The following is a 71619-nucleotide window of genomic DNA, read 5'->3' on the forward strand; positions in this document are numbered from 1 at the left end:
GATTGCATTAAGGAAAGTTGTATTAAGAAAGGGACAGAAAGAGCAACCAACCCTGGAGTGAAGAGGACCTGAGTTCAAATCCAGCCTCAGACACTTGACACTTACTAGCTATGTGACCATGGGCAAGTCACTTAACTGGTAATGCCTTGCCAAAAAAAAAAAAAGAGGACGGAAAATTAAATCGGAATAAGATTGTGGAAGACCTTGAATGACAGTTTAAGGCATTTACATTTCAGTCTAGAAGCAAAAGGGAGCCGCTGCAGGTGGTTGGGACAGCGGAGTGATAGAATCAGACCCCTGAAGAATGATTGGAGAGAAGAGCTGCTGAAGCTACACCGGATAGGAGACATTACAACAGTCCAGAAGATCAATAATTAGAATTTTAAATTAGGTGGTGGTGAACTAGAATCCATCTCTTCTCATCCCAAACACCAAACCTGGACATTTCTGGCATTGTTTGCCCACTTCTGGGGAGGGGGGATTGCTGACCTGTGACTTAAACGGTATAGGGAACTCCCAGTGAGGAAACTCCTAACAGTGCAGATCGACAACTGTCCTGCACCTAAGAGATCTGCAAATGCCTGTGGGCATGGAGAAGTTTCATCAAGGTTACGGAGCTTGTCAGAAGCAGGATCTGAACCCAGGTCTTCCTGATTCCTGACTGAGGAGACGTGATCCCCTCGAACCCTCCATCCATATCCCTTTGCGGGGAGCAGAGGAGGGGCACGTTCTTGCCACAGTCCGACAAGAGAAAATTCACCGATGCCCCCGTTCACCCGAGCCTTATCCCTCTCGCTGCTGGACATCTCCATCACCCTGGGAAGGATGAGAAGAAACATATATTGTAGGAGTTCTTGAAGGCACAGGGACAGGGGAAAGCAGCCAGCGCGGCTTTATTACAAGCGGGAGCCGCATCATCCGCGGGGATTGGAGCATCCTAGGTTCGGGATTGACACCTCCTGGGGACCAGGCTGAGCGGAGCGGCGCGAGGCTGCAGTTCCGCCTCCTGGCCGCGCGACTCCGGGGAGGCGCTGTAGGCACTGCAGGCACCGCGTAGGCTCCGCCCAGCCTCCCCGTCCCCGCCTCCGCCCCGATCCCATGCTCCTCCGAGCTATTTTGGTTCCGGGACGGCGCGGAACTCGAGGTGGGGGGAGAAAGAGAGGAGAGAGGAGAGGGAGGAGAGAGAAAGAAAGAGAGAGAGAAGGAGAGGAGAGGAGGCAGATGAGTTTCCGGATCCGGCGCGGCGGTGGCGGTGGCGGTGGCGGCGGCGGCGGCAAAACTGAGGGTCCGTGTTGTGGGCTGTAGGTGGGTGCGCTGGGTGCATTCGCCGGGACGCCCCGCCGCCTGGCTCGGACCACGGGCTCCCTTCGCCGGCCCCGAGACGTCACCATCCCCAGGCCCCGCCCGGCCGCCTCTTCCTGAGACGCCGTGCACCTTCACCTTCCCATAATCCTCCTCGGGGGAACCTCCCCCTCGGCTCCCCTGACCTCCCCGCCCCCACCCCCTGACCACCACTCCCCCCCTCCCCGCCCCCTTCCGGCCCTCTGAGCCACCGTAGGGCGTCGGGGCCCCCCACCCCCGACCGTGGCGGCCTGCTCGGGGCCGCGTCCTCGCTCTGGCCCGCCTGACTCCCGCCCCTCTCCCCCCACCCCCCAAACCCGCTCTCTCTGCAGGCGACCCCCCCCCAGCCCCCGGGAACGCCAAACTGGGCAAGATGAACCGAGCAAAGCCGACCACGGTCCGCAGGCCCAGCGCCGTGGCCAAGCCTTCCGGTGAGCATCTGCCGCCCGCACCCCCTCCAAAGAACCGCCGCACGCTCGCCTCAGTTTCCCCATCTGTGAAATGGGAGTGTCGGCATGGAGGCAGCCAGCGGCAGTGGAGAGAGCCCGGCATGACAAGTCTCTTTAAGCGCTCCGCTCCTCGGTTTCCTCATTTGTAAAATAAGGGCCTTGGAACCGGGGACCTGGGCGGGGGAGGGGGGTGGGTTCCCTTCAGCTCTAGATCTGAAATTCTATGAGCTGATAAAACTGAAACCTGGAGCCAGAGCACCTGGGTTCGAGGCTAGTTCTGTCACTTTGCCACCTTGGGTCTCGGTTCTGGGGCTTGCATTTGGACTCTTAAGGCATCCTGTGAATTCAGACACCGCCTACCTTCTGCGTAGACAGAGGCACGTTTTTCATACGGCATTTCCCAGAGTCTTGGTGCAGTTTTAAACTTTCAAAGATTGAGGCTGCACTACACCTTTTGCGGCTCTCCGCATAGTGCGCAGAGCGTCGTGGTCCTCTGAGAACGAAGGATGACAGAAAAGACGGAGGTTTTGAATCTCTGCCTGTGAGACTTAGTGGTCCTGCGACCATGGGCACTTCATCCAACCTTCCTTCCCCTCAGTTTCCTCCTCTGTAAAATGGGGTCATACTGCTTCATTGTAAAGCGGAGACAGTAATACCCCAGTACATCATGGCTTATCTTCATGTAAGAGGTTTCGTGAGGCGGAAGCGAGGCTGTGTAAAATGTTTTGCAAACTTTAAAGCACTATATGCAGCTTCTGTTATTATACACAGAAAGTGGTAGTATTTGCTGAGGTAAATTTCTGGTTTTTTCACTCTGATTAATATGGTGCTCATAGTAAACTAGGATTCATTTAAATGGTAAAGAAGAACCTCCAAAAGACATCATCCAAACCCATAGTTGTCCTGATGTCTTAAACTGTCCCGTGAAGCCTTGATCTCAAATTGCAGTTTGAGGGGGAATGGCACAAGTTTTACCAGACATACAGGTTAACTTATAAGAGACATGATACAGTGGAAGGAACACCGGACTGTGGGTTAGGAGACATGAATTCTACTTCCAGCTCACTACCTGTATGACTCAATGGATAAATTACTTCACCTCTTGGCCTTAGTATAAGATTAGATTCAGGGGTGGGGAATCTGCAACCTGGAGGCCACATATGGCCTTCTAGGTCCTTGAGTTCAACCTTTTGGCTGAGTCCCAAGTTTTACAGAACAAATCCTTTATTAAGGGGGTTTGTTCAATGAAGTTTGTATTCATCCAAAGGGCTGCAATTAAGGAGTTAGAGGGTATCCTGAGGCCACAGGTTCCTCACCCCTAGATTTGATGGTCTCTGAGGGACCCTTCAGCTCTGGGATTCTATGGTATCTCTCTTTTTTCTCTTTGCCATAGGGCACCCTCCACCGGGGATTTCATTGCATTGGGCTCAAAAGGCCAAGCCAGTGAGTCAAAAGCAACGGTAGCATTGCTGAAGCCGGCTCCCTCAGGTTTACTTCTGAACGGAAGCGAGATGCTGCATCTGCTTTATCTGGAGCCTCGGCCCTGACTGGCCTCACAAAACGTCCCAAGCTTTCCTCTACTCCTCCACTCAGTGCCCTGGGGCGCCTGGCTGAGGCAGCTGTTGGCAGAAAAACGAGCCTTTCCCCCTCTATCAAGGAACCATCTGTGGTACCAATTGAAGGTAAAGTAATTTTCCCAGGCAACATGTTTTACACATAATCAGTTCAACAGGTACTTCACTGAGTACGCACTGTGTCCTTAACACTGTGCAAGTCACTATGGACTTCAGAAGTAGCTTGGTGTTTTGGCAAGAACATTGGACCTGGAGTGAGAAGAGACCCGATTATGAAATGGGAAGGATAATACTTTTTCACAGGGTTATTGGGAAACTCAAATCAGTGAATGTATGTAAGTACTTTGTAAACCCGTGTGAATGTCAGTTAAGTCTCAGATGGTATGTGCAAAGCACTGTACTAGGAATGCTGAGACAAAAGAAGCGGTAGTCCTTGCCCTTGAGGCCCTTACATTATACTAGGTGATACATCATGTAAACATGTAAGTAAATATGAGGTAATTTGAGGAAGGCGGACAGAGCACCTACAGCTAGGGAGGTCGGGAAAGACTTTGATTAAGAGGTGACATCTGAGTTGAACTTTGAAAGGAAGCTAAAGATTCTTAGAACTGGTGGTGAGCAAGGGGTGTATTCCAGGTTGGGGGGTGGCATAAATGCAGGGGATGGCAAGCTGAATTCTGGAAGTGAATAGTGTAGAATAATTCTGGAAAGGTAAACTGGAACCAGATTGTGAAGGCCTTGGGAAAGTTGCTTAGCTTTCTTAAACCTCAATTTTCTCCTCTGTAAATGAGGGGATTGGTGGCTGTGGAGAAGAATTCAGTAGAGAGGGGAGGTCAAATATGAGAGAGAGCAGTGGGCCAGACAGCAGTCCTGGGGGATAGGAGATGGGATCGAGAGCACAAGTGGAAGGGTTGACCTTGGCAAATAGGATGGTCACTTCATCCTCCTTACCTGGAGGGAAGGAGAAATGAATGAGTAAGGACTTAGGGCCCTGAGAGCCTTACCTCCTGCTTAACTGAGAAAATGCCAGCCTCCCATGAAGAGATCCCCAATCTCACCTCGTCCACACTTTGAAACTTGAAAGAAGAGGTGGTAGATAGAAGGGGTTGGGATTTTTGAAGAAATTGTTTGGAATAGCTGTTACTGGAGATCTCATAGGGTGTTTAAAGGGAAAGAAAGGATTATATGCATCCATGAGGATGCACCATAAGATTATGAAGCACGATGGCCTGAGTCAGCAATGTTTTGTTGCTTTATCCAGCTACCTTTCTTGGTCACTTTTAAGTGAAAAGAGCTTTGGGTTCTGAGTCAGTAGACTTGACTCTAGCCCTAGGACCCTCTCACTTTCTGTGTGACTTTGGGCCATTCATTTATCCCCGCTGACCCTCACTTTCATAACACATTTCTTCATCTTATGGGGTTTTATAGGAGGAGCAAGTGATACTATTTATGTATGAAAAGGCTTTGTGAACTCTACAGTGCTTTACAAATATGTGGCACTAATTCAATTTAATAAATGTTTATTGAGCACTTACTGTGAGCAAGTCACTGGGGATACAGAGACAAATGAAACAGTCCCTGTCCTCAAGAAGCTTTACCTTTTACTCTGTGGATACAACATATACAAAAAGATAAATGTTCATACTTGTATAGTAAAGTAAATTGAGGGAGGAGAGAGTGCTGACAACTTCAGGGAATCAGGGAAGGCTCCATGGAAGAGGGTGGCACATCTGTCTCTTCAGGATTCTGAGATGAGAGAAATAGTTCAGTATTGGGTTCAAGGAATGTCTATAGTCCTGTTTGGCTAGGACAGAGAATATGTGAATGAGTACTGTGAAATAAATAGAAGCCGGCTCATGAAGGGCTTTAAATTCCGTGCTGATCAAATAATATATAATAGCAAATAAGGTCGTTGATAGGAAAGTTAAAAACACTATATAGGTGTGATATATTGTTATTGGTTAGCCCCCTGTGTCTGTCTTCTCTGCTTTAAACAACTCTGAGAGATACCTGCCCTGTTTACGTTGCAGAGTAGTGAGGACCTAAGTAAGACAATGTCCAAATATGTGAAAGTGCTTTTGAAAAGGATAAACTGCTAAATAGTTCTATGTTCTTTTGGAAAGTCATGTGGACCTTCACTGAGATGCTATGAATAGTGAACTTTGAGTTAGAATCACTCAGGAGATAATAGTCCAAGAAATCAGCTCTGTGTCTGGTTTTCGTTTCTCACTTGGACTTAGCACTTGGTTGCTTTTGACAGTTCTGCCCACAGTCCTGCTGGATGAGATTGAAGCTTCGGAGTCAGAGGGAAATGATGACAGAATGAGGGGGTACTGTGTGGAGCCGTGAAGCAGCTTAAAATGACCCGAGCCAAACCGGACACCACACTGTACTTGAGCCTGATGTACTTGGCAAAAATCAAGCCCAACATATTGCCACAGAGGGAGTTATTGAGGTAAGGGACATGTGATAAACTGTTTAATGAGCTTAATGAGAACTGTAGGCCTCACTTTTGTCCTCGTAAGATCCCTCTCGTGTGTGTGTGTGTGTGTGTGTGTGTGTGTGTGTGTGTGTGTGTGTGTGTGTGTGTGTATGTATACATGTATATATGTGTGTATATATATACATGTATATATGTGTGTATATATGTAAGAAGTGTTCTTTGAAGTCCCGTTGACCTCATTATGGTATATTTTAATGGCTACATAAAAGGACAAGATATATGAGTTTCCCCCCTTGGCTCTTCACTGTTACGCCCTCTGTTATGATGTGATGCAGTTTGATCTCTGGGTGATCTCTTCCAGGCATTATGCAGCCTTCTTCGCCGGGATGCCTCCATTAACTTCAAAGCCAAAGGAAACAGCCTGGTTTCTGTGTTAGCTTGTAACCTGCTTATGGCTGCATATGAAGAGGATGAGAACTGGCCCGAGATCTTTGTCAAAGTAAGCCCTTCGAGAAACTTGAACTCATCGTTTAGGGTTGATTGACATATCGGGTGCTCCCGGAGGGATCATAGGCTGAATGAACATGTTTCCAGAGACCTGCCTTTCTGCTTGTCACTAAATTACACTGTCATTGTTTCTTTGATTTCACTAAGTATTTGTTGAACCTCGGGAGATAAGTGAGGTGTATGGCACTCCATCCTGATAGAGCTTTCATTCCATTTACCTGCTTTTGGTACTTAACTGTCAGAGATTTAGATCTCTGCATCTGGCCCTGAGCTCTCTTCTGAGCTTGAGACGTACATTTCCAATTGCCCGTAGAACATCTCTACCTTGATCATAGGATCACAGATTTAGAGTCATGATGGACCTGAGGAGCCTTCTGGTCCAATCTCTTCGTTTGATAGATCAAGATTTGAGGCTCAGAGAGATTAAGAGACCTGCCACGTTGTCATACAGCTACTGTCAGAGGCAGTATTTGAACCTAGGTCTTCTTAACTCCAAGACTGCCCCTTTAACCATTCTAAATGCTGCTGGTGTTCAGTAGCGTCTCAAATTCATTGGGTCCAAAACCGAATTTACCATCTTTCCTCCGGAATTAACTCTTCTCGTGACTTCCCTATCTCTATCAGTGGACCCAGCATTCACCCATTTTCACACATTTGAATCTTTGGCTTTAACTTTGTTTCAGATGCTTACTAGTTGTGTGACCCTGGGCAAATCACTTAACCCCTGATTGCCTCAGTTTCCTCAGCTGTAAAATGAGAATAATAACCGTGCTTCCCAGGGTTGTTGTGAGGATCAAATGTGATAATATTTGTGTAATGCTTCGCATAGTGTCTTGCCACATATTTAAGTGCCTGTGTGTTTATTTCCTGCCCCCTTCCCCTTCTTAACCTTCTCTCATCTTTCAGATTCAATCAATCACTTAGTTCTGTTTGACCTGCCCCCCAGGTATCTTTCACATTCCTTCCTTTTTATCCTGAACACTGCCGCTGCCATAGACCTGGAACTCATTACTATCTGCTTTACCTGCTACAAAAGCTTCCTAACTGGTTTTTCTGCCTCTTGGTCCCTCCTCATTTTGGTCTGTCATTCACACTATTTCCAGATTAAATCTTCCTTATGGACAGTTCTAACCCTTTCTGCTAAACAGTCCTGCAGTGATCTCCAGTTGCCAGTGAATAAAGTCCAATTTCCTTAGTCTGTCATTCAAGGCCCTTCACATCCTTATCACATAGTCAGAGTTGGAAAGGAGCTTAGAGACTGTTTTGTCCAACCAGTATCTGAAAATGAATGAATCCCCTTTTTAACCTACCTGACAGGTGGTCATCTGGCCTCAACTTGAAGATCTGTAGTAAAAGGGACCTCTACTTTTTCCTAAGATAACCTCTTCTGTTTTTAGAAAGCTCTATCCTTTCAGCCTTCTTTCCCACTGGCTCTTTATACATCCACTGTACTCTGGACAAACTGAATTTCTATTTGCTCCTTATACATATTTAACATTTTTTCACTTTCTGATGCTATTCCCTGTGCCTGGAATGCCATCTCTTCTCTGCTTATTAATGTCCACCTTAAATGCCACTTCATTTTAGGAAGCTAGGATTCATTCTTCTCTAGTGAGTAGTGATTGGATCTCACACAGCACTTGTAGTTTCCATAACATGGAGCTGAACAGGAGTTCAGAGGTCCTCTAAATCAGCTTCTTTATCTGTCATCTTACAGATGAGGAAACTGAGGCCAAAGAATTTAAATGTCTTAACCTCACATCACACAAGCGTTAAGTGTTAGATGTGGGACTTGAACTCGGATCCTCTGGCTTCTCACTTTGCAGTCTTCCATTGTACCATATTGCTGCGCTGCTCTTAACCTGTTCTTACAGTTGCTGCATTTCAGTTCTTGTACAGTCCGCATTTATATGCCTATTGCACGTTTGAATCAGATCCTCCTGTTAGGTTGCGAGCTTCGTGAATGAGGATAGGGACTGTTTCTTCTCCCTCCCCTCTCCCTTTTCCCCAGCATCTAGCATGAGCCCAAGTTGAGGATTGAAGGCCTTCACTCCTGAAACAATTAAAAGAGAAATTCAGGAGAATACTTAATGATATGGGGCAAACCATAAATGTTCTCTCTTCCTCTTCTTCTGTATGATTATCATTTTCTCTGGTCTTGCCATCCTGTCTAGGTTTACATTGAAGATTCCCTAGGGGAGCGGATCTGGGTGGACAGCCCTCACTGTAAGACATTTGTCGACAATATCCAGACAGCATTTAACACCAAGATGCCTCCTAAAAAGTATGTTGTTACAGGAGAGATGGGGCGCAGTGGAGGAGACCTCAGTGCTGGTAAGATGCCAGAAGAGATGGAGTTGCTAAGAGGGTGAAAGTTAGTGGTTGTATGTAAGCACTTCTGTGCCATTAACCTGGCTTGATGATCCTCACTCCTTTAAAGTTCAGCCCCAGGTATTGCCTTCCCCATGAATCCTTCCTTCCCTGATTTCACCCCTCTCCTCCTTCTCATCTTCTTACCCACTCCTTCCTTTGAGCATAAAAGTACTTCTTTCTGCTCAGTTTTTTATATAGGTCTTTGTTTGGAACTCTCTTTGCCCCTGTCCCAGGTAGTGTACTTTTTTTTATTTTTCAAAGAAATTTTTTTTTCAATTACATGTAAAGGTGTTTAACATTTGTTTTTTAAAAATTTGAATCCCAAATTCTCTCTCTCCCTACCTTCCCTCCTGCCTCATTGAGAAGGCAAGCAATTTGATACAGGTTATACATGTGCAATCATGTAAAACGTATTTCCATATTATTCATATTGTGAAAGAAAATGCAGATAAAAAAAGAAAACCAGGAAAAATAAAGTAAAAAAAAATAAGGTAGCATACTTTTTTTGTGCACATGTATTCCTCTCCATGCTTCCCTCCAGTGGAAAGTATATTCTTTAAGGGCAAGACCTGTGTTATTAGCTTCCAGTCCCCAGCACCTCTTGTATCCAGGTATATGCCTGACATACACACGGTAGGTAATTAATAAAGCTTCATTTGAGGAAAGGGGCCACCAGCTTCTTTCTGTGGGAGGTGCCACATGAGCTAGGTGTTGAGGGTACTTCAGAATCAAAGGTGAAGAGAGGTTGCATCACCAGGTTCCCTTTCTCTCTAGGAAACAGTCCTCATCCTTCCCTTACTGAGGAAGAAGACAGTCAGACTGAACTGCTGATTGCAGAGGAGAAGCTGAGCCCAGAGCAAGAGGGACAGCTCATGCCCAGGTACGTGGAGTCTGAGCACGACTGCCGTCAGTGAATTTGGGATACAGAGACAAAAATGGTCTAGAACAGGGGAGGGCTTGGCCACTGCTTTTGAGAACAGAGACCATTTCTTCCCATTTAGTTAAGGTGCTCTCTGCTCTTAGTTGAGCATAGAGGCGCTGTGAATCACAGGCTGGGAAGACAAGAAGAGCCAGACTCGAGGTGACTTAGGATTGTCTTCTCTCATCTTCCTCAGGTATGAGGACCTTGCTGAGAGTGTGGAAGAATATGTCCTTGACATGCTTCGGGACCAATTGAACCGTCGACAGCCTATGGACAATGTCTCCCGGAATCTCTTGCGGCTCCTAACCGCAACTTGTGGCTATAAGGAAGTGCGGCTGATGGCTGTGCAGAGGTTGGAGATGTGGCTGCAGAACCCCAAGGTGAGCAATGAAGGAGTTGCCATTGGAGTCCACCATGGTCTTTGTGTCCATGAGTATCTGTATGTCGACCCAGAAATGGAATCGTGTCCTTCAGTCTTCTCACTCATCTCTCATCCCTGCAGTTGACCAGGCCAGCCCAGGATCTGTTGATGTCTGTCTGCATGAACTGTGGCACTCATGGTTCAGAGGACATGGAGGTCATTTCCAGCCTCATCAAAATCCGGCTCAAGCCCAAAGTCCTCCTCAACCACTACATGCTCTGTGTTAGGTGAGAACCTTGAAAAGCAGATGTAAGGATATAGGGAGAAGAGAGGGCAAGAAAGGTTTTGTCCTAGTACATATTCCTAATCATCACTCACTCTGGCCTTTGGTTTTGTTTCCAGGGAGCTGCTAAATGCCCACAGGGATAATCTGGGGACTACAGTCAAGTTTGTGATTTTCAATGAACTCTCAAATGCAAGAAACCCAAACAACATGCAGATCCTGTACACTGTGCTGCAGCATAGCTCAGAGCTGGCCCCAAAGGTGCTCTTGGATAGCTTTTCTTCACCGTTGATTCTAGGCCATTTCATTTCGGGGGCAGCAAGTAGCAGACTCCAGGAGATCCAGCCTCTAATTAAGAGGAGGATCTTTAAACTGATTGGGAGATTGGCAAGGTGTAAATAATTGGATATATCAGCATCTCACGCTAGATTAACTTTCAGAACCCTGACATTTGACTTTTTGTGTTATGAACTCTTTGGCTGATGGATAGTCTTTGTAAATATGGTAATACTTATAGTAATTACTTGGGTCTGTGGGTTTTCCTCCTGAGAATTACTTAGAAAGGCCCTAGAAAGAGAACTGAAGATTAATGTTAGGTTGACACAAAGCACGAGAGTAAAACACTAGTTTTGTGGAGGGCATAGTAGTAGTAGATATCATGTCAGTTCTTACATCTGACCTTCTCTCATCTTTGGCAGATAGGGCAGTATTTCAAGTAAAGAGTTCAGACCATTTAGAAACGTCCTCTTTTTTCACGGCCGTAGATTTAATACTTTTAAAGATGTTGGATTATGTTTGATCTTAACAAGACCTTGTCTTTGTTTTCTTTGTGGATCACTTTGGCCATAGTTCCTAGCAATGGTGTTCCAGGACCTGTTGACTAATAAAGATGATTACCTGAGGGCTTCCCGGGCCCTGCTTCGAGAGATAATCAAACAGACCAAGCATGAGATTAATTTCCAGGCATTTTGCCTTGGGCTCATGCAGGAACGCAAAGAACCACAATATTTAGAAATGGAGTTCAAGGTACTTATATCTTTTCTTGGTGCTTTCTGTGTTTGGCTGCTACATTTCACATAATTCTGATTTCTTGGTCAGCTTCTTGGTATGATTTGGAACCTTCTCATTTTTCTTGTGTCACTGGAATTCTTATGCAACTGTCTTTTATTTGATTCATACCGTACTCTCTTTTCCTCATTTTTTAATATTTACCTGATAGCTGGGCTCTCTACTGATTCTATTAATTTTCTCTTGCCTAACTCGCGAATATCACTCTTTACTGCCTTCTAACTCCCCTAGTTGTAGATGAATTCCTTGATTATTTCTTGCTCTGTCATCCGTTCATTATTTCACTTTCCAGTACTTTTACTATATGTGTGACTTTCCCATTGTCCTTTCTCCTTGTATACTGAATGACTTGACAGAACATATCCCTGGTACATGGCTCTCCCGATGTGAATTTATATTAAATTTTGGTTTTAGGAGCGCTTTGTGATCCACATAACTGACCTGCTGGCTGTATCCATGATGTTGGGCATAACAGCCCAAGTGAAGGAGGCTGGGATTGCATGGGATAAAGGAGAAAAGAAGAGTAAGTCCTAGAGAACTGACTTCTTTTGGAGACAGGGCAGGCGAGAATAACAGATGGTAGGAAAGTTCAAGAGTGGCAGTGGCCAGAGACCTAGGTGCAGGTGGCATTCAGAGCCTCTCAGGATCTAAGGGGGTCAGTGGATTGATTGTGCTTCAGACAGTCAAAACAGTGGGGCCTGTTCACAAAGAAGAGTGCTAAAGACAGCAACAAAGGAGGCTTCTTTTTTTTCTGTTTCTACCAATATAATGAAAGTGTTAACATAAGCATTTCAGCTATGGATTCAGGGGCTGCTGGCTAATTGGGAGACTATTCTCTTGGCTTCTTTTACTGTTCCTGTTTTGGTCATCACATTTTTTGCGAGTCCTTCAGCGGAGTTTAGGAGGTGAATGGAAAGGGGCTGGGTGACACATCAACCTTTTTGGCTGTTGCTTAGCTGTTCTAATAGAAGCTTTAAGGAAAAGCGTCTTATTTGATTATTCGTGGATTTCGGTTGTCTAAAACTTGTTGCTTTTACCTTGATCATTGGATCATAGGACTTTTGAATTTGAAGGGACCTTAAAGGTCATCTAGTCCAGAGGTGTGTAGACTTGGCTTTGGCCTCAAGCTGAGGAGGCTAAACTGGGTGTAAATGTTGTGGGAAGTGTTTGGCAAAATAAATCAAAATGCAGCATGACATAGATAAGGTTAATTAATATTTTTCTAAATTATTGTGCTGCCCACAGAGATCGTTTGCTATTAGAGTTGGACACTGATCTTAGTCCAGCTCTTTTGTTTTCATGGATGAGCAAATGGAGACCCAGCAGTAGTGGTCTTCTGCAATTTTAACATAGGGATAGAGAGAGGTGTTGAAGGCCTAGGAAGAGCAGTTTGCTCTGTGTTTAATATAGAGTTAAATACCACTGACTTAGAGAATTCTGCTGAGGAAATTCCGTCTACCAATGTAGGTCAACACCTCCTCAATGTATAGTAATAGAGATAAGTTGCCTAGTGTACTCTTAAGATTAAATGACTTGCAGCTAGTATGTGTCAAAGCAGGACTTTCAGGTGGTCTTGGCTCTGATTCTCACTCTCCATTCACTGGGCTTTGTCTTAATATAAAGAATGTTAATAGAGCACATGGCTTATCTTGCATCTTTATTGCATTCAGGGCTTACTTGGACACGTGTCCACATTAGTTCATGTTCAGTAACTAGAGTGTTCTTCCAAACCAGCATCTTGGTTTGATATGTAGCTGCTAGCTTCATGAAATCTCACCCCCTTGTGTTTGTACTTAATATTTTTGGCCTTTCCTGAATTCCTTGCCAGAGTTGGTTATGATTTTCCCTAGTCAGACGTTATATGACATATGAAATCACATACTGTGTTGTTTGATATTTGTGTGTGTGCGTTGTATGCCCTACTAGACTCCCTACTGGACCATAAGGTCCATGAGGGCACTAGCCATTTTATCTAAACTTTAGCTTTCCCCTAGGCACTAGCACAGTGCCATGCTCGTGGTAGTTACTTAATGAATGTTTTCTAAGTTAAATTAGATAGTCACACACTATCCTCTCTCCTTGTAAGCTACCACAGAGTTGCATCTGATTATTGCTTGTCTTTTTCAGATCTAGAGGTGCTACGATCATTCCAGAACCAGATAGCTGCAATTCAGCGTGATGCCGTCTGGTGGCTCCACACCGTTGTCCCTTCTATCAGCAAACTGGCTCCCAAAGACTATGTACATTGGTATGACTTCTGTTGTGGTCTTCTGTTAAAACTGCCTTTGGAAAACAAAAACAACCACTTTGCCCAGGCCTTCTTTCTGTGGATTGTGTCATTTTATGTCATGTGGTGGGATTCAGACTAGAGCAGCAGGAGCATGTGGTGGGTGACCATTCACAGAAACCTCTTCTTTGATTGCTTGGCTTTAGGAGCTACTAGTGATAATAAGGTTAAGTGATCCTCTTATCTTAAGTGACAACTCTTTGTATCACTGGGAGGCTCCTGTAGCATTTCAGGAGGGAATGATCTCTGTCTCGTTTGGAGTTAAGTTTTTAATGACACAACACATGAAATGAAGCTTAGATATCAGTTACTTGTCAGTAGTCCTCCTTGTGTGGGTGGCACTGTTAGGGATCAACTATGAGAAGCTCCAGTGCATCTTTCTGGTCTCGAGGAGATTCTTGTTGAAAGCTTCTTGGTAAGCTGAGAAGTCTCCTGACATCCCTAGGATAGAGTTCGTCATTCCATTCGGGGATCTGTAATTTCATTGGAGTAAAGCCTCCTGGTGATGAAACTGGCCCTGGAGCAGCTGGTGGCTCAGTGGGTAGAGCACCAGACCTGGAGTCAGAAAGAGCTGAGTTTAAATCTTGCCTTAGACACCAACAGTGGGACCCTGGATAACACATGGAACCTCTTTGAGCCTCAGTTTCCTCATCTGTAAATTGGAGATAGTAATTGCACCTACTTCTCAGGGTTGTTGTGAAGATCAAATGAGATGATAGTTGTCCATCTTGAAGTGCTATATAAATGTTAACTCCTTAGTACCAGCAATGTAGGCCAGCGACTACTCTGCAGTTTATAGTCTTGGAAAACTGCTTGAGACACAGGTGACTTGCCCAGAGCCACGTAGCCCAGATGTGTCACAAGTGGGTCCCTAACTCCTTCGCCGGCTACCTGTCAGTGCCTTGTTGGTAGAGCTCTCAAATTTTGGAAATGGCCCTCAACGATAGCTTCTTATGTGTCGAATTTCTTTATTTCCTCCTCTGTGCAGCCTCCACAAAGTGCTCTTTACAGAACAGCCAGAGACCTACTACAAATGGGATAACTGGCCCCCAGAAAGTGACCGCAAGTATGCCTGTTTCATTCTCTCTAGCTTGGGGCACGCTGTGGGGCAGCCGTGGAATGTGGATTTAACATGAACAGTTGTTATAACTCTTTGATTCTAAGTAGAATTCCTGGTTCACTTATATTAGCTCTTAAAAGATTTTTTTTTCAATTACTAAGAATTTATTTTTTTCTCCTGCTACATCCTCCATCCTCAACCCTTGGAAAAAAGAAAAAAAATCCCGTAATCCTCATGACAAATATACTTAGTCAAACAAATTCCCATAGTGGCCGTGTTCAAAACCGTATGCCTTATGAAGGTGGCATCCTAGCGTTTGGGGGGAATTCCCCAAATGGGGATTATTGGTGTCCTTCCAGCCTTGAGTAGTGGTTACCACTGGTTTGAAAATTTAACTGGCACAGCAGTGATGTCTCTCTTCTCCATTTCCAGCTTCTTTCTCCGCCTCTGTTCAGAGGTTCCCATCTTGGAGGACACATTGATGCGTATCCTGGTGATCGGGCTGTCCAGAGAGCTCCCTCTGGGCCCTGCTGATGCCATGGAGCTTGCTGACCACTTGGTGAAGCGAGCTGCAGCAGTGCAGGCAGATGGTAAGGTTCTCTTGGGGCCATGCTGCTTGGCTTGTCAACAAAACTGACTCCCCACTTTGATACTTGTCTTTTTCACCCTGAAGTTTTAGTCGTCGTTCTAGACTTTGGTCTCCCCCACAATAATCTGTGACTTTTTATTTGCCTCATTTGAGAAGGGTCAGGCAAATGACCAAGCACCTTATCTAGCCCTCCCTGTTTGCAAGGAAACTTTTACCCTGGGGTGTTATTTAGTTACCAACCCCCAGCAAACCCGTATGTCAGACTGTAGGCAAGCAGGCACAGTATTTCAGAGGTATTTAATGTCTGTTACATACATTTGAATAGGGTACTCTTATCTCCTTAGATGTGGAAGTCCTAAGGGTAGAGAGGATCCAGCTGATTGATGCTGTCTTAAACCTGTGCACCTACCATCATCCAGAGAACATCCAGCTGCCTCCTGGGTAAGGTCAGAGGTCAGCCTCCAAGCTGACTCTTTTCTAGGTAGAATATGCCTCTCTGTATCTGATGTATATCTGGCAAGAGGGACTAGCTTTGTCAGAGGTACTTGCTTCTTGAAGAAAGATTAGGTGGTCAGTATATCCTTTGCAGAAGTAGCAGAACTTTTGTGTTGCTTTGTATGTACAAGTGTCTCCTTTGGAAACGTACCCAGGATAAAGGATGCAATGTGACTCCTTGAAACTGAGGAGCTATTTCATTTTTGTCTTTGTATCCTCAGCACCTAGCAACAGCATGTAGTAGGTGCTTTATAAGTGCTGCTTTTTGTTCAACTAATGGGTTGGAGTCTAGAGACTTTAATTTTATTCTGTGATGTGTGACCTTAGGCAACTCACTTAACCTCTGTGCTTCAGTCTTTCAATTCGATTCAATGAGGATAATCCTTTTAGACTCTTCTTCAAAGGAAAGATATTAGTGGAGATAGTCTGACTTTATTCAGTCATTCAAACGGACAGTTTATGTTTGTGTGTTCCACAATAAATTAAAGAATAATTTTTACCAAATCTGGTATTCTACAGAAATTTAGCAAAGTATGACTAAAATTCTGTTTATGGATTCCAGTGGGCTTATGGATCTTCTGAAATTTGTAGTGAATTTTGATGAAATTGGGTAAAAAGGTAAAAAACATAAAAATTAGATTGAGTGAAGCCAGCAATTCATAGCACTGGTCTTTGTGAACCCATTTTACAAGTAATGAATTTGAAGTTTGAAAATACAGTATTCTTTGTAGCAATTCCTGAATGTTCTGTTGTTTTCAGTCATGTCTGACTCTTCATGTCTGACCCCTTTGGAGTTTTCTTAGCAAAGATACTTGGAGTAGTTTGCCATTTCTTTTTCCAGCTCATTTTACAAATGAGGAAACTGAAGCAAACAGGGTAAGGTGACTTACCCAGGGTCACACAACTAACAAGTGTCTGAAGCTAGATTTGAATTTAGGAAGTTGAGTCTTCCTGACTCCAGGCCCGGTGCTCTATTCACCGTGCCACCTAGCTGCCCATCCCTGAATGTTGTCATTCTAAAATCACTTACTGGTTCAGCGTCCAGCAGCAGGCCCTGGGACATTGGTAGTTTTCTATTCAAGGTCATAGGTTGCCTCTTTCTGCTATGGTCTGTCTGGCCTGTGCTTACTTTTGCACTTATTTTCAGAGTAGCTGTGCTCTGATTGCCATTCTCCACTGTTATTTCAGATACAAGCCTCCAAATCTTGCTATTTCAACCCTCTACTGGAAGGCATGGCCTCTCTTGCTGGTGGTAGCTGCATTTAATCCTGAAAATATTGGTAAGTATACTTACTACTTTTTATGGTACAAAAATCACTCCCTGGAATATGGGAACTTTAGTGCCAGCCTTATGGAATATGGATTACAGTCTAACTTCTGGGGGATTATCCATGAGGGATGAGGAGCAGGTGAAAAATCAAAGTAATGTCCTTCCTGACCTTCCTGCTGTTTGAGCATTGACGGGTGCCTGTTAGCTGATTTTGTGGGTGAACTCTGTTAACAAACAGCCTTGTCTAATGCTTCACCTGCCTGTTCTTTGATGCTTTGTGTTTACCCTTTAGGTTTGGCAGCTTGGGAAGAATACCCTACTCTGAAGATGCTCATGGAAATGGTGATGACAAAGTAAGCTTTTTCCCTCTCTATAGTTTATACTAAATCAGGATTAACCTTTTTTTTTGTATCACAGATCCCTTGGCAGTCTGTTGAAGCCCATGGACCCCTTCTCAGAATAATGTTTTAAAGTGCATAAAATACATAGGATTACAAAGGAAACTGATCATATTGAAATATAGTTATTAAATATATATATTTTTTAAAGTTCATAGGCTCCAGGTTAAGAAAATCCCATGGTGTAGATCTTGAATTTTTAAATTCATAAGTCCTGTTTGCACTCCATTCTCCCCTCTCCCTTTTAATGTGGTATTTATTGTGGGGAAAGACACACAGGAGTGTACTGAAGTGTTCTGGAATGACATTTACTGGACCAGACCAAGGAAACAAAAATCTCCCCCAAAGTAGTGGTGATAAGTAGTGGTAAGCTATTTGAAGTTGAGCTCTGTGGTAGAAAAATCTTAGGGGCAGCTAGGTGGCGCAGTGAGTAGAGCTCTGGCCCTGGAGTCAGGAGGATCTGAGTTCAAATCCGCCCTCAGACACTTGACACACTTATTAGCTGTGTGACCTTGGGCAAGTCACTTAACCCCAACTGCCCTGCCTTCCCCCCTCAAAAAAAATTTTTTTTAAAAAGCTTTAGCTTTTGTCATTGTTTTTGATAGCTCCACTGGGGCTTCCATGATGACATCTCAAGCTGTGGCCAAGCAAGTGGTATCATTATGAGTTTTGACCCTTTTTGACCTTCAGTGCTGTCTAATGGGACTTAGCATTTGACACAGAGCATGATAACAAGTTCCTTTTTATTTGGTCCCTAGTAATTACTCTTATCCTCCTTGCACCCTGACGGATGAGGAGACCCGGACTGAGATGATTAATCGAGAGCTCCAGATTTCCCAACGGGAGAAGCAGGAAATCCTGGCATTCGAGGGACATCTAGCAGCTGCATCCACCAAGCAAACAATCACTGAGAGCAGCAGCCTCCTCTTGTCTCAGCTTACCAGCTTGGATCCCCAGTAAGGCATTCTGCTTGGACGTTTTCCTCAGTCTTTACAGCAAATCCTTTGCCTCCTACCTTTTCCCACTTCTAGTGTCCTCACTGCCCTCTCTCTTACCATTTAAGTGCTTGTCTGAAATTTTATAGGGTAAATCCAACAACTATTTGTTAAAAACTTATGTAGCAGAAAGGAGAAAACAGGAAAGGGATCTTTACTTGGAAAGGATTTTTTGTTCTGTAGGTCTGAATACATGAATAACCTGTGCATTTCTACCACCTCTCTCTAAATACCCTTGCCTTTACTCTGGGTGGATTGTCACTTTTTTTCCTTTTGTAAAAACAGCTTTATTGATAGATTACCTAGATTTCCCTGTATATCTTTCCACCTCCTAGAGAGCCATTCTTTATAACAAAGAATTTGGGGGGTGGAGGAGGGGCAGGGGAAGAAAAATACAAAAGAAGAAGAGAAGAACATTCAGCAAATGGGTGGCTTGTCTTATCCCATATTATGAGATACGACGTAGTGGTTCATTTGTAATTGTACCAAGGTTTGTTAATTCACTTTTTCTCTTGTAGGGGCTCCCCACGAAGACCTCCTCCTCACATCTTGGAGCAAGTGAAAGGCCTTAATCAGTCCCTCCGTCTTGGTCACCTCCTATGTAGGAGCCGAAACCCAGACTTTCTCCTTGACATCATTCAAAGACAGGTGAGTAAACAGAGGTTTGAGAGTGTTAGAGTAGAAGGCTGCAAGGATATTCAAGAATCACTTTAACTTCATAGAGCTAGAAGGTGATGGAGGATTTGGACCAGGCCAGCACAATCTGTGAAAAATGTAAAGGAAAACATCCCGAGGGCCTGATTTGGAACAAAGACATTTTTAGGGGAAATGCAGTTTGCTTTCAGTCCAGGGACTTGAATGCTTTAGAATGCTAGCAGTAAATCAGAATCACTTTGGTGTTCTTAAATATAATGATGATATAAATATGATCATATAAACACATAAGTTACATGTCCATATTTGGGGGGGAAGTATACAAATGAACTGTATTTGTATTTATGAGACAGGAGATTTGTGAAGTACGCGGGGAATTGTTTATCATGGAAGATTGGGGAAGATTTGAGCTTGAAAGAATTAAAATACATCATTTGATACTATTTTGCACTGTTCAGCTGTAGTTATTCATCTTCCCATGTACTTGAAAAAAAGTCTTGTTTCTTTTTGATAGATTGTTTTCTGAAATATACTATTTTGTATGGCTTTCACTCTGTAAGCCACTTTATATCCTTTCTAACTGTGTGTGTGTGTGTGTGTGTTCGTGTTCGTTCTGCAGAGAGAGGACAATAAATCCTTTACTCAGTATTCTTCTCTTCTGCCCACAGGCCTCCTCCCAATCCATGCCCTGGCTAGCAGACCTGGTTCAGTCCAGCGAGGGCTCCTTGGATGTGCTGCCGGTACAGTGTCTGTGTGAGTTCCTGCTTCATGATGCTGCCGACGATGCCACCTCAGGGGAGGAAGAGGAGGAGGGAGAGAGCAAAGAGCAGAGGGCCAAGAAACGCCAGGTCAGTGCTCCCTCAGGCAGGAGCTCAGCTCTGAACCGAGCCTCTCCACACCAATCTCATCAGAAGCAACCTCTCCTGTCTCTGCAGAGACAGCAGAAGCAGCGACAGCTGCTTGGCCGCCTGCAGGACTTGCTGCTAGGCCCCAAGGCTGATGAACAGACCACCTGTGAGGTGCTGGACTACTTCCTGCGGCGCCTTAGTTCCTCTCAAGTGGCCTCCAGGGTATTAGCCATGAAGGTAAAACACACATGGGAATTCTAACTGGGAAAGGCATTGTGGTCTTCAGAACATGTCATCCTGACCTTTAAGCAGTGTTAAATCTTTTCTTCAGTGCCATGCTAGGCAGATGCCCACAGTACAGTACCATGGCAGCCATGGTTGATAATTAGTATAATGAAGTCTTGTAAATAGGTACTGGAAAATTAAGAGCCTACCTTTACAGGGGCAATGGCTTTAGTAAAATGAAAAAAGAAAAGGCAAAATCTAAAATGTTTTAATTCACTTGTCTGGCATACTAGATGAGAACTTGAGAATTTCATTTTGAGATTGTCAAAGTAGACCAGATGATCTTTATTTTCTGGGTGTTTGAAGGGAGGTTGGTGGTTCTTGTTAAGGAAATGTGTCCCACTCTAATAGTTTGATAGAAGATAGTTTTTTTTTTGCCTTAAAAAAATTCCTATAGTTTTACAGCAGAACTCCATGACACAGATTTCTCTTTCTCCAGAATCCCATTTGGGAATCTTGTCATGCTACTCACATTGTTATAAATAACATCGTTTCTGGCTAAAGACATCAGATCTTTATGGAATCTCAGTCACGATTGTCTTTTGTATACATTTGTAGGGATTGTCCTTGGTGTTGTCAGAAGGTGGGCTTCGTGATGGAGAGGAGAAAGACCATCCTATGGAAGAAGACTCGGGTGACTCAGAAATGCTTCAGGGATACCAGTGGCTACTGAGAGATCTACCACGATTACCGCTGTTTGATAGTGTCAGAAATACAACAGCTCTGGCCCTGCAGCAGGTGAGAGTATGAAGAGACATGTCAAGGGAAGAAAGATGCCAGCTACCTTTGAAGGCTGTATTGAACTAGGGTGGGAGGTGCTGCTCAGGGAGAACAGCAGGAGCTGTCGTTCAGGGATCAAGTTTCTTCTTTTGCTGATGGTTTCATGGAAATCCTCTCTCATTCTAGGCTATCCACATGGAAACAGACCCTCAGACTATTAGTGCTTACCTCGTGTACCTCTCTCAGCATGCCCCAGTGGAGGAGCAGGGACAGCACAATGATCTTGCTTTGGTGAGAAGGGATTGGGAACATTGTTGGTGTTTTCTTTAAGGATATACATTGCAGTTCCTAGCATAGTAAATATTGGCTGTTTGATTCTTTATAGCCACTTAGTATATTCTGTTTGGAGCATGGCTCTAAGCCAGCTTATGCTTGAGTAATGTTTTGAATATGCTAGGATTGTAAGTGGGGGCTGGGAGTTGATGAAGTTTTCTTGTCACCAATGGTATTAACTATTATTCCAGAATAGGAATGAGTGTCGCAGAGTTTGCTATTGTTACATCATACTTGGAAATACAGTGTTCAGAAGAGATTATTTAGTTCTTGTACACACTTGGCCTGCAGTTAGGGAAACTGCCACAAAGGTGAGCAGTGGTGCCTTCATTTTGTCCTCAGTGGTGTGAGTAGCAAGGCATGCATGGTCATGTAGGTTTCACCATGCTGCCACTATCCCCAGTACTTCAAGGATCTGTGATTTTATTGTGGATATGCCATCTTCTTGTGGCTGGCCACTCTGGTCATGGGCCTTTCTAGTTCCAAGCCAGGTTGGTGCTTGGACATTAGGCATGAAGTTCATAACCCACTCTCTACTCAAAACCTGTCAGGCTTGTGTTGTAGGGACCTGCCAGAGCTTGCTTCTGGCTGGCCCTGGTTTCCACCGTCACCTTGCATTCCCCAGTGAGGCAGCAGAGGAGGGAGTGAGTGTAGGTCAGGGAACTTGTACAAAAACAGATCCTTCACAGCATGTGGTGGGGTGAACGTGTAAGCTTTGTGTGGAGGATTCTAGACATGAGACCCCGTCCCAAAAGACGGTCTTGTATCAGTGCCATAGATCTACAGTTAGAAGGGACCTCAGAAAGCCATTATGTTAAATAATTTGGAATAGTAATTGGAAACCTGTGGGTGGACCTGACTACTCCTTTAGGCCTTAAAATTTGAGGTTCTTCTGTTCTTCTCTCATCAACTCTGTCATAACTGGTTGTGTAAGTCACTTAACTCCCTCTGGGCCTGGTGCAGCATTTAACTTCCATAGTTCTGGCAATCATGTGTATAGTTTTAAAACTTTATCTCATTTTTCTTGCCTTCCCTTTCCATGATTATTTTTGTAGTTGCCATGAGTTAGTGTGCAGAGGAAGTTTAAATGTTTTATCTACTAAACTAGAGATTCTTATGGATCCCTTGGGCAATCTGGTAAAAACTCTGCAGGTTTCAGAATAATGTTTTTAAATGTGTAAAATAAAATATACAGTATTACAAAGAAAAGCAATTATAGTTAAGTACAATTATTAAGGCATTTTTTTAAAAACCAAGTTCATGGATGCCAGGTTAAGAACCTCTGCATTAAACTCCTTTTACACCTCTGTGTGACCTCTCTGCTCTCATTGATCTGTTAGACTCCTGTTGGCTAATCAGAGGTTCATTTCAGTATGTTTAAACACCCATAAAGGGATGCAGGAGAGAAGGCGCAGCCTTCTATGGTAATAGAGACCTGGCTGGGAGGGGGAGTTGTGCTGGCAGAGCAGCAAGCGCAGACAGGATGAGCAGCATGCATGGGGAAGATCAGATGGTTGCTCTCAAGGAGAATTTATAAAGTTGTCTCTCTCCCCCAGGATGTGGCCCGGCTAATTGTTGAGCGCTCCACCATCATGTCCCACCTCTTTTCAAAACTTTCCTACAGTGCAGAGTCTGATGCAGTGCTTGTGGCTCTGCTCTCTATTTTCTCACGCTATGTGAGGCGGATGCGCAAGAGCAAAGAGGGGGAGGAGGTTTATAGCTGGGTAAGTAATTGCCTCCTTGTAGGCTTGATCCTTCATCTTAACACTGCACTCATAACTTGGAGGTGGTCTAGCTTCTTCTCCTTTGGTCACTTGTCCCTACCTTTGCACCCCTTTAGTCAGAGTCCCAGGACCAGGTCTTTCTGCGATGGACCAGTGGAGAAACAGCCACTATGCATATACTTGTAGTCCATGCCATGGTAATCCTCCTGACACTGGGGCCTCCACAAGGTGAGTTGGGAGCTCTTGAGCTGTACTTCCTGCTTGGAACTGTGAAAAGAGGTAGAATAGGATTCCTGAATCCTTAACATCTTTTTTGAACAGTTAAAGGCGATCTGAACCCCACCTAGAAAACTAAAGAATTCATGAGTAACTTTAATGATGCCCACTTACTAGTTTTCTTTCTTTTGAAGTTTGACTGGTTTCATTCAATATTGTCTTCCATCATTTTTACCTATACATTTAACTCTCCTGGAGACCCCCTCCTGAGCACTGATTTTTTTTTTCTTAATTGACCAATGAGGTGAATCTGCTACCCCCTCTCTGATCTTGTTTTTTTTACTGTGTGGGTAAACTAGTAGATAGAAAATGGAATCATGTGTTTAGAATCTAAAAGAAACCACACAACAGGTAGAGAAGGAGAGCAGTTCTGTTTCCCCAGTAGAGAAGTGTAAGTATTGGACTGTGTATAATTGAATAGATCACGATGCTTATTTTGCTGTGGCCTCTTTTGAAGCTGGAGATGGTGAGTTCCATGCTCTACTGGACATCTGGTTCCCAGAGAAGAAGCCCTTGCCAACCGCTTTCCTTGTGGATACATCTGAGGAAGCCCTGCTACTTCCTGACTGGTTGAAGCTTCGAATGATCCGTTCAGAGGTACCTCGGCTAGTGGATGCTGGTAAGCTAGGCTCCATGCCAGTCTTTGTCTCAGGAGTGCCTTATTGGAAAGAGAGTGGGTGATGGAGAGTTTCTGGGTGTTAAACCTTGAACTTATTTGTGCTCCTGGACCCCTCCCAGATGTTACATCTAAGAGGAAAAGGGGCCGAAAGGCCAAGGAAACCCTGACATCTTGTCTTCCAGAGAATATACAGGTGTAGTTTATGAATATCAGTTCAACACTTGATGGACCACTCCTAGGGCTTCTTTCCCACCATGGGAATAGTAAATAAAGTTAACTTTAGGTTTTGTTCTGTTGGACCACTGTTCCCAGGTTTTCTAAGAACTATGAAAATTAGCATGTGCCTAAAAGAAATCAAAATGCAGGCACAAAATAAATATAAACTTTCTTTTTCCTCTTGGTTAGATTGATTTCTTTGGGATCTAATGCTTTTAGAGGAATTCTGAGTACATATGTTACAGGCGTACTTTATGGTTTCTTAGATTAGTGATTTAAAGTATTTTAGAATCAGAGTTGAAAAAGAGATTTCTAAGAGTCATCTGGACCAGGGCTTCTTAAACTTTTTCCACTTGAGACCCTTTTCTTGTTTAGGCAGCATTAGTTGGCATTGTGTGGCCTGAAGACATGCACATTTTGCATGCTTTGTTTTCTGAACCAAGGCTGTAGTGAAGTTGCTGGGATACAACATGGGCAAGCACCGCCAGAAACACCTCAGATTCATTACATGTTTGATTTTTAATTAATTTTTTTGATCATTGTACATTCAGAAACTTTTTACTGTTGCTAAATTTTTTGCGACCCCATGTGGGGTTGCTGCCCACAGCTTAAGATGTCACCCAGCTTCCGCTTGCCTGAGAAAGCCCGTTCTATATTTGGACAACTGATTATTAGGAAAGTATTCCTTATATTAAACCAGCTTCTTCATCTTTGTAATTTATAGCTGGGTCTTTGTTCTGCCCTCTGGGGCTAAAGAAAGTAGTCCTATCCTTTTTTAACGTGATGTGTTTGGACATAGCTTGTTTCCCCCTAAATCTTTTCTTCAGGTTTAACATCCCCAGTTCTTTTACCCAAAACGGTGTTGAATCCCCTCACCATCCTTGTCACCTTCCTTTGGACTTCTTGCAGTTTTGGAAGGCAGTGAACGTGGTGAGCAGCTGTAGAAATTTTTAGAAGCAAGTATGGGTAATGACCCAACGAAGGGCTTACAGACAGATAATAGTTTTGGTGGATTTACTAATTATTTTTTGGTCCTTTAGGAGCTACAATTGAAATTCTCATAAATTCTATACACAAAAACAAAACAACCTAAGCAGGGTCCTACCCCAGAGGGAAATTTTTCAAAAACAAACCAGCCTTATTTAAAATGTTACTCTCAGGGCTCTAGAGCCAAGAGCAAGCATATGGCCTAGAGGAGCAATACACATGGTACAAATCATAATGATGGGGAGGGGGAGGAGGAAATAAGCATTTATATGCATCTGCTGTGTGCCAGACACTGTGCTAAGTGCTTTGCAGATACCGCATTTGAGAGTGTGGGAACCAGGTGAAAGGAGATGGAAAATAAACATCAGTTAACCTTGTAGGCAAACAGGAGTCACAGGAAGGAAGGCATTGTGTAACCCACGGGATTATAAAGGGGGCCGTTTGGCTTGGCTTTGATGAGGGGAACTAAGGGGTGGGTTTATGACCCACCCCTGGCATGGAAATGATGCTGGGTTCTTTGGAGTGATGCCAGTAGAGCAGAAACTTTGAGAGAGATTCCATCACCCTGGAAATTGTTCAGGTATGGTCCTCAGCAGATGAGTGTGTTCTGAGGAACCAGCCTAGATAAGTTTGGAGAGGCTCATCCCCTAAAGATTGGTCATCAGATGAAGAATTATTTAGGCCATAGAACTCATGAAATGATCTACTAAGACACGAAAGGATTGCTATATGTGTTGGTAGAGGGAACACCCTCATGAAATCACGAATCTTTTAGGCCTTGCCTCTGGAGCTGCCTCTCTCTCCTCTTCTACCTGCCTGCTTGAGTTACTGCCCAGTGGCCCTTGGTCACCAGAGGCAGGAGAGGCCTGGGCTGTACAGATCCTCTCCGTCCCTTACACCCCTCCCCAGTCTCTCTCTAGTTCTGCTCCCAAGTCCTCACTCTCATCTTCTGTTTGCTGAATAAACCTTTGGTTTCCAGCATTGCAGGACCTGGAGCCTCAGCAGCTGCTTCTCTTTGTTCAGTCTTTCGGAATTCCTGTCTCAAGCATGAGTAAACTGCTGCAGTACTTGGACCAGGCTGTGTCCCATGATCCCCAGACCCTGGAGCAAAACATCATGGACAAGAGTAAGAGGCGCTCCCCCCGTCACGTAGCCCAGCCAGGATCATACCGCTTGCTGAATGATGAACAGTACACTGGGCACAGTAGGGGAGCAGAAGAGATTGGGGGGCCAGGGTTGCCCTTAAAGAGTTTATGGTCTAGCTGGGGAGGTAAAATTTACATGAAGAAATTAGTGAATAATTAAGTGCTAGTCTGTGTGGCACTGGTTATAGGTACAATAGGAGTTCAAAAAAAAAAAAGGGAGCAGGGCAAGCTGGGGTCATCAGGCAAGGTTTGCAGAAGGAGAGTCTGGTCTCTGGAGCCAGAGTTGCTATTATGATAGCAGATTGCCAGCTTCATTGGCCCAGCTGTCAGGTAGGCCAGACAGGTTAATGAGTAATCCATATTTGGGGCATAAGCTGTCATGTCAGTCCCACTAGCTGAGGCTTAGCCAGAGGAAGATCTTGTAGCTCAGATCCTGAAGTTTTCAGGAGCTTTTGGTGAACACTGCTGGAAACCAGCTTTAGAGTGACTTATCCTCCAGCCTTGGTTTCTGTGGGAAAGTCTGTACTTCATGTTTGTATGTTTATGTTGTTGACATGTTGCTTTGCAGATTATATGGCTCATCTGGTGGAAGTTCAGCATGAAAGAGGAGCCACAGGAGGCCAGACTTTCCACTCTCTGCTCACTGCCTCTCTGCCCTCTCGGCGAGGTATGGCCCAGCATGCCCCAAGCGTTTCTCTATATATACACAAGAAAAAATCCAATGTTCTAAGCCTGATATGAACATCCTGAATGTGGCTTTTTATAGCAGTTCCCTTTGTTACCTTGTATTCTTGAGCTAGTGTCCCTGTTCCTATTTAACATCCACCCCGTGAGTACTTGTATCCTGATCCAGGCCAGGACAAATACATGAAATACTAAGGAGTTTTACTCAAGGCTCTGGAGTGGAGCCTGGATATGATCCTCCATTTGTGGCTGTCTTTTGTCTAATTCATGTTTATGCAGGATTTTATGGTTACAAAGGATTTTCACATTTGTTGTTTCACTTGATCCTTTTAAAATTTTTGTGAGGTAGGTAGTGTTAATATTTATCCCCATTTTATAGGTGAGGCTTAAAAAAGATGAGTTAAAAGTAATTTGCCCAAGATCTCACAGCTATGACTCTAAAGCTCAATGTTCTTTTCATTATGCTTTTGGTTTCAGAAGATTTCCTCCATCCTTAGAAGCTGGTTATCATTTCAACACCTTTGTTTTTATCTTCCTCCAGATAGTACAGATGCACCTAAACCAAAAAGCAGTCCAGAACATTCACAGAGCCAGGGAAGAATTCGAGCCATCACTCAGATCCGGGTTCTGGGACCAGAGGATGACTTGGCCAGCATGTTCCTTCAGGTATTAAGACTAGATCAAAGAAAGGAGCAAAAGTCCCTGCTCTTCAGGAGAGAGACAGGGCTTAGACATATTTTTCTTTTGACTCATTCCAGTCATTTATTTTCCTGTATTACTGAATAAGTCTGACTCCTAATTTCCTTAAACTTGAGAAGGTGTGTTCTTAACGTGGAGTCAGATTCAAAGCCTGCCAAGTAATTGTTATAGCCCAACATGTTCAAAGCAGAGCTCATTATTTTCCCCCAAACCTTTTCCCACTCCTGTGTTCCTGCTATAGAGGGTGACACCTCCTCCCAGTCCCTCAGGCTCACAACCTAGGAGTCATGCTGGATTCTTCACTATCTCTCACCACCCATATCCAAACTGTTGTTAAGGCCTAGTGATTTCACCTTTGCAACATCTCATCTCTGACACTGCCACCACTCAAGTACAGGCCCTTATCACTTCATGCCTTGAGTACTGTAATAACCTGCTGGTGGGTCTGCCTGCCTCAAGTCCTTCCCTGTTCCAATCCATCCTCCATTTCACTAAAGTGATTTTCCTATTGTTCAGGTCTGGTCATGTCAACCCCCTCCCATTCAGTAAACTCCAGTGGCTCCCTATTTATTACCTCCAGGAGCAGATACAAAGTGCTCTGTTTGGCATTCACAGCTCTTCATAACCTAGCCCCCTCCTACCTTTCTGGTCTTCTTACACATTACTCTCCAGCATGTGTTCTTCCATCCGGTGATACTGACCTCTAGGCTATTCCATAAACAAGACATTCCATCTCTCACCTTCGCACATTCTCTCTGGCTGTCACTCTCCCTCCTCATCTCCACTGCCTGGCTTCCTTTAAGTCCCAGATAAAATCCCACCTTCTATAGGATTAACCTTTCCCCAACCCATCTTCATTCCTGGCACTGTTTTCTGTTTATCCTGTATATAGCTTGTTTGTGTATATTTGCATATTGTCTCCCCCATTAGATGGTAAGCTCCTTGAGGGCAGGGACTATCTTTTGCCTCTTTTTGTATCCCCAGCCCTTAGTCCAGTGCCTAGCACATAATATAGGTGCTTAGTAAATGTGTATTGACTGACTGATACCTTGGAAGACTGGGTTAATTTTGGAAATAAGCTGACTACACTTCTGTACCCATAACTGTAGAAGCTTAGTTGATTCTCTTCCTCACCTCCATTGGACAGGGCCTACTTGCTCATTTCCTTGTAGCCTGATCTGTGTTGTCACCAGGCTTGTGGTGCTGAATGATTATCATTAGGTTGTTTCTGGGATCAAGCAGAGGGACATAAACTTTTACTCTTCCCTAAACTGGAGGATTTATTGGATTTCAGCATTACTTGAATTGGAGTCTTTTTAGCTATGAATCTTTTTATAGGAGTCAGGGACAGCTGTTGAGCATTCTGACATTGGTTCAGTCACAGAGCAGCAGGGCATGTTCATCCTTTCTGGAATGTATTTGCTTGAAGGGCTTGTATATACCTTAACTTGAGGTTACAATCATAAACTTTCAGAGTGGGAAGGGCACTCTGAGACTTGTAGTCCAGCCTATAACTGAGCAGGGACTTGTTCTCCAGCATCCCTGAGAAGTGGCAGTGTGGCCTTTCTGGGAAAACCTCAGACAACTTCCTGAGGCAGCCCTTTTAGAAAGACTTTGTTATTAGCATGTTTTTCTTTATATCAAACCTCTGTTTGCTTCTTTGCTCCCTCTGCTCGTTGCTTCTACTTCTGGCCTCTGCAGCTAAGCAAGATAAGTTTTTATTCCACGAGGAGAATGTACTTTTATTGAAGGCAGAGACTGCTGTTTTCTGTATCCCATTAGTCTAGGGCAGTACCTGTGGGTAGTAGGCATTTAATGAATGTTGAATCAAATTTCATATGACAGCTCTTCAAATATTCTAAGGCAGCTGTCATTCCCTTCTTAAATCTTCTCCTCTTGAAGCTGAGTATCCTCGGTTTCTTCAGCCAGTCCTCATATGATATGATCTTAAGGCCCTTTACCGCACTAGTAGCCTTCCTCTGGACATCTCACTTATCATCGTCCTTCCTAAAATTTGGCAGCCAGAACTAAACACTATTCCAGGTATGGTCTAACTAAGGTAGTCTAGAGAGGGCTTGTCACCTACCAAGACCCTGACATTGGGCTTCTCAGTGTAGCATAAGATTGCACTAGCTTTTGGGGCGGCAGCCTGTACTGAGCTTATAAATCACTGAAATTTCCAGATCTTTTCAGATGCCCATCTGTTTTTTCAGGATCAGGCCATACTTTGTTATGCATTCTCCATTACCTTGCTCTTCCATCTTCCATTCATTTCTTTTTGTATTCCTGGTTTGGTGATGAGATCCCTATGTGTTAACATCAGTCTCTTTGAACAGAACCTGCCTTTCTACTGTATTAGAAGGGCTTCGCTGTGTTTTCAGAATTTCATTTTTTGAGAGGTTTCCATTTCTCGTCGATTGATATCCTCTGCAGAATTTCAGTCCATATGATCCTGCACATCCTTTTTCTAAACTTTTGAAGTTGCTTCTCCCCAAATTGTCAGATTGTGCTAGAATTCCTTCTTCATTATCACATATTCTAAAATGAAATGTGGCCCGTTCTCCAAGGTTCCTCTAATTTCACCCTGTCAGCTACTTCCTCTTCTTTGTGAGAATCAGAAGCAGAATAAAAGTTTCCCTTATTGATTACCATTGAAGGATCCTTAATACAACTCAGGAAATTATTAACTGCTTTGTTTTGGGGAGGAGGGGAGAGAGAGAGAGTGTGTGCAAGCGAGCTAAGTTTGTGGTCTATTTCCTTAGTTCGTTATCTATTTTTTCTTTATGTCTGTGTAGTCATGATCTACTCAAGTGACAGCATTGCTTCTGTTTTTGCCTCTTTGATAGTTGCTCAGTGTTCTCCATCACGCTTCCCTGTTTTGGCTCCTGGATTCCTTTACATTAATTGATCACGATATAACACTCTTCTGCCCCCCCTTAACCCTTTTACTTATCCTGTTCTTTTTGAATAAGATATATCCTTGTAGAGCCATAGTCCAGCTATGAGTCTCATTTCACCAAGTCTTAGTGAAGCCTGTGAGGTCAGTTTTCATCTTTGTTTTAATAACTCTGATTCACCTTGCTTTATTACTTATTTTGTGCATTTATGTGCAGATGTACCTTTTTGGAGATAGAGCAGTTCATGGAGTTTGATAAGCTTAGGCTCATGAATGAATGGGCTGGGTTGAATGGGCTGTTCCAAATGCTTAATGTGAATGAGGGAGTTCAGTTCTGAGGCTCGAACATCTCCCAGGCTCCCTTATGTGCTGAGAGAAGGAAGTGTTTCCTACCTTCATTCTGTTATTCTTGCTCTAAAACTTTTCCTTCCCTGTTTTCTGTCCTAGCTCTTTACACTGAGTCCTGATCCTCGATGGCAGAATTCAAACCCCCGGCCTATTTCCCTGGCCCTCCAGCAGGCCTTGGGGCAGGAATTGGCAAAGGTCCATCAGGGAAACCCTCAAGTGACAGGTATAGCAGTGCGCCTCTTGCAGGCTGTGTCAGCCCTGTTGAATTCCCCACACAGCGGGTCGTTGGTGATATCAATGCATCGGAACCACTTCATCTCCTGCCCCTTGATGCGGCAGCTGTACCAATACCAGGTAAGCATTTCTGATTTTAGCAGTTTTTTAAGCTCCTGTAACACACAAGACAATGCTTGGTCCTGGGGATGAAAAGATGAGAAACATCATAATGCCTGTTTTTTTTGGAACTGGTATCCCCTAGCTAGGCTGATGTGGCATACACAGATAACTATGTTAAAGTTAGGAAATGATTAAGTGCATTTTGTTCAGTTGTGTCTGACTCTTCATGACCCTACTTGTGCTTTTCTTGGCAAAGCTATTGGAATGGTTTTGCCGTTTCCTTCTTCAGCTCATTTTATAAATGAGGAAACTGAGGCAAACAGGGTTAAGTGACTTGCCTAGAGTCACACAGCTTGGAAATGTCGGAAACCAGATTTGGACTCAGGAAGATGAGTTTTCCTGACTCCAGGCCAGGTGCTCTAGTCACTACAGCACCTAGCTACCCGGAGTAGGTGCATCGGAAAGGATAAGTAGAGTGACTTAAGAGATTCAGGAAAAGAAGAATCACATTTGCTTAGTTTTAGTGAAGGCTTTGTGGAAGGAGGCAGGGCTTTCAGGCAAAGGAAGAGTCAGGTGAAGATGGAGTACAGTATGGGGAGGCATGTGTAAAGACATGGAAGGGGAAAAGGAGAGGATTGAAATAAGGGAACAGTGAATAGTAGTGTGCTTGAAGCATAGGGTGCTTTATAGGAGTCCCCTGAAATAAAGTTGCAGAGGAAAGGAGGGGAAGTTGATCCATTTATTTAAATAATGGGGGATCGGCCTAGAAAGTCTTTCAAGGTTCATTCCAGCTTTGTCATACTGTGGTTTTATGAAGCAACAGATGTTGACATTTTTAGGGTAAGTGACTCGAATAGTTTTTAGGAAAATCATTAGAGTAAGATCGTGAGTGTATGAAAAGGTGTGAGTCCACAAGTTTTTGGAGCAAAGTGACATTTAACCAATATAGAAAAATGATTATTAAATGGAAATTCTGGTTCATTATCATCTCTGACCCCACCTTCTCCCTCACTTATCTCATCTTTGATGACTTCCTCAGTCACCAAATTCAGTTGATTCTGCATCTGAAACATCTCTTGCCTCTTGTCTCTTACCTCTATCCCTACCCTAGTTTCAGGCCTTCATTACATCTCACTTGAATCATTTCAATAACCTGACCTGTCTCTTTACTTCTAGTTTCTTCACTTGCTAATCCATTCTGCCCACTAGTGCCGATTTAATCTTCCTAATGCACAGGCCGTGTCAGATCTCTGTCCAAGTCTTCAGTGATTCTCCATTACCTGTTGAACAAAGTGTATGTTGTGTGCTAGTCTGTTATTCAGAGTCATCAATCATCTGGCTCCAGACTACTTTTCTCACCTTACCCCAGATTCTTAATCTTTTACACAGTCTACACTCCTTAAAAATTGTTACTGACCATTCATAGACATGTCCTGCCTGATGTCTTCATGCCTTTGATCACACTGTCCCCCCACCCAAACTTTCTCCCTTCAGATGTAAACCCACTGATACTCTTGCCATTTTTCAATGCCATCCCCATGAAGCTTTCACCAACTCCACCCCCTGCTGAGTTACTCTTTGCTCATGGGATTGTAGCTGTAGAGCCTTAAGGAACTTGGGAGGTCATCTTGTCCAGTCTTCTTTCTTGTAGATGAGAAAGCTGAGACCCAGAGAGTTTCAGAGTCATAGAGGTGACTTTGTGACTGAATTGGATTCAAACTCAGGCCCTGTACTCCAAATACTAAGTGCTTATCAATATTTGAATTTGTATTGTAAACATTTGTGCGTGTATTTTATCTTCCCTGCTAGGCAATAGGCTTCTTGAGGGCAAATAGCATTTTTGTTGAGCTCCTTCACTAACCATTACAGGGTCACTGTCCTGAGGCACCCAAATGTTAGTAGGTCCTAACAGTGCTCAAAAAATATTTGCATAGTCATTGTAGGAGGTTGGTGGTCCATTGCTGTCTTGGTCACAGTTCCACTGTTCATACCTAGCCACACCCTATACCTCTGGACATCAATTTTTTAATCTCTGAGGTTAGCAAATCTTGCCCCTACTTGTTCTCAGGGGCTACTATGATGATTTTTGAGAGAGAGTTTCTATAGGACTTGTGGTGGTGCTTTAATGCTCATTAAAAAAAAAAAAAGGATGTTATTACAGTTATCCCTTCTACATCACAAGGAGTTAGGGGTATGGCAACCCTGCAATCTTGAACGTCCACTTAAAATTTTTTGGCCTTCGCTTTGTACCACAGAAGATGTCTCAATTATTATGTCATTAAAAGATAAAATATGTTGATATACAATACTATACATATATTTTATGCATTTCTGAGTTTCTAAACTTTTTCTTTGTTATCTACTGGCTTACCAGGGGCGTCTGTGGCTTCCAAAAAACACCCCACAATTTCCCATTTAATTTCGTATGCTGACCTGCAACATATTGAAACTGCGATGGGGAAAGTCGCTATGTGGCAGGGATAACTGGATAGGTAATGGGCGGCCACACCATTTCATACACTAATCAGAAGGCATTGTCTCTGTGGTTGGCATGTCTGTTCTCTTGACCATTGCACCAATGTTGCTCTCTTATTAATTGTGTGTTGTTAGTCATGCTCATAACTCTTGGTCCTTTACTCGCAGCGTTGCGTTCCACAGGACACGGCCTTCTCTTCACTGTTCTTCAAAGTCCTCATGCAGATGCTACAGTGGCTGGAAAACCCTGCAGTGGAAGATGGCCCTCTCCAGGCCCAGCTCAAATTGTTTGCAGCCCAGTACTCTTCACGACACAGAATCAGTGATGGTATGAAGAGTCAGGAGGGACAAAGTATGGGGCCAAAAATAGGAAAAACTCCCTGATGAGATTTTTTCATGGTTTTTTCTGGCTTATATGGAGAAAATGATTTTCTTATTAGCTGAAGGGAATTTGTCAGAGCTGTGTCTGTAGGCATTTGAAATGGCAACTAAGGATGTGGCTGAATGATTTCATAATTTAAGAGTTTAGAGTGACAAAGTTTCCTGTAGGGCTGGTCTCCCTGGCCAGGGGATAAAGAGCCTATGTGGTGTAGAGAGGACATTTCTTGAGAGCAGACAATGCCATGGCAACTCCCCCTTGGGGAATTCCCCTGGATGGAACAGATTGTCTAGTATGTTAGCCACAGCCATGAGGAATGTGGGGCTGAGGAGGGTGGAGACTCCTGCCTATGGCTAGGGTGATGATGCTGGGATGTTTTTCTGCAGTACGAGGTGGATTCTTGCACCTGGCTGAAACATTGGCTTTCCGCCGGGATTCCGAGGCGGTCGGCTCCACAGTGCGTGCCATCATCGCCACCCTGAAGTCAGGGGAAAAATGCAGTGTGGAACCTGAACTTATTGGCAAAGGTACAGTCTTATGATAGAGGAAGTCTTTTCTAGAGACTTCCAGGGAGTACCAGGGGCCTCAGGCTCCCTGCAGAAGGAACCCTTGTGGTATTGGGAACAGGAGCATATATTCCTGACTGGTCTTGAAATGAAAGGAAAACAAATAAGCTACATCCTTCATTGTGCCTTTTAGGGGCATGTGCTGTCGCAGTAATAAGTGGATGACATTTATGTAGCAATTTGAAAGGCAACCTGATGTATTGGGTTGACTGAAGGGTCAAGAAGACCTGGGTTCAAGTCCTTCATCTGACACTACTAGTTTTGTATGTGTCAAGTCACTTAACCTCTCAGTATCCCAAGCAACTTTCTAAGGCTATAATTTGCAGATGTATTGGTAGAGGCATTCCCTGTACTAATGAAATCAAATATACATAGATCTAAATATACATAGATATAGATGCGCACACACACACACACACACATACATATATATATATATGTATGTGTGTATATGCATGTATACATACATGCACATACACATATATGCATATATATTGCTTGAGTTATAATGTATATACATGACCAAATTTGATTCTCTGATCCTGTGCCATGTAGGCGTTATTGTTTCTATTTTACACATCAAGAAACTGATTCAGAGAGGTTCAACTTGTTTTTAATTCAACAGTTAAACACCTGCTTAAATAAGTTATTAATAGCAGTTTTTATAAGGTGACACAGATGAGCTGTTAATCATGAGAAAACTACAGATATGATTATAAAATGTTAATATGTGATAATATTTGAAAGATTTTGGAAAACAGATAACCATAAAATTGGAATGGGACAAATGTTCCAATTTTCAAAAAAATACAGAGACTGTAAGCCAGTGAGCTTCAATTCCTGGGAAGTTTCTAGAACAGATCATTAAAGAGATGAGCGAACAAATAGATAAGAAGTAGTGATTACAAAGTCAATAAGAATAGGTCATGCCAGAATAATCATATTTCCTCTTTTTACAGGGTTACTAAGCTAGTAGACCTGGAATGTTATAGCTACTGTTTATTTACATTATAGGAACAATTAGATAAAATTCTTCCTACTGTTCATGTGGAAAAGTTGGAGATACACAGTCTAGCACATAGTACAGTCCAGTGGATTCAGAATGGGCCAAATGGCCAGATTCAGAGAGGTCAGGAATAGTTCTATGTCACCTTGGCAAGAGTTCTCCAGTCTAGTGCCTTGGGAATCATTCATTGGCCTGAGACTGTTTATAGGGGTGGGGAACCTGTGGCCTTGATCTCAGCCTTGACAGGCTGTCTTGTCTAATAAGATAAAATTCTATAGAAAGAAATGTAAAGTCTTATATTTAAAAAAATCAGCTTGACAGGTAAAGGATTGGGGTAGGGGGCAGAAGTAGTGGTGGTGGTAACAGTTAAATGGCAGTTTGTCTGAAAAAGATCCTAAGTTTTAGTGAAACAAACTCAGTGTGAGTCAGTAGTGGGATATGACAGCCCCCAAAGCTGATGTCATCTTGGGCTATATCAAGAGAGACAAGCTTCCAGGAATAAAGAGGTGATAGTCTCTTTGTATTTTGTCCTAGTCAAACATCTAGAGTATTGTGTTTAGTTCAGGGGTTTAAGAAGAAAATTGAAATTGAAGCTAGAAAGTGTCCAGAGAAGAGCAGCCAGAGTAGTTTAAAACAAGTCCTGATCCCATGTTGTACAAGGATAGGTTAGAGGATCTGGGTACCTTTAGTGTGGATAAGAGATGGGGGAATGGGAGGAGGAAATATGATAATTGTCTAAAGATATTTTAAGCATGGTCATGTGGAAGGAAGATTGGCCTTGTTCATTTTGGCCCCGGGCAGTAGCTTTATAAGAGGAAAGGAGGAGATAGATTTGAGATGTTGTGGAGGGAGACAAGACTTGGCAACTGATTGGTGATTGGGGGTGAGAAAGAGGGAAAAGTCAAGGTTCATTCTGAGGTTAGGAATGTGGGTGACTGGGAGGATGCTGACACCCTTAACAAAAATGAGGAAGTCTAGTGGAGGAGTGCTTTGGGGGAAAATTGGTAATTTAGGGCTGGAGTTGAGGAGATGGTATAGGATGGAATAGATCAGTTTGATAGTCATCTGTTTGGATTTGCTCTGTGAACTGTGGAATGCAAGAACACTAAGACATTGCATAGAAAGCAGTGGAGTAGAGTGTGCAGGATAGAGCCATTCTCATGCTGGGGCAGGACAGCAAAGAATGAGATCCTTTGATCTCAGAGAGGTAAAGAATCAGAAAGAAGCCAAGGGAGGAGGGAATATCTGAGAGGAGGGGCTGATCAAAGTGTCAGAGGCTAAAGAAAGGTCAGACTCTGATCATAAGAAACTTTTTCTAGAAGTTAAGCTATGAAAAGCCTGGAGGGGCAGCAGGGTCAAGTGAAAGGTCTGGTTAAAGATGAGCGAGGCCTAGGTCTGTTTTCAGGCTGCTCAGAAAGAATAGGTAAGGAGAGATTGTGAAGATGAGAGAGAGACAGTTGAGGGGACAAGCTTACTGAGGGGATGGGTAGGGAGGTGACCTTGACAAGGAGAAGGGATGCCTTATTCTCACAAACTACAGAAAAGGGAGTAGACAATGGAAGACCGTGTGCAGAAGAGAGATGAGCTCCAGTTTCTCAGTAGTGTAGGAGACCAGGTCCTCTACTGAGTGGGAATGGGAGGAAGAAGATGTAGAGACTTGAGGAAAGAAAAGACAATTTAGAATAACTGCTATGGAATGTGATTGCAGTTCAGTTAGGGAGGACAAAAAGACTGTGGTGCCTCATTGAGGGTCCAATTGAGGTCACGTGACATCACTGCGTAGTGCACTAGGGGAGGAACAGAGAAGATGGGTGGAGGGTAAGGCTTCCCTGGGGTTCGGATTTGATGAGACCTGTGCAGTGATAGGACATGGCGGCAAGAGATTCAAGGGCGGGGGATGATATCTAGTAGAACTAATGAGCCGTAGGCTCGGCACAGTCGAAGGGAGCTGAGAGAACAGGGAGCAGTAGAAAAGCTGGAGCGTGCATGAAGTGCAGGTTTAGGAGGGAGGCAGAGGCAGAAAGGGCAGGACAGAGGAATCTCTGACCTGAGATCAGGGAAGTACAGTTACAGGTGATGTTGAGACGTAATGGAGTTCAGGTGGGGGTTGGTGAGAGGGAAGAGAAAGAGAGAAAAAGACAGACTGGAATGCCTTGCAAAAGAATGGAGAATGGCTTGGAGATCCACAGATAACTGGTGGTGGTAAGTGCCTCCAGCCTGGCACACAGTAGGCACTCAGTAAGTGTTGACTGCTTGATTGATCGATACAGACAGATGAAGTGTACCTCAAGGGAGGAGAGGCTGCTGAGTGAATGATGGCCATAGGATGGTCTGACAGTGGCACTGAGGAGCAAGAAGTGTGCCTCCTCCTCCTGGCCCAGTATGTGTGGGGTTGTGGGAGAAGGGTCAACCAGGAGTGAAGAGGATTGCCAGGGATGCATTGGCTTCAGGAAGGAGCCAGGCTTTCTTGTGTACAAGAATCTGGACTGTAAGAAGGGTTCTAGAATGAAGCAACATTTACAATCAAACTGCAGTTCTAGAGGACACAATTGAAGGAGTGGGGGGAGTGGTGGCAGAAAATTATAGGATTGAGGGATTAGTAGGTGGGAGAAAGGAGATCCAACTTTAGCAGATGAGACTGAATTATAATGATGGGGGGAGGGAGAGGTTGAGAGTTTGTTAGTCAGGGTGGGGGAAATGTCAGTTGACTGGGGCTAGATCTGAATTAGACATCTGAGTAAATAACTTATGTTTGGGGCCTCAGGAGTCTGACTGAGTTCAGATTGTGCCATTTGTTTCCATCATCCCAAGATGAAGTGAGATGATATAGATCCAGAATACCTTACTCAAAGAGTGTGCACTTAGCTCCTGATTGGGCCTGGTATCTGAGGTCTTGTCATAGGGAAGCCTGGAGTCTGGGGTGTTCATTGAATGTAAAGGACTGAGGCATTGTTGCTTATCTCAGATAGTGTTAGCGTAACAGTATAGGGAATAAGTAGTACCTGTATATATGGTAGCAGAGGAAGAGACTTTGGTTTGAGGAAGTCTCTGAATTCAATCTCTGGATGCTTTTTGGTAATAGTGGGCTGTAGCATTATTTTTTTCAGATGGTTTGCTTACCCAGGGTAGAGCATATATTTTCTCCGTAAGTGTCAGTAGTTTCCAGGGTAAGAAGGGGCCATGAGAGGCTATTGGGTTTAAACCCCTCTCCTATGTCTGTTGATGGAGAAAGAAGTATGCCTAGACCCTGTGGGCCACTCCTACTTAGGGTGGCTATGGAGGGCTGAAGAGTTCATGTGACATTGGATAGGGTAGAATGCATCCTTTGCATATGGAACCAGGTTCCAAGGCTTCTGGAGGGAGGAGAGCAAGGAATGCTCTGTATCCAATCCCTGTCAGGAACTAAGAGTATTCTTGGTTACCACTCAAGAAATGCTACTTCCATTTCTGGCTCAGCAGGGCCAGGGACTCTGTCTCATTTGGTGTTTATCTTCTTCAGTGCTTGGGACAATATTCTAAACCTAGTAGGTACTTAATAAATGATTATTGAATGAATTGACCATTGTCACACAGACATCTAGTAAGTGGTAAAACCAGAACTTGAACCCAGGTCTTCTGACTGTTTTGCTCAGTGTCCTCTCTACTATGCCATCCTGCCCTCAAGGAGCCAGAGATCCCATGGCTTTAGGAAAAGCAGATGAATCCTTTTAGATACTTCAGTAGAAATGCACTGTCTTCGCTAATATGCTAAAAAAGGATGATATCAAAAAATAAAAATTCCTAATAACTTTTCTACCAAAATGTTAGGTATTTCACAATTTAGAATGGGCTGTTAAACATTAGAAACTTAATTCGCCATAACAAATGGTTTGTATTGAAGCTGCCCCTTTGTACTCTTAAGCCTTCTCAAGAAGCTAACCTTATGTTTTCTCCAAAGAAAGCTATGTTGTCACAGTGCTGTTGGTTGCTACCATTTCCAACTGTGTTTTTTCTTTAATATTCCTAGTCCTTCAAGGTCTAATTGAGGTGAGATCTCCTTACCTTGAGGAGTTCCTGGCCATCCTCTTCTCATCTACCCCAGAAATTGCCTCCAAGTTTCCTTCCACTAAGCCAATTGCTGTTGTAAGCTCCTTGCTGCTTCAGGAAAGAGAGGAGACTTCAGGGAAAAAGGAATTGGACACTTGTAGGTGAGTTGTGGGAAGGGGAAAGCAGCAGCCCTCTCTGGTTCCACTAATACTTTCTGTGATACTAGGATTGTCTTGTCTTCTCCAGTGGCACTGAAACTGCCTGGCCTGGTCCCTCCTCAGGACTTCTGATTGACTGGCTTGAAATGCTGGATCCTGAAGTGATCAGCAGCTGTCCTGATCTCCAGCAGAGGCTTCTTTTCTCTTGGAATAAGGTTTGAGTCCCTCTCTTGGCCTGAGCTTAAATCTAGGAAGATCTCATTCTTTCAAGAAGTTGTTAACAGAAGCATGGGAAAGGGTTTCATTATCATATATACACACAGAAAGGAGGAGTATGTTGGATTTCTTGAAGGAAGAAAAGTTTTGCATTGTTTAACTAATTAGGAACTTAATATTTGACCCTGTTTTTTCCATTTCTTGCTTTTGTTTCCTGTGTGGTTTCCTACTATCTAGGGTGAATCTTTCAGTCTCTGTTTTTGAATGGGCAAAAGATGAGAGGAATTGATTTTCCTCGATAAAGTCATGTTAAACATTTCCTACAGCACGTACTAGTTTATCTTTTGAGAAAACTCCACTGAACCCACTGACAGTTTTTTTTCTTCTAGCTTATATTTATTTATTCTCTTTTTGCAGTTATCCAAGAAAATAGTTTGTTTCTTGCTCTATGTTTGGTGTAGCCACAGAATGTTCTTATAAACTGGCTTTGTTTCCCAGTGTCAGACTGACTAGTAAACACTTTTTTGGTTTTCTTTCACCACAGTCCAAAAGTCATTCTGGCTCTCAGGTGCTATCTTTCCGCCCCTACCTCTTGGCTCTCCTTACGCACCAGTCTAATTGGAGTACTCTTCATCAGTGCATCCACATTCTGCTTTGCAAAAACCGGGAGCAAAGGTGAGTGACTACTCCTCCTACATCTGAGGAAACCTGGTTGTAGGGTTTTATTTCATCAGTACAAATGTTCTCATCTTTTAAATGATTTTTGTCCATTACTTATTGTAACATGAGGCACACAGCTAGCAGGGTGACTTGTGTCATCATGATGACTGTGGCTTACCTTCATACACCTTTTTGGTAGGCAAAACCTTACAGGTTCTTCGGATCCAATGTTGGCCAGTAAGTAGAGGATATAAACTTATTATCGATGAAAATTATCAGTGGTCTTGTTCTAAGCATAGCATATTGTGTATGCCATCTGGCAGGTCCAGTGGAAGTATAGTCATGGTCCCTGACATTGGTGTTCCTGAATCTTGGAAGTGGGGCCACGTGGAAGGTGTTCCTGAGTCTACAGATTCTTCTCTCTTCAGAGGGAATGTTGCATCTTTTTGTCAGATTCATTTTCACTAAGTCTTTATTTGTGTTTTTTTAGCTACCCTTTTTAAATACTAAATACTAAAAAGCATTAGTAAAAACAATGTGTTTAGCTTCCTTTGGTTTTGATAATTTGAGGAGTTTGACCTGTAAGACTGTTTACAAGGGAAAAGGAACTACATAACACCTCATAATACTCATGTTGTGCTGTCTGTGGCTTCTGAAGTAACCATAGGGATCTTTTTTGTACTAGTGGAGATCTCTTTTATCCGTTTTTCTTTGTGTAGAGGTGAGACTCTTTCACCTCTCTCCCTCCTACATGCATGTACACACACTTTCATATTAAGTTCCCTGAAGATTACTTCCTGAAGTTGAAATGGTATTTCTTTTCTGGATTCTTTGATTTTTTTCTCAGGTTTGACCCATCTGCTGCTTTGGATTTCCTGTGGGCTTGTATTCATGTTCCTCGCATCTGGCAAGGAAGGGACCAGCGAACTCCTCAGGTACCAAATGATGCCTTTCCAGATGAGTGAATGGAAATGTAACTGAGTGTGTTGTCATGTTTGGAGTCTAGTATCTTAGTCATCCTTCAGCAAATTGGAGTTTTGCCTTTTGGGATAGAGACTTTTCCTGACTGCCCTCTGGGCTCTGTTACAGAAACGGCGAGAAGAGTTTGTGCTTCAGGTCCAGACTCCAGAACTGATAAGTTTGGTGGAGCTGATCTTAGCTGAATCAGAAACCAGAAGCCAGAGCACCGAAGATGCCTCGTGTAACCTTATCCAGTCACGCCTGCCGCTGTTACTTAGTTGTTGCCATGGAGATGTTGACAGCATCAAAAAAGTAACAGAGTACCTGACAGGCAGCATCCAGCAATGGGGAGACAGGTGAGGACCCCTAAAGATTCTTCGGATGTCTTTGTGCTTGAATAGGAGTAATTTACATAGCAGGTGTAATTGTAATTGGCAAGGATTCTTGGGTCTTATAATCTGGCCCTGACTGCTTGTCTTAAAATATGACCAGTAATCAGAAGGTACGTCTTAGCCCCAGAGTTTTAACCTGGATATGATTCACTCTAGCCCCAGGGGTTGGTATCTCTAGTCATGATGAGGTCATTGTCCCTTTGCATTTGATTGTAGCTTAGAGGTTGGGCATGATACTTCTAGAAAACCAGCACACATTTGGCTGTTGACCTTTGGTGGGCCCTGGCCTTGTCTTGGTGTGATACCCTGTTAAGTCTTTCACAAGCCTAAAATATTGCATTTAGCTCTTCAGACATCCTTAAGGATCACAAGGCTTCTAGGTATCACCTTAGAATGAATAATTTAACCTTAAAGGAGGCTTTCTTTTTCAGCTTGTTAGGAAAATGCTGCCAAGACCTTCTCCTCCAGCTCTACCTGCAGCTCCCAGAGCTCTTGGTGCCCATGCCTGAGAACCTGTTGAACAGTGAGGGGGCAACCAGTAGCAGCACCTGCAAGGTGAGTGGATCTGAGGCAAGGCAGGTGTGTTGTACCTGTAGTGACAGGTTCAAAAAGAGGATGGAGGCAATTATCCAGTTAACAATTCATTTTCGCTTGAATTTGTGCTATAAAGTTAATCTGGGTAGTTTAGGTGGAAGTGATTTTTTTTCAGTTCTTCCAAAGTTGGGATACCTCTACTTTAAAGTGTAAAATGTATTTGCTTAGATTAGAGAAGAAACAGATTAGAAGATTAATGACCTTGATGTGGGTCCTGATGCCCCTATTCTTACCTGCATCTTCTGAAGACAGAATTTTGACCTCGTTTATTGCTCTCTCTTGTAAGAAGCTCCCATCCTAGCAAGGTAACTCAATAACCTTGAAGCTTCCTTTTCATCACAGTCTTCAGGTTATAGGGTTGATGAGGATGGATATCCATGCACATTTGTTTTGTTCTGAGTGCTATTGGAATAGCCTTAATGCTAGGGAGCGCGATCTTTTGGGAACAGGAAAGCTAGTTTAACCATTGAACTCCAACAAAAATGAAAATTCAGTAGCAGCAAGGGAACTTCTTTCTCTAAGACAAGGAGCTCTGAGTCCATTGAAGAAAGAGGGTAAGCTTCATTTTAAACTCGGTAAACTCCATCCAGTTTTGTACCTTCTTGCCACTTAGTCATTGTTTGATACAGTCGGTGATGCGTTGTTTCTGTAATGCTATACTCTTCGTAGTTTAAAATCCTCAATCTCCCTTTCAGCTTGATGCTCTGGTTCACCGATTCATCCTCCTCCTCGCAGATACCAGCGACTCTAGATCCTCTGAGGGCCGGGTAGCAGATGCCAACATGGCTTGTAGGAAGTTGGCTGTGGCACACCCTATCCTGCTGCTGAGGTCCTAGTCATTTCCTCCTTCACTGCTTGAGTAACGGGTGGGAGAATTTCTGCATTTATCTCTAAGGAGGGGGGTCACATTTCCCTTTCCCCAGTATAGAGTTCAGGCTGTGGCCCCAAGGAGATAGTAATACCTCCCTGGTTTTTAGTCTGAATTGGTGATAGGCTGTGGTGACCCTGTAGGAGTGAGGAAGAACATAAGGTTTTTTTTATCCCTTTATTTCTAGGCATCTGGCCATGATTGCTGCCCTGCTCCATGGGAGAACCCACCTCAACTTCCAGGAGTTTCGTCAGCAGAATCACCTGACATTCTTCATTCATGTCCTGGGGATCATAGAGCTCCTGCAGCCACAAGTGTTCCAAGATGAACACCAGAGGGCGCTTTGGGACTGTCTTCTCTCCTTTATTCGATTGCTTTTGGTAGGTGACCATTGTCCTTTGCTTAGGTTATCGTCTTCTGAAGGCCTTTGCTTGAGGCGGGGGGCTTGGTACAAATATTATGCACAATTGCGTGCTATTTGTGTCATCCTTTAAAGAAGACTTTGTCTCTGTGAATGTAGGAATATGTAGCTAGGCAGCAGCATCTGCAGAATTTTAGACTACCAAAGTATTGCTTCTGTCTAATGTGGGACATGTGCAACCACATGGGTTCTTGCCTTCAGAATTATAGGAAATCCTCCCGACACCTGGCTGCCTTCATCAGCAAGTTTGTCCAGCTTATTCACAAGTATATCACATGCAATGCACCAGCTGCAGTCTCCTTCCTGCAGAAGCATTCTGACTCACTCCAGTAAGTGTCCCCTCTGTAAGCTTTTTCTTTTCCTAGACCTACTCTCTGGGGTCTAAATGTTTACATCCCAGACAACTAAAGGGCCACAGTGGAAAGCTGGGAGCCTCTCAGATATTTAATCTCCCTGGCATTTGGGCTTAGCAGATACTGATCCCAGTGAGGATAGATTGGCTAAGAAAAAGTGGACTCTAGCGATGTTCCCTCTCTGTGTATTATTGGCATTCTACTTGGACCTTATTTTCTAAACTCATTGGTTTGCCTGTTTGATGTCCTAGTACAATACTTTCTTCCTCCCTTTCTCTCTAGCCCTTATAATTACAACTTTCTTTATCCGGTCTTCTGCCTGTCAGTATCTTATTGAGCTGAGAGCTAGTGTTTTCTCTCTCCACAGTGACTTATCGTCAGACAATGGTGACCTTGTGATGCTGAAGTCTCTCTTAGCAGGGCTAAGTCTTCCCAGCAAGAATAATGTTTCTGACCATGGCTCAGATGAAGAGAGAGATGGTGAGTTTAGGGAAGGCTACCACAGGCAACTCTTCTGCGAGGTCAACTAGATATCAGCTTCTATGAAGAAGATTTTAGATTGTATTGAAAAAAGACATCCAGGAACCAGTTGCTATCGCTAAGATACAGGAACCATAAATTTCTTTGGGCATTTTATTCCCACTTTTTGTCTCCATTCCCTAAAATTCAGTTAGCTATGAACCAGGCTTCCTGCTCAGGGCAAATATAGCATCTGCATAATGGGAACCAACCACTTTTCCAAAAGAAAATTTTCATTTGTGTTTGAAATCTTTGTTCTAAGCTGAGGAGAAAGGGTTCAGAAAAGAGATCAGAGAATGACAGAAGGAAACCTTCTCCAAGGAACTGCTTCCCAGCAAAACATACCTCTTTCTGTGCCAGTATATCTAGGATGAATTCTAGTTTTGCTGTTCAAAAGAGGTGGCTGTGGTTTACTTTTTGGACAGTTAAGGAAAACATTGCCAGAATTTTCTTTTGCTGTTGGTGTCACTATCCTGACTCTTAGAAACCGGATCCACTATAAGTCACTTATTTCAGAAAAATACCAGCTCTGAGGGCAGTTTAGAAGAGTTCAGAAATATTTTGAACACTAGAATAAGTGCAGAAGTCTAGGTAACTGTTTTGAAAGGGATAACATTCATTTGGATATTTAACTTCTGGTATGCCTGAAAAACAACTTTCATATCATGCTTCATACATTCTGATTGTTGACTGGTATTTGGGGCAGACAGGGCCAAATCCATTTAAGTGACCAGATCAGAAGCTCGCTAGCCACTTTACCCATACTACTAGTCTGGAACCTGGAGTCAGGAAGACCTGAGTTCAGATCCCACTTCGGCTACTTACTGGCTGTGTAACTATAGGCCAGTCAGCCTTTCTGAGCCTTATTTTCCTCATTTGTAAGATGGGAGCAATAATACCTGTAATACTTGCTTTACACAGTTGTTGTGATGCTCTAAGGAGGTAATAGACCTAAAGTGTTTTGCAAAACCTGAAGTACCTATAAGTGTTAGTTACTTCTATTGTTTTTCTTCCAGATGACACCTCTGCTGGCTCCCTGCCTCTAGTCAGTGTCTCTCTCTTCACTCCTCTGACAGCAGCTGAAATGACCCCCTATATGAAGAGATTGTCTAGGGGCCAAACTCTAGAGGGTGAGTAAGGAGTCCAGTTGAAACACAGGCTGGGAAGTATTCAGTGACATGTGTATCTGTAGAACATTGTGTTGTAGAAAAGCTCCAAGGCTTTCCCTTGTGGTCATGAGCAGCAGCCACAGTAATGAGCACAGACATGTGTATGGACAACTGAAGGAGATTTTTAATTCAGTGTCAGGCCTATGGTATAAAGAAGACATAAACAGGAGGAGAGAGAGAGTAGATCTGAGCAAGATGAAGCATCTGTTGCCCTTTGGCAGCAGCCTCAGCCTGAGATAGATGTTCAGAAAGGCTGGGGAAAGTAGCAATTCAAATCAAACATTTATGAAAGCATCTACTTTGTGAAAGGCACTGTGCCAGCCACCAAGGATACAGAGGCAAAAAACAGCCCTGTCCCTGTCTGCAAGGAGTTTTTATCCTAGTAGATGAGGTTAAAATTTCAGAATAAGGACATCATTTAGCTGCCTGGAATTATAGAGGTAATGGATGATATCAAGCTAGCTTATTTCCAGTAACAAATGAGGTTTTGTAAAATACTAGGGGTCAGGTTTTGACAGGCCAAACTCCAGAATAAACCAAATGTGGAGTGATCCATCATAGGGGAATTTTGCAACTGGGTTAGACAACGGATTAATTTAGATGTTTGAAGAACTCTAGCTTTGCAGCAGAAGCTTAAACAAAATGACTTTAAAGTCTTCCCCCATCCTCCAAAGCCCTAATTTCCTACATTTCTTTGGTTTTACACAAAATGGGGAGAAATTAATTCCAGGAAATGTTAATTGACCATTGAGATAGACAGGGGATGCACAGAGTGTCTTTTGAATGTGGCTTTTTGAGGAAACACATTACGCAGCACAGACCTGTTCCATCAGTCTCAATATGAGTTCACTCTTTATTACTGGCTATCTAGGGGTGCCTAACTATTACCTGTTTTGTGCCTTTCTGTATCTTTTTCTGTCTCACACCTTTACTCTGTTTTTCTTTTTATTTAGATATCTTGGAAGTTCTGAGTGACATAGATGAGATGTCCCGGCGGAGGCCAGAAATCTTGTCCTTTTTTTCTGTAAGTGCCATGGAAAGAAACTCTCATTCTGTCCAGCAGTCATATCCAGCTAGCTCACTTCTTTTGGGTCTTAGTCCCTTCAAACCAAAGGCCAGAGTTCCCATTGCTGCAGAGAGGACTCACTTCTTTTAGTTATCAACAGGAGCCCCTCTGCTGCCCCCATTCTTCGAATGCTAGGAAGTGTGACTGGAAGGAAGCCCTTGGAGCCTCAGCTAAGAAAGACTATATTGCCCCGACCTGTGAATCTCAGACATTTCATCATTGGTCTCCATCCTGGCCCACTTGCCAAGATGAATCAGGATTCTTCTTTCTTCACCCATTTTCTACTGTGCATAGGAAACTCCTTCCCAGTGTGGAAATAGGAATCCAGGTAATGACTTCTCCTTTCCTTCTCAGACCAACCTGCAGAGGCTGATGAGTGCTTCTGAAGAGTCCTGTAGGAACCTGGCCTTCAACCTCGCTCTGCGCTCCATACAGAATAACCCTAGGTGAGAAATAGAGGGGCAGTCAAGTCCCACTAGCACTTCCCTCCACACACCTAGTATATCTCATCTTTTATTGATGAACTTCCTGACGTTGTTTCCTTTGCTGAAGGGTGGAACCAGGTCAGCGTAAAAACAGTTGTGATGGAACATAGCTACCAGCTCAACCAAATAGCCAAGATGAAGATCAACACAGAAGAATAGCACAGTTTATGACATCACCCCATCTGGGTAGAACAGTTATAAAAGAAATTTTCCTCTTGTCCCTTAAAAAAGTGAAATGAGCTAGGACTCTATCTCAGCAATATTATGGCATGAAATTGTGGGGGTCCAGAGGACAGAAATTAGAAGTTTACCAGATGCTCCAAAGTATTCTGAAATAAGTGTAGATAACAGAGTTTTAGAGCTGGAGATCATCCAACCCTCTCATTACCTGTGGGATGAAACTGAGGCCTGAAAAAGTCTTAATGCTTCCATTTACCTAACAGACTTGTGGTTTGTGTCCATTAATATATGTGGAAATTCATCACAGATACCCAAGAAAGAAATTAAGATAGGACTAGAACTCAGACCTGCCGGGAATTGTGCCCCCATTCATCCTCTTTATTGTGCATGGTAAAGGCCCTGTTCCCTGCTTCTTACTAAATGGCTCATCAGGGGCTTCGTTGTTAGGATAGAATGAGGCAGGACAGGGCTGCAGTCACAGTGGTGCTGATGGGATCCTGCTTGTGTGTTGTAGCATTGCTGCGGACTTTCTGCCCACGTTCATGTACTGCCTTGGAAGTCGGGACTTCGAGGTGATGCAGACAGCACTGAAGAACCTGCCTGAGTATACCCTCCTGTGCCAAGGTGAGCTGTTTTCTTTCCGGTGTTCACCCAACTTGGCCCTAATTAGTCAGTCCCCAATATCTGGAAAGCAAAGTCCTGTTTTCTCATTGGATCCCCTTAATTTTTTTGTTCCCTGAGGGGCCCCCATAATGACCTGTAAGTTTCAAGTGGGTGGGAGTGGGGACCATTCCACCGATGAGAGGAGGCTATTATGGACCTGACCTGTGAATCCTGGATCCTTTGCTGTAGTTGGTCCTAGGAAATCCCTTGTACTTTCTTTAAAGAAAGGTGTAAGACCTGGAGGAGCTGAATTTGTGTTTTGGGAAATACTTCCCTGTTGATCGGCATTGTTCTCCCCTGCTCTTGCACTGATTTAAGCACCTACTGTGTTCCCTGGAGAGTGGCACGGCAGAGCCTGAGAGCTGTACTCATGTTTCTGTCCAGGATGAATCCCCAAGATGCCTTCAGAAGGCATCTGGGGCAGCCTCAGAACCAGGCGAGCCAATCGACCTCCTCTCTGCTTCCTTTTTCAGAGCATGCAGCTGTACTGCTGCACCGGGCTTTTCTGGTTGGCATGTATGGACAGATCGACACCAGTCCCCAGATTTCTGAAGCTTTGAAGATTCTGCATATGGAGGCTGTAATGTGACTGGTCAGGGGCAGGACCTTTGGTTGGTTTAAAGACACTGAACTGTGTCTCAAGAGGTCAAACCGTAAGGTTCAGGGTCTGTTTGTGTGTGTGGTCTCATTTTGGGGGAAAGCGCACACAGTGCCATGTAAGGGTGGGAAAAGGAAAGGGAAGGATACCCATTCCAAGCGCTTCCCACAGGGGACCATCCAGGCTTCTAAGCAGTGGCCACCTGTGGTTCTTTCTTCTGGTCCCATGGGTTGGGTAACCAGGCATCGACTTCTTTGCCAGTTGCTCAATGTGGAGAGCATGTTTGCATCCCATCATCCCATTGGACTGGAGTGCCGCAGAGACGCTGTAGACGTCACAGCCACAAGGAGAAGCCTGTTTCTGAGTCAGCACCAAAAGGGACATAGGGTTGGGGTGGGTTATTTTTTATCAAACTTTCTAAATTAAATCTAATGCCTAATGTACTGCCTGCCTAGACTTCCTCTTTGACCTCTCCTCCCTCTGGTTCTGCCTAATGCCTGAAGTCTAAAGTGCTGGGAACCACTTTCCCTCAGACTGATGAGAGGGTGTTTGAGGAAGAGCTTGGCGTCGTGGCCCAGCTTGGAGAATGACCTCCTCACTTCTGAGGCTGTCTGTGAGCCTCAGTGTCCTCATCTCTAAAATGGGGGTGATAATTCCTGTCTGACCTACCTCACAGGGTTGTTGTGAGGCTCAAATAAGCTAATACATGTAAAGCACTTTGCGAATTCTGAGGAGTTATAAAATGTCCTTTTTTGTTTCTATTCATTAAGCTGCCCCAGGTAAAAATGAAAGAGTTTGGGAATTGCAGTCACAAAGGGCTTCCAGAGTCTGTCCCCAGCGCTGCCACTTGCTGAATGACTGCACAAGGTTCTAGACCTCTCTGGATCTCTCTTTAAAAAGTGAGAATTGCTGGGGCCAAAAGCCTCATCCCTCTGAGTGAGCTAGGGAGTTCCCTTGAGGAGAACAGCATAGTCCAGCACCGGCCTTGTACCTGAAGCTTCCCCAGCTTGGGAAGCTTGATGGCTTTGAGAATCCAGGGTCGCCTCAATGCCTTAACGAGGGGGTGCTTCCATATAGGAGGGTAGAGAGGTCCAGGGCAGGTGGTATAAGGGAGTGTACTTGATTGCAAAACCGTGTGTGACTTGCCTTTGTTTGACCACTTCAGAACTAAAAGGTTCATAGATGCAGAGCTGGAAGGGATGTTATAGGCATCTAGCCCAGCCCCCTCATGTTACAGATGTGGAAACTGACCCCTAAGGACATTAAGTAATTTGTCCCAGGGTAACATAGGTTTAAGCATTGGGGCAGGATTCACACCTAGGCCTCCCAACTCCAGAGCCAGGTCTCTTTCCACTGTACCGGTCTGCTTCAGGAGCGAGTTAAGGCTGTGAGAAAGGCCTTTATGAGGAAGATGCACAAGAGAAATGTGAAATGGTAAAGCGTGGAGCCTCCCTGTTCTGTCCTGATTATAGAACTGAGAAATAGCCCACACCAGTGAATTCATGGCCGCCATGGAACAGCTACTAACAATCCCTCTTATGATGAGATGTCCTCAGGAGGGACCGCCCTGGACACAGCCCCTCCTCCCGGGACTTGTTCCTTGCCCTTCTTCCCAAACTTGCCTCGTCCCTTGGCTGGGTGTGTTAAGCACCTGCAGCCAGGCTCTCCCAGTTCTCAGAGCACAGATGTAGGGAGGAGCGAGGAGGGGGCCTTGTTGGAAGGGAGAGGGTGAGAGATCCGTAGGCTTAACTAGATCAAGTGCTGATTTGCAATGTGATCTTTTAAATGGAGCAATTAGAGCAGTTGCTAATGATGCAACATACGCCCACCTTCCAGAGTATCTGCTTTGTAACAGATGAAGACACTTGAACAATTACTGTTAATTATAAATTAAGGGAAGCTAAAGCTGAAAAGAGCTTCAGTTTGAGTAAGTGGTTTCCTGAGGGAGAGTCCTCTTCTTGTAATGAGAAGGTTGCAAAAGCTGTGATATTTGGTACTTTTGTAAAAGTGCTCCCTAATGGATGTGTGTCAGGAACCTGTAATCAATTTACAAAGTTGGTCACCTTAGGCCAAATCTAAGGAGAGATGAGAGAAGGGACCATCTCTCTCGGGGTAAGATAAACAGATGAGGATGGAGGCACAGCTCCATAGAGCAGGGATAAACAATTCCACTTGAGCCCTAGATTGGAGTGAATTGAAAGGAATCCTAATAGTAGCTGGCCCTTCTAAGTCCACTTTAGATGCATTATGTCATTTGATCTCCAAAACAACCTTTTGAGTGAGGTACCTCCGGTATTCTCCCCATTTTTCAGATAAGGGAACTGGAACTCCCAGAGGTTGACTTGCTTATGGAAGTTTACAAAGCAGGAATTGAACCTAAGTCTCTTGATTCCAAGGCTTTCAAGTTCCAAGGACTTTTCCTGTCCTTTCCATCACACCATGCTGCCTCTTTATTGGGTTTTTAGGCTGTATAAAGTGTAATAGCCAGAGTGAGGGAGGTAATAGTCCCACTGTCTTCTGCCCAGATAAGGCCACATCTAGAATTCTATCCCATTCACTGGTACACTATGTACTGGACACCATGATGGACCACGACCATGATGGAGATCTCAGAATCCTTGTCATAATCATTTATACGTAGGGCTTTGTGGTTTACCAGGAGTTTTTCACGTACTTATCTCACTTGATTCTCAACAATAGCTGGGTATAAGGTAGGTGTAATGGATGCAAGATTTAGTCATATTTTACAGGCTAATAAGTGAACCGCCATTTTGAATGGCAATCCTGCCCATTCCTGATTGACTCTACCATGTATCCATGGTACTTGCTCAGAATCTCTGCAAGCCCCCAGCTCCACATCCAGCACACTCTTAGCAAATGACCCAGCCGCCCACCTTCTTGAGAGGGTAAAGGCCATCTCTTGCAAGCTCCCTCATTTTCATACCTCAAAACCTCTCTGACTTCACCTGTTCTACCCTTTCCTTCTGGTCTGAGTGGATGATGTGGCCCTACTTGCCAAGCCCTCCACTTGTATCTGATTTCATCCCCTCTAACATCCCTTGGGACAGACTGTCTCAATCTGTTTGTAATGGTTCCTTCTCCACATGCATACTCACATCATGCTATTTTTTTTTAAATCATCCATTCACCCTACTAATCCCTTAAGTATCATCTCTGCCTCTATTATTGCCCAGTAATTTTTCAGTCCCTTCTGTCTTCTATCCAGAGTGCTTTACTAAAACCATACTCTCCAAGGTCACCAGTGACTTTTTTTTTGGAGGGGGGGAGGCAGGACAATTGGGGTTAAGTGACTTGCCTGAGGTCACACAGCTTGTAAGTGTGTCAAGTGTTTGAGGCCGGATTTGAACTCAGGTCTTCCAGACTCCAGAGCTGGTACTCTACTCACTGCCCCCACCACTGTCTTATTACATGCTAAATCCAGTGATTTTTTTTTAAGTCCCCAGTCTCTTTGACCTTTCTTTGGGAGTTTGGACACCCCATTCTGAGTACTCTGCTTTTTGGCTTCTGTGACGCTACTCTCTCTTCTGTCTCTCGCTGGATTGGTTTCTCCCAACACTCAAGTGTGAATGGCCACTAAGGTTTTCTCCTAGGCCACATTTGCTATATGTATTCTCTCCTTTGGCAAACTTGTCTGCTCCTGTGTTTTCAGTTACCCCTCTATGATTTAAACAGGGCTATATATCTAGCCCTGATCTTCGGAACTACAGAGCCCACACCTCCAATCCCCTAATGGATGTCTTTTTCTCTGTGTGTTGGTACCTCAAATTCAACATGTTCAAAATTTAATGTATCATCTTTGTGAACCTGCTTCTATTTCCAACTTTCTTATTTCTGTTGATGGTAAGGGAAGGAGATAGGGACAAAGAACCCAGAGCATTTCCCTCAGAGATTAGACTCCATCATGGAAAAGCACAGCCTGGAAAACAGAGATGGCTATGAAGGATGACGAGGTGACATTAACTTCAGAATTTTATGAGACAGATTTCATCCAAACATCTGAAACACACTCGGTGTTCCCTAGCAAACCTCTAAAAAGATGCTAGACTGAAAGAGGTTTGGAGATGCTGTTTTTATTTGCCCATGCACCTGATCCTTCTTCCACAGCCCTGCCATTAAAATGTAGGCGATTTCTGGCTAAGGTCATAAGCTCTTAGACTTCGAAGGAACCTCGAGTCATGTACCCCAACCTTGGCCAAAAGCATAAACTTTACAACATCATCTGGCATGATATGTGAGTTCAGATCCTGAATCCACTACCTCATGTCTTGTATGACCTTGGGCATGCCTTAGTGTATTCTATAAAAATGTCAGGGAATAGATTAGAGAATTTCTAAATTCCTTCCCAGCACTAAACTCTATGATGCTCAGTTGGAGGCGGAGTCACTAAATGCATAGACCTGTCTACCTTGAGCCAGATGTTTTGGGACCTCTCCGTGTCACCTCTAGTGACTTGAATCACTGCTTTGCTGTCTTGTGTGAGGACAGTAGAGCTTGAGGATGTGAGCCCAGGTTCTCACGATTGCTACTAATCTCCAACTTTGAGAGTTTGTTGGAGACCATTGTTCAAGGGAGGTAGGCGGTTGTAATATCCCTAACTAATTCCCTGCTGCTCCATTTTAGGAGCCCCAGTTCTCCCATACTGTTCATAGGGAAGGGAATAAGCATTTATTAAACACCTACTATATGCCAGGCACTGTGCTCTAATCACTTTACGAATATTATCTCATTTGATCCTTGCAATTGTGACGGGTACCCAGGGCTATCCCCATTTTACAGTTGAGGCAACTGAGACAAACAAGGCTTTAGTGACTTGCTCAGGGTCACATTCCATTCTGGTCCTTGTACTTTAGGAGGTATGCTAACAACCGGGGTGGGGGTGGTGCGGTGACCATGATGAAGGCCTCAAAATCATTGTCATAATAACTAACATACGGGGCTGTATTGTTTACAAAGAACTCTGCATTGGATTTTCAACAATAGTTGGGTAAGGTTGGTGTAATAGATGCGAGGTTTAATCGTGTTTAGAAGTAAGCAAACAGGTTTAGTTCAGAGGACTGATGATTGAGATCAAACTTGGACTCAAGTCTTCCTGACTCCAGGTCCAATGCTTAAACCACTGTGCCACCAGCTGCCTCTTCTGCCACTGCAGACTACTGTCACAGACAGTAGAAGAAATACTAGGAGCCCTGTTGACTAGGGGAGAGATCCCGTGCTCCACTTGTCCTCACTTAGCTTCACATGGTATAGAAAGTTCCTTCTTCTGGTCCCATCTCTTCCACTAACTCTCTGTGACTTTGGGCAAGTGGCTACCTTTTGAGTTTCCTCATCTGAAAAATGAGGGGATTAACCTGGATGATCTCGAAGATTCTGGGATTCCTTTCCATTCGGGAGGTCTTCAGTAGTCCTGAAGAGTGAAGGCAGGCACAGAGGGTCTATGTTTTTAAAGCCAGGGGCCTCGTTACCTTATTCATTGCCAATGAGCTTAGTTGGAATGCTGGCTGGGGCATGAGAGAGAGGCCAAGAATCTCCTTCTTTAGCATTACTCCCCAAGGATTGGAGTGGGTACCAAAGTAAAGACACAGATTTCCCAAATGCCTTGGACAAGCATATTGGCCGCTCATGTCCAGTGGTTCTGATCTGTATGGTTTATGCCCTAGGTAAGGATCGTGTCTTTCAGGGACAGCAGGGACAGATATTCAGAAGCTGCTTTAAAAAAAGCCACCAACTCCATTCCCAACCCAATCTTGCATGTAAGGTTACAGAGAGTGGGACCAGCTAGCATGGTGTGGTTGAGAGTACAGTGTGGGGCGGTTGGAAGACCTCAGTTTGAACCTTTTCCATGCTGACCTTGGATTAGTTCCTTCCACTCTCTCTTTCCTCCTACATAAAAATAAAGGGGTTGGACCAGATGACCTCCAAGGCCCCTTCCAAATCCTATCTAATGTTAAGCCGTAGGATCATAGCATTAGAGTCTGAAGGGGCCTTGGAGATTGACAAATCCAAATCCTACATTTTATGTGTTGTAGGAATTGTGGGATTGTTATTTGCCTCCGCTGCTGTGTTACATTGGTCAAGTCTCCCTGCCCCCCACCCCCATCTCTGGGCTTTTCTCTCCTCATCTGTAAAATGAGGGAACTATGAGAGGATCTCCAGGGTCCCCTCCAGCCCACAGATTTGGTGATTGATTGGAAAGTAGAAGTTGGGAGACCTTATTTAGCAAACTGTCTCTACGGATCCTGTTTTCCTCCCTTCCTCCTGCCCCATCTGCCCACCTCCAAGTTTGAGCAGGGAATACAGGCTATCTAGGGCTGGTGATCTTGGCAGACATAGCAAATCAATCATGATCCCAGAGTGGGAAAAACAGGAGACTGGGTGCTGACTGAGCTTTCCAGACCAGCAAGGAACCCAGTAAGTAGCAAGGGCCCAGCTTCCCTGTCCAGGTGAGGGTGAGAGGCAGCTAGGTCACTTCGTCCTGCCCCACCTCCCTACCTCAGAGTCTGAACAGGGAATATACGGGCTTTCTAGAAAAGGTGATTGAAGAGGCCTCCTCTGAAGGGAAACCTCGGGAAAGGAGCTATTTTGAAAGGCCAGGGAGCAAGTGATCCAAGATGGTGTAGGAAGGGATGGGAACAAGAAGGAAGATAGAAAGGGATAAGAAATCAAGAAAGTCACCATGCATTTATTAAGCACTTATGGGCCAGGCACAGAGCTAAGCACTGGAAATGTAAAATACAATTAAAAAAAAAGACTGCTCTCAAGAAGTTTACATTCTAATGTAGAAGACAAATGAGAGCTGAAAAGCAGGGGCAGGGGGAAAGAAGGAAGAATGTTAGGTGGAAAAGTCCAAGGAGCCAGGAGGGAAGTGAAGAAAGGAGCATAGCTGTCCTAGACACTTCCTCAAAAGGGAGGTCCTGAGGAACTCACCCATTGGAGATGGAGGCAGCATACGTAGAGGCATCTTCCAAGGTGAGAAAGCTATTGGACATGGAGAAGTCTGGAGAATCAGGAACAGAGATGGAAGGGGAGAGAATAAGAAAGAAAAATTGTGAGAGAGACCATAGATCCACAGGATTTAGAACTAGACAGGGTCCTCACATAGTCTGCATTTCATGAAGGAGGAAACTATAAAAGGGGAGGGACTTGCTAAAAGTTACATAGGCAATAGGTGGCAGCAATAAAATGAATGATGTAGGCCTTCTGACGTAAAATCTAGTGTTATTTCTACTGCATTTGAAAGAATGAGAAGAGTGGGGAGTAGGGGGACATGAGCTTAGCAAGAGCTCCTTGCTGGTAGGTTTGGGGGTGGGTGAAAGACTCTCTTTCATCTTTTTTCTAAAGGACTCCATATTCTATCCTTTGGCCTCAAAATAGCCTTGTCAAGTATTGAAGGAGAGGACAGGGCCTTTTCCTTTACAGAATTTGAGTCAAAAGGGATTTCCGTGGTCAAGAAGCTCAAGCCATACATGAAAAAATCTCCATTATAACAAACATGGTTAGTGGTCACACAGTCTCTGCTTGAAGATCTCCAAGCCCACCACTCCTCTAGGCAGCCTATCCAACCTATGGACAGTTCTAATTGGTAGGAAATATTTCCTGACACCAAGCCTAAATTTATCTCTTGGCAACGTCCAACCCATTTCTCCTGGTTATATCAGAGTCAGAGGAATTTGAAAGCTCCCCAAGATAGCTGATTCATATTTGAGCAGCTATCACATCCTCCCTGAGTCTTCTCAAGGCTCAAAATCCTCATTTCCTTCAACTCATCCTCCATGGTATCAAGGATTCAAGGCCCTTCAACTATCCTGGTTGCTCTCCTATGGACACCTGCCATCTTATCAGTCCTTTTTAAATTGTGGTGCCCAGAACTAAACACAGTCATTCCCTGTGAGGTCTGAGGAGGGCAGAGTACCATGTTAGCTAACGCTCTCTGGGAGCTGTGCCTTTCAATGCAGAAAAGGAATTCAGAGGATAAAACCAAGATACGGAGAGGCAACTCAGTGGCCAAACTCAGACTAGGAACCTAGTTTTTTAACTCCCAGTTGAAGAAGTAAGGATTGGGGAAATTGTCCTTCATCTCCCACACAGCCTCTCCTCACTTCCCACCCCACAGAAGGGAATACTACCATTTGCCCCTCCCCCTAGCCCTTTCCACCACCCCTCTAGTCCTTGGGTCTTTTTTTCAAAGGCTTCCAAGGTACTGAGACCCTAAGATTCCAGTAGAGAGGAGCAAACAACCCTGCCCTGTGGGAAGGAGATGCCTGGAGGGAGAAGAGAGTTTTCAGGTCAGGGCTAAGAATGCATTAACAGAAATATTTACTAAGAAATTCAATCTGTACGGGGATCATTCATTCTTTGCTAATTGCTGGAAGAATTTCTTTGAAGTGAAGAAATAGCTTGACCGAGAGGAGAGTTGGGGGGAATACAGAAAGTTGGTGGTGGTGGGGGGGACTAGTGATTTGATTCAGAAGAAAAAGTTGGTGGTGAGTGGGGGAAGAATGTCCGGTAAGGGGGCGGTTTGCATGTCCCACCTACCTGGTGGGGCTGGGGAGGGGAAGGATTCCTGCTGGTTGGTTCTTTCTGCCCTGTGCAGGCTAGTCAGACACTCTTGGCATACCCACCCACCTCCTCCTTCTGCCCACCAGCTTATTCCAGCCAGTCTAACCCACACTCCTCGCTTGAGCACAGGAAGAGCACCCAAGGGGAAGGGTCAAGCCTGCTGCTGCTATTCTGAAAGGACTGGCAAGATTCCTTCCCCAAAAGGGATTTCCTCTCGCTCCATGAGACTTCCAGCTCCCTGAGGCTGATGCCCAGCTGCCAGACTCATCCTGGGAGTCCTCTCTCATACCCCCTCCAACCTGAAAGCATCCAGAGTTTTCCTGACAAAAGGAATTAGGTATGCTTAGTCTGGAGAAAAGAAGATGGGTCTGGGGATAGGGTGAGAATGATGAGTGTTTTCAAGTATTTGACGGTCTATCCTATGAAAGAAGGCTCAGACTTGGGTCACTGGGTACCTGACGGCAGAGCCAAGAGAGATGAGTGGAGGGCGTAGAGAGGCAAACTTAGGCTTGATCTTTAGAAAATTTCCTAATAGGGGGCGGAGCCAAGATGGCAGCTGGAAAGCAGGGACTAGTGTGAGCTCCCCGCCAAGTCCCTCCAAAAACCTATAAAAAATGGCTCTGAACCAATTCTGGAACTGCAGAACCCACAAAACAGCAGAGGGCAGCAGGGCTCCAGCCCAGGACATCCTGGATGGTCTCTGGGTGAGGTCTATCCCTCATGGATCTGGGAGCAGAGTGGAGCTGAGTGGAGCAGAGCCCAGCATGAGCCGCGTGGACCAACCAGACCGGAGCCAGGCGGAGCGTGCCCTAGCGCCCTGAATCAGTGAGCTGCAGCAGTTACCAGACTTCTCAACCCACAAACACCAAAGACAACAGAGAAGGTTAGTGGGAAAAGCTGCGGGAGTGGAAGGAGTTCGGTTCAGCTACCGCCCCGGGGACAGTGGAGGTGGGGCAGCTAACTACAGCTGCAGTTGCTTCTGGCCCCAGGCCCACCTGGTGGGAGGAATTAAGTGGAGGATCAGAGCAGGAGTGCAGAGCCTGCTGAAGATCTAAGTCCAGTCCAGGTTGGGGGTTCTTGGGCCAGGAGAAGTGCTGGTGTGGCAGCGCATCTGCCCAAGCTTGGAACATAGTTCTCTAAACTCTAAAAGCAGACATACCCCACTGGAAAACTCAAGGGTCAAGTTAGTTGGCTGGGAATATGGCCAGGCAGAGAAAACGCACACAGATTCAGTCGCAGACTTTGGATTCTTTCTTTGGTGACAAAGAAGACCAAAACATACAGACAGAAGAAGTTAACAAAGTCAAAGAGCCTACAACAAAAGCCTCCGAGAAAAACATGAACTGGTCTCAGGCCATGGAAGAGCTCAAAAAGGATTTGGAAAAGCAAGTTAGAGAAGTAGAGGAAAAATTGGGAAGAGAAATGAGAAGGATGTGAGAAAACCATGAAAAACAAGTCAATGACTTGCTAAAAGAGACCCCAAAAAAATACTGAAAAATATACTGAAGAAAACAACACCTTAAAAAATAGACTAACACAAATGGCAAAAGAGCTCCAAAAGCCAATGAGGAGAAGAATGCCTTGAAAGGCAGAATTAGCCAAATAGAAAAGGAGGTCCAAAAGACCACTGAAGAAAATACTACCTTAAAAATGAGATTGGAGCAAGTGGAAGCTAGTGACTTTATGAGAAATCAAGATATTATAAAACAGAACCAAAGGAATGAAAAAATGGAAGACAATGTGAAATATCTCATTGGAAAAACCACTGACCTGGAAAATAGATCCAGGAGAGATAATTTAAGAATTATTGGACTACCTGAAAGCCATGATCAAAAAAAGAGCCTAGATATCATCTTTCAAGAAATTATCAAGGAGAACTGTCCTGGTATTCTAGAGCCACAGGGCAAAATAGAAATTGAAAGAATCCATCGATCGCCTCCTCAAATAGATCCCAAAAAGAAATCTCCTAGGAACATTGTCACCAAATTCCAGAGCTCCCAGATCAAGGAGAAAATATTGTAAGCAGCCAGAAAGAAACGATTTGAGTATTGTGGAAACATAATCAGAATAATCCAAGATCTGGCAGCTTCTACGTTAAGAGATCGAAGGGCTTGGAATACGATATTCTGGAGGTCAATGGAGCTAGGATTAAAACCAAGAATCACCTAAACAGCAAAACTGAGTATCATGCTCCAAGGCAAAATATGGATTTTCAATAAAATAGAGGACTTTCAAGCTTTCTCAGTGAAAAGACCAGAGCTGAATAGAAAATTTGATTTTCAAACCCAAGAATCAAGAGAAGCATGAAAAGGTAATCAAGAAAAAGAACAAGAAAACGAAATTGCAAGGGACTTACTCAAGTTGAACTGTTTTGTTTATATTTCTACATGGAAAGATGATGTGTATGATTCATGAGACCTCAGTATTAGGGTAGCTGAAGGGGATATGCATATATATATATGTATATATGTTTATACGTATATATGTATAAGTGAATGTGTATGTATGTATATATGTATGTGTATATATATGTAGAGAGAGAGAGAGGGCACAGGGTGAGTTGAAGATGAAAGGAAGATATATAAAAGAAATAAAATCAAATTAAGGGATGAGAGAGGAATATATTGAGAGAGGGAGATAGGGAGAGATAGAATGGGGTAAATTATCTCGCATAAAACGGCAAGAACAAGCAGTTCTGTAGGAAGAGAAGAGAAGGCAGGTGAGGGGGGAATGAGTGAATCTTACTCTCATCAAATTTGACCTGAGGAGGGAATACCATACATACTCAATTGGGTATCTTACCCCACAGGAAAGAAGAAGGAAGAAGATAAAAAAAAGGGGGGGGATGATAGAAGGGAGGGCAGATGGGGGGAGGAGGTAATCAAAAATAAACACTTTCGAAAGGGGACAGGGTCAAGGGAGAAAATTCAATAAAGGGGGATAGGTTAGGAAGGAGCAAAATACAGTTAGTCTTTCACAACATGAGTATGGCGGAAGGGTTATACATAATGATACGCATGTGGCCTATGTTGAACTGCTTGACTTCTTAGGGAGGGTGGGTGGGAAGGGAAGAAAGGAGAGAATTTGGAACTCAAAGTTTTAAAAACAGATGTTCAAAAACAACAACAAAAAAGTTTTTGCATGCAATTAAAAAATAAGATACACAGGCAATGGGGCGTAGAAATTTATCTTGCCCTACAAGAAAGGAAGGGAAAAGGGGATGGAAGGGGAGTGGGGTGACAGAAGGGAGGGCTGACTGGGGAACAGGGTAACCAGAATATGTGCCATCTTGGAGCGGGGGGGAGGGTAGAAATGGGGAGAAAATTTGTAATTCAAACTTTTGTGAAAATCAATGCTGAAAACTAAATATATTAAATAAATTTTAAAAAAAGATAAAAAAAAGAAAATTTCCTAATAATTGGTCAATTTACCTCAAAGTGGTAAAAAAAAAAAAAGACCTCCTCACTTGAGGTCTTCAGGAGAAGAATAGACAAGCCACTTGGTTCCGTTGTGAAAGTGATTCTTGTTCATATGTGGCCTGGACTAAATGGTCCTTGAGGTCCCCTCCAACTCTGAGATTCTATGATAATGTGATACTTCTGGACTAGTCCCATGGTAGATAAAGAAGTGATTGTGGAGTTGGGAAGATCTGGGTTCAAATCCTATCTCTGACAAGTTCTGACTGTGGAAGCCTGGGCTCATCACAAGCCCTCTGTGCTCTAGGTGACTGGTTATGGCTTTAAGCGGCAAAGTGCTTACCTCTGTTGGTAGAAGGCTTCCCTCATTATGTTCCCAGTCTTTCACACACTCAGGACCTGACCTCTTTGGACCTGAAGGTGGTGGGGCTGGGAGAAGTCCTGTATTTGAGTGTCTTTGGGCTTGTAAGGGATGCGACCAGGAGGGAGATAGGGAAGGGGGAAGCTGCAACTCTCTCCTGAGGACAAAAAAATGATGCTGAAAGTGATGAAGAAAGCAGAGGCCCCTTCGCTAGCTACCCTTTCTTTTCCAGTCGATCAGGTACTACTTATTGGTCAACTACTTTATGCCTAGCCCTGGGTTAGGTGCTGGGAGGGGGATACAGAGAAGTATAAGATATCCTCACCTACCAGGAGTTTCTGGACACATGGAAGTTTTCCACAGGGCGCTTACTGGCTCACTTGTCTTTCTAAAAGCTGAGTCTGCTATATCTCCCTGATCACCTCTTCTAGTCTCTCTGATTCTTATCTTCAGGTTGACCCAATCTGATTCTCCTCCAACTAATCCCGATCTGAGAGGGAAGGATGTTCAGCCCGAGGGATGTTCCAGGAGCTCCAGGCCACTGTTCTCCACCCGCACCAATCCTCTCCAACTCTAACCCAGGCACACTCCTCCTGCCTCCTTTCTTTGGCTACCAATTCTATCTGTGGAACCAACCCTAGCCCTACAAGCAAGCACCGATATTGGCCAGCCCCATGTCCGATATGCAAATTCAGGAGACTTTCTTAGATAAATGGATTTTCCAACCTTCTCTTCTCCCCTTCCTGGGGAGAATGCTGGAAAGAGTCTTGGTCTTAGGTGGAGCGATAGCTCTGGCAGATTGGAATTATGCTCAATTCAAGACATATCTCTTTTTTTAATGACAATCCTGGTCCTTTATTTCAGAGGTGTTTTAATACAATTATAAGACTGTTACAGAGTCACATTTAATCTATTGAAAACATTTAAGGTATTAAAGGAAATAATGCACATTTAAATATTTGGTTCTTACAGTTAACATGAGACCAACTAAGCCACTGTGCTGGTTATTTCTTCACATATGCACTGTTGTTGTCACAGTATGTGAGTAAATAATACAGGAACTTTAATCCATCGATTATGAAAATGGTGCTATATATACCTCCCTTTCCTCTACGAAATAGGAATAGCCTGAAAATACCAGAAATAAATGTTTCTTTGGGAAAAATCCACTATATTAGAATTCTAAAAAGAACAGTCAAGACACATTTCTTAAGCATCTATCCTCTGCAGACCTCTGAGGGAGAGGCAAAGGTTAGATACAACTCTGCACCTGGACTCATGGTCTACGAAACTTATATTTCTAGAGGTTTTAAGGTTTACAAGATGCAATAATTCTGTGCAAGTATGATTACTGTCATTTTACCAATGAAGAACCTGAAGCCCAGAGGGTAAGACTAGTCTAGGATCTCATGGCTTTAAAATGTTCAAAACTTGCTTCACTCAAACCCATGTCTTCTGACTCCAACTCTTTCTTCCTTTTCCTTATTTTTATTGCAAGTTTGTTGGTTTTTTTTTTTAAAAAACCACTTTCATTTCTTAATATATCCCTACCCCTCCCATCCCTCCAGCCAATCATCTCTCGTAAAGGCAAAATCAATGAACACACCTGCATTTAAATCACTGCAGGACAGTAGATTCCTCAACCTTAATTTTCCATCTCTTCCAAGAGACAAGTTTATTTTCTCAACTCTTCTCCTAGCCCAAGCTTGGTCTTTGTAATTATACAGGGTACAGTGATACATATGGATCCAAGTGAAAGGTTATGATGATGATCAAAGACATTCTTTTTAAATAACAAAATTTTATTGGTGTATATAGTTTTTGGGTCATCAACATTTCCATATGTATGCCCCTTCTCCCTCCGGACAGAGAATGATCCCTTATAACAGAACAAAAAAGAGGGAAAAGCAATTCCATAAAACCACCATGTCTAAAACATTTGACATTATATGGTATGTTCCATACCCCAAATCTTCCATTTTTGCAAAGAAGTAGGGAAAAGTACCTTCATTAAGCTTGGTCATAATAATTTTCTAGCATTCAATTTCTATTTTTTTGTTTTATTTTGTTGTTCTTTCCATTTACATTGTGGTAGCCATTTCATCTGTTTTCTTGGTTCTGTTTACTTCACTTTGCATAGACTCATAAAATTCTTCCCATGTTTCTCTGTATTCATTTTTTAACAGCACTGTAATATTCCATTACACTTGGTCATTTTCCAATTGCTACAAAAAATGTACTATTTTAAATATTTTGGTGCATGCTCATGGAGTCTTTCTTTTTGTCATTGACATCTTTGGAATATATATCCAGAAGTGGAATTTCTGGGTCAAAAGGTATGGACATTTCAATGAACTTTCTTTGTATAATTCAAAATTGTGTTCCAGAATGGCTGGACCAATTCACAGCTCCACCAACAGTGTGTTAGTTTCCCTATATTTCCACAATCTCTCCAATATCCACTATTTTTTGCTTTTCCTATCTTGGCAATTTGCTGGCTATAAAGTAGAAACCTCAACGTAGTTTTGCTTTACATTTCTCTTAATATTCATTGTTTGGAGCTTTCTTTCATATGCCTGTTTATAGTTTGTATTTCTTCTTTTCAGATTTCTTCGTATCCTCTGGCCACTTGTCTATTGGGTAATGCCTTTTGGTTTTATATATTTCTTTAAATTGCTTATATTTCTTGGCCATCACACAACTTATCAGAAATATTTAGTATAAGGATTTCTTTCCCCAGTTCACTATTTCCATCCATTTCTGAGTTGCATTAATTTTGTTCATGTAAAAGCTTTTCAATTTCATATATAAGGGTGGAGTTAAAATAACCTTATAGAAATTAGCCCTGGTAAATATATCACCTTTAATTATGTCTTTGTATATACATGCACATACATATATGATGCTAATTATCTATTTTATCTTTTATAATTGCTGTTATCTCTCTTCAAGGGCATTCTTGAAGGGGAAAGCAGGTCGCCAAAGAGCAACAGTAAGAAGATGTGAAGTTGTTGAGACTCTGAGTTTAATAATTTCACGGTAGTGGAGAATGTGTAGTAATTTTCTGCTTCCTTCTGAGGATTAACACAAGACATTTTTCTTGGCAGAAAGGGGAACATTGATAAAGCAACAGAGAGCCAGGACCAATTTCGGCACCTGGCAACCAAAGGACTGATCTGTCTTTGAGATCACCACCTACCCTAATGGCTACATGAGGGAAGCTCTGGCCCTGGATCTCATCGAGGCCAGAGGCCAGGTAGGTGCCTGTTGTGTGGACACACTAGCATGAAATGGATATAAACTTGGACACACATAAACACACAGCTGTGTGGACCTGCACACAGTCGTATAAGCACAGAGATAATCATCCAGACACACGAACACATAGATGGATAAGTCAGATGCACAAAGGCACTCAGCTAGAGAAACCCAAAGAACACTAAATTTGAATTTGCATTCAAATTCTGACTCATCCTGGACTGCCACCATTGTGACCCTGGGTAAGTCACAACTTCTCTCGTCTTCACGGTCCTCATCTGTAAAATAAGGGGGCTGGTCAAGATGTGTGGTAGTTGTGTGAGTAGAGAAAACAGGCCAGATTTGTGAAATGGTGTGGAGGTCGAAGTTATAAGATTTTGCAATTGTGGGGTGAGTTAGAGTGAAGGCTTACAGAAGACACAGTGGTTTCAGATCTGGGTTACTAAGAAGGTAATGCCTAGACAGAAATAAGGAAGTCAGGAAAAGGAGTGGATTTTGGAGGTGAGATAATTCCATTTTGGACATGTTGAATTTCAGATGCCCAGAGGACATTCAATTCAAAATGCCCAATAGACAGCTAGCCACGGAGGAGAGAAACTAGGACTGGATGCAGAGATCTGGGAGTCAGGGGCAGAGAGGTGATAATTTGAATCTACAGGGTCGGATAAAGTCACCAAGTGAGAGAGTGCAGAGAAAAAATGAGGAGAGTCTTGGGCACAGCTGGCTGTTAGAGATTATAACATGGATGATGATCCAGCAAAGAAGCCTGTCCAGGCAGGGCAGAACTGAGCAGGTAGGGCGTGAGATAATAACTAACATTTATGTGGTTCTTTCTATGGGCCAGGCACTATACTAATTGCTTAACAAATACTATCTCATGTGATCCTCACAACAACCCTGGGAGGCAGGTGCTATTATTATTATTATTGGCCGTCTTTTACAGTTGAGGCAGACAGAAGTTAATTGATCTGCCTAGGGTCACACAGCTGGAAAGTATCTGAGGCAGGATTTGAACTCAGATCTTCCTGGTGCCAGGCCCAGTGTACTATCCTCTGTGCCACCTAGCTCCATAGAGTGCAAAAAGGGGAATGAGCTTGGAAAGGCAGGCTGGAGCCAGACAGCGAAGGGTTTTAAATGCTAAGCTTATGTGTTTGTATTTTAACCTAAAGGTGATAGGGAACCACAGAAGCTTCTTGATCAGTCGAGTAATGGTGTCAAAGGAGGATTATTTTGGCCACTGATGGAAAATGGATTGGAGAAGGGAGAGACTGGAGCCTACAAGTCCAATTAAAAGGCTGTTGCAGTAGCAAGATGAAAGGCGATAAAGAGCTGAACTAGGGTGATGGCCCTATGGGTGTGTAGAAGGTAGAATTTATTAATATTTGGTCAGTGATTGGCCATGGGGGGTGGAAGGGAAGGAAAGAAGAGAAGGATGACATCGAGGTCATATTTGGGAGTTCCATCTTGCCCAGTGTCCCTGTGCCTAGAAGTGACAGGAGGTGACATCGGTAATGGTGGAAGACAAGTGATTGACTTAGGATAATAGATTTAGAGTTGGAAGTGGCCACCAAGGCCACCAAGTCCAATATCCTCATTTACAGATGAGGAAACTGAGGCCGAGAGAGGCCTCTAGTGACTTTCTCAAGGTCATATATCTAGTAAGGTCCTCTGACTTCAAAATAGCATATGTCTACATGGATGCACGTACGTGTGTGTATGTGTGTATGTGTGTGTGTGTGTATGTGTATGTGTGTGTGTGTGTGTGTGTGTGCACGCGCGCGTGTGCACCATATTCCCCTGATTGCCCCTTCTTAGTCTCCCTGGCTCTTCTTTTCAGGTTGGCCCAGTGTAACAGCAAGCAACCTCACACACCCAGGATGGCCTGCTAGCACAGGTTCTTTAATCTGCTTTTAAAGAAAAGCAACTTTAAAGGGGTCAGCAATCTTCTTTAATTGCATTCACTAGTTCAGGGAAAAGGTCAGCACCCTGAACGTCAGAGAAAATACAAGCAGAGAAATTAGATCAACAGACAGGGCTCTGACTGCCTGAATCAAAGCAGTACTGCTATACACTTTACATACAGCACTGGATCGAGAGAGCCTTTACATCTGAGAAGTTAGGGAGCTTTGAGCATACGGCTACTCAGAGTCTGGACCAGGAAATCCAAAGGTGCTTCTCGTAAGCAAACGCCCAAAGCAAAATCTCACCTCAGAGTATATATACACATTTGGCTAATAGGCTTAGTGCTAGAAGGCAGCACAACCCTCGGACTCAGCACCTAATCAGCTTACTACAAAAGGTGTGAGAGCCTTCCTACAAGCAAGCCTCCCTAAGCAAGCTCCTGCCCCAATGGGCTCTGTGACTCAGGATGTATCACAGCCGTGAGCTGGGCCAGACCTCAAAGCAGGTCACGTGGGCCTATTAGTGGATGGGGAAGATCTTCATATCCCATTAACATTACACTCAGTCTCATTCTCTTTGCCCTGACTCCTGAGAGCCCAAGACCAATATACGTATAGAGGCAAATATGGATAGGAGTGTGTATATATAATATACAAATATACGTATGTGTATATAGATATATTTGTGTGTATGTGTGTATATTTGTGTGTATGTATTTTTCTTAGGCTTTTTTTAGATGTGGTTCCAGAATTGCTGTGCCTACATGGGGCAGCTCCTCAAGGTACACAGTCATCCCTTAACATAGGCCATCACAAATACCATTATGCTATAAGAAATGACAAGGGGGAGGTTTCAGAAAAACCTGGGAATATGAATTGTGGATGAAATGTATAGGTCCATGAACTGATGCAGAGCGAAATGGACAGAACCAGTAGCAGCCATGTTGTAATGATGATCAACTAGGAAAGACTGGCCTACTCTGATCGATGCAATGAACCAGGACTATTCCAAAGGACTCCCGATGAAGGATGCTATCCACCCCCAGAGAGAGAACTAATGAGCTCTAGTGCAAATTGAAGGATAATTTTTTCACTTTATTTTTCTTGTTGGTTTTTTTTGGCAACATGGCTAATATGTTTTTCATGGTTTTACATGTATAGTGGATGTATTACTTGATTTCTCAGTGGGTAGGGGAGGGGCTGGAGGGAGAGAATTTGGAACTCAAAATGAAAAAAAATTATTTAAAATAAATAAATAATGAATTGGGAGGGGAAAAAAAAACAGGCCATTACCCCAGGCTCTATTTCTTCAGAAATCAAAGACCACCAGCTATGGGATGGTTAGCAAGCAGCTCTAAAAGAGCCCTCTCCCAGCCTCAAGCTGAACTTTTCCCCCAGGGAAGAAATCCCAGAATCAGGAGGAGGAGACGGCTTTCAGCCTCATTGTGAGAAGGGTGGTGGTGGGTACTGTCCCACACCACCAAGCCCAAAGTAAAAATTCGGATAAATAAGAGTCAGAACTAGCTAGAGCTCTGACACATGAGAAAAGAACAGGGCAGATGACTTTCCCAGAACTTAACTCTGCCTTTTCAGTTGTGTCCTACTCTTTGTGGCCCCACTTGGAGTTTTCTTGGCAGAGATACTAGAATGGTTTGCCATTTCCTTTTCTAACTCGTTTTTTTCTTTAACAGATGAAGAACTGAGGCAAATAGGGTTAAGTGACTTGCCCAGGATCACATAGCTAGTAAGTGTCTAAAGGCAGATTTGAACTCAGGAAAATGAGTTTTCCTGACTTTCAGCCTCGCACTCTATCTACTGCACCCCCTACCTGCCCCAGTGCTTAACCCAAGAGAAACATTTTATCTCAGTGCCCAGAAAGGGCCACAACTCTAGAGGAATATATGTTTCTTTAAAACTTTCAAGATTCAGTAAACGGGGAAGAGGACTCCCAGAAAAGTTGAAATGGATGGTGAGAGGGCAGAGTTGGCTTCATTAGGTACAAAGATGGGAATGTTGGCCCTGCCTTTGAGCTCCTAATCTCCTCTTCTTGGGTGAGTGACCCATGTGGGAAACTTTCCCAGGGAACCATTCCCCCCCAGGCCTTGGGTTTGGCTAATTAAGTGTTTTCAAGGAGGGAAGAGTTGGGGGCGGCTGTTGGAGAGGGGTGGAAAGTAGTGGGGAAAGAGGGAATTTGTGATTGAAAGAGGAAGAAAGTGACAGAAAATGTAGAAGAGAGAAAGAAAATGGGAGAGGGAGAAAGGAAAAATGAGAAGAGAGAAAAGAATAAGGGAGAGGGAGAGAATGAGATGAGAGGGAGAAAGGGGGGTGGAAATAAGAGGGAAAGAAAAAAGGGAGAGAATAAGATGAGATAGGAAGTGAGAAAAAATGAGAGGAAGAGAAAAATGGAGAGGTAAGGTGAAAGAATGAGATGGAGAATAAGGAAAGAAAGGAGATATTGAGAGAGGATTAAAAAAAGAGAAAATAGAGGGAAAAGAATGAGTCAGGGAGAGAGAAAATGAAGAGGAGAATTAGAACAGAGGAGAAGACAGTGGGAGGAAGTGGCTGGGAAAGGACCGAGTTCCCCTCACCTGGGCTTGGTTTAAGGGGGTTTACAGTACTCCTCCCTGGAATACTCACCCATACCCTTATCCTTCATCTTCCTCTGTGGTTTCCCCACCCCCCTCTTCATTTTGCTAAGCACTAAAGAGAGGTCTTTTCCAGGTCCGTGTGCTCCTGGATCTGCTTCTGGTCCCTCATCATTCCTGTCCCATCTTCCCATCATGCTCTCCAAGAGATAGCAGTGCAAACAGTACTGGTCCCGTGTGCAAGTGGAGTAGATGGCTGCCCACATGGCATAAAATTATTGACCTTCAAGGCTCCACCCTCTCCAAAATGTCTCCTCCTACCAACTTTCCAAGGACCCAGAAAGGGAGGTGATTTGCTCCTCTCCCCAGGGAGGTTTAGAAAGACAAGTATTATAGTGAGGTAAAAAGAGCTCTGGATTTAGGGATGGTAAGGACTGAATCCTCTTGGCTTCTCCCTTCCCTTTTCTAGCTTTCCTTTCCTCGTCTGTCAAATGGGGCTAATAATCTCTGCCCAGATTTCTCACAGCGCCACTGTGAAGGTCAGATAGCATAATGAATGTGAAGCCAGTTTGAAAGCATTGTGTCAATGTCTAAGGGGTCTCAGGAGGTTAGAGCAGGAAAGGGAAATCATTTAGCCAAACCCTTCGCATCCTCCCCTGCACCACCATTCCATTTTATGGATGAAGAGACAGTTCCACAGAAGGGAGGAGACTTACCCAAGGTCATAGGGCAAATAGTGATGGGCCAGGACTCCTAGTCTGGTCTAATTAGAGGCAGCCAGGGTGGGGCGTAATGGAGAGAATGCTGGATTTGGAGCCAAGAAGACTGTGTGACCCTGGGTGAATCACTTAACTGCTCTCTGCCTCAGTTTCCTTGTCTGTAGTGAAGACAAAATGAGATAATATTTGCAAACTTTAAAGCGCCATGTAAATTCTTCTTATTAATTATCATCATTAGTCTGGAATTCTTTCCACCGTTTGTCCTTAGGTTTTGAAGAGGAACAGTGACATCATAGCTGTTGTCTTGACTCGTGGGTGAATTGGATGTGAGGCAGAGCTGTGCAAAGTCATCAGCCTCACTTTCTCTTCCCGGAATCATTGAGGTCCAGTGGCAGGACAAAGGTCAAGATGACTGGCAATGGCCCAGGATGCAGCGGATGACCTTGGCATCTTCCACGTCTGACCAAGCTCTAAGTGCTCCACAGCTCCTGCTGCAGCCCTTCATGGCTGTTGGAACAAATTGTTCTCATCCACCCGTTCCACCAGGAAAAGTCTTCACACATGCTTTGGGTAGACATCCCCCTGACTCACTGACAGATGTGAGGCCGCCAGTTACCCTCCACCTGGCTCAGCCCATCACCCAGATGGTATTACCTGGATGTGCCTGCTGTGTGTGCTACAGCTTCTTAGAGCCACAGGTGAGAGCTAGGTGACTGGTCAGACACCGAGAAGCCCTGAGAAGGTCTTGGCAAGCCCTCACACCAGAGGTTATGCTCCTCCCTGAACATCTCATACACTCCTCTTTCCTCGAAGCCACATTGGCTGTCATGTCTCCAGATGGCCCCTAAGGAAGGGTTCTAATGGTGGAATTATAGGTACCATAGCAGGCTAGCAGTGGCAGCCCAATTCACTGTTGGGAGCTTCCCTCCCCTGGGCCTGGGATCAGAACCTGTATGAACAGGCAGCAACATCTGGCTGCCTTCTGGGGTCATTCCTATGCTTTCCATCCATGGCCACTAGAGGGGGTCACAGTTTTTTAAAAAGTTGTATTATTTTCTAAGAGTTTTTGGTTGCTCAGTCATTTCAGACTCTATGTGAACAACCCATTTGGGGTTTTCTTGGCAAAGATACTAGAGTGGTTTGCCATTTCCTTTTCCAGCTCATTTTACAGATGAGGAAACCTTGGAAAACAGGGCTAAGTGCCTTGCCCAGGGCCACACAGCTAGTAAATGTCTGAGGCCAAATTTGAACTCAGGTCTTCCTGACTCCAGGCCTGGCACCCCTTCCATGGCACCACCTACCTGCTGTCTTCTAAAAGTAGGACTGGCCTTTAGTCTTACCAAGAGAGCTGGTCTGAGATTTGAAAGGGTGTGGGTGGGAGGATCTTAGGAAAGTGAGAGGTCCATCAAAGGAAGAAGGGGCCATTCTCTGACCCCCACCTAGCCCAGATAATGCTCCTTGGTGTTGGCCCAAGAGGATGGGAAGGTCAGTGGAGTTTTTGAAAATAGCGTTTAGGGAGGCTAGAGACTTGGGGGACAATTGACCCCAAGTCTAATTGTAAAGTTGGGGACATGATTTCTGAGCTTCCTGCCTTAGGAAGACAGATCTAAGTTGGAAGCGACCTCAGAGGCCATCTCGTCCAACACATTTTACAGATGAAACAGAAGTGACTTGTCCAGGATCACAGCCATAAGTATCAGAGGCAGGATTTGAACTCAGGTCATTAGCCAGAGCTCTTTCCACTCCTCCAGTTCTATGTCCCTCCTCAGTCTTAAACTGACTTGTCCTGTGCCTTATTCCTTCAGGGCCCCGACCCCTGATTGATAAACCAATCCCAATAGCAAAAGAGAAGGGGAAACTTTA

The 71619-nt window shown here is 43.9% G+C and overlaps 1 protein-coding gene across 1 annotated transcript; it reads left to right on the forward strand.

Annotated features, from left to right (window-relative positions):
- The first annotated feature begins 1699 nt into the window (after positions 1-1699).
- Positions 1700-49382, forward strand: INTS1 (integrator complex subunit 1). Its single transcript, XM_036741320.1, is given in 50 exon segments — positions 1700-1778; positions 3189-3281; positions 3284-3472; positions 5625-5684; positions 5687-5794; positions 5797-5819; positions 6169-6306; positions 8489-8648; positions 9462-9567; positions 9803-9989; positions 10112-10257; positions 10373-10514; positions 11103-11279; positions 11736-11844; positions 13449-13569; positions 14597-14674; positions 15101-15258; positions 15602-15698; positions 16941-17032; positions 17315-17375; positions 18179-18376; positions 18934-19063; positions 19738-19917; positions 20005-20154; positions 20761-20940; positions 21109-21213; positions 22812-22979; positions 23096-23207; positions 23713-23874; positions 26057-26203; positions 26791-26889; positions 27448-27572; positions 30949-31203; positions 33829-33988; positions 34426-34566; positions 39618-39798; positions 39884-40010; positions 40556-40686; positions 41519-41606; positions 41761-41987; positions 42455-42578; positions 43313-43446; positions 43673-43865; positions 44108-44235; positions 44627-44739; positions 45795-45908; positions 46901-46971; positions 47368-47459; positions 48193-48302; positions 48815-49382. Coding segments are annotated over 50 exon segments (6570 nt in total). The 5' UTR covers positions 1700-1714; the 3' UTR covers positions 48931-49382.
- The last annotated feature ends 22237 nt before the right edge of the window (positions 49383-71619 follow it).

The sequence above is a fragment of the Trichosurus vulpecula genome, chromosome 1 (genome assembly GCF_011100635.1).
Source record: "Trichosurus vulpecula isolate mTriVul1 chromosome 1, mTriVul1.pri, whole genome shotgun sequence".
In the NCBI taxonomy this organism is placed as follows: domain Eukaryota; kingdom Metazoa; phylum Chordata; class Mammalia; order Diprotodontia; family Phalangeridae; genus Trichosurus; species Trichosurus vulpecula.